Below are 72,089 nucleotides of genomic sequence, written 5' to 3'. Positions count from 1 at the left end.
GTTCTCTAGGAAGTACTAATCCGTCAGTATTTCTAGAGTTCCTAGGGTATATATTACTTTACAAATAAGTTTTGAATAATTGGGCCTTTGATAAGTTAAGGAGGTACTTAAGTATATTGACAAATTATAATTAAATGATCAATCAATTAATGATTGAAGGTCATTAAACTTCGTTACCGCATGATGTAGAGCAGGATATTTTTACGGTTCCATATTTTTATTAATTGAAGTAAATATTTTGAGAACTTTTTTAAGATCACTCAGATATGATGTTTTCCTTCTTCGTTGATAATAAAATTATAACGCACATAACTTTGAAAATTCAGAAGTGCCTGTCTTGGGTTTTAAGCTTCGGACCTCTAGATTGAGAGGCCGTGTTTCAACTAGGCTATCATTGCTTACATATGTACATATTAAATATGTATCTGTTGTAAGCAAATGTAGATCTCTCAGTGGCTCGACTCTGGCGGCACCACCGCCACTCCTATTACTGCCTAAAAGCAGCAGTGTTAAACTCTGCTGTGTTGTGTTTTCATGTGTAAGAGACATACTTTTTCGAGGCATTCCAGCTTAGTCCTCAGGAGTAGCGGCACATTTGTGGTCGATATCGGGTATGGATCAAATTCTTATCTCGGGTTGATCACAGCCGTGGGCAGCAGTAGCCACTTACCATCAGGTGGACTGCATGCTCGTCTACTACTCCTATATTATAGAACAAAATTGTACATATTCTGTCTAATGTTTATAACTATACTTAAACTTTTTTATTATCCGTAAGTTTATTTATATTTAAACGTCAAAGATACAATAATAATAAAAATGTAATACTAATCAGAAATTAATATTATAAATATTTATTCTAATTAGATAGGTCTGTCTAAGTAGACCTATGATGCACAATTTTGTGAATTCATGACGTCACACGGCAAATAATACGTAGGTAGGTTCCAACTAGTACCTAACTTTAAACAATGTCGTAATTACGACAACACCGGCAGTTCAAAGACATGGAAACCAAAACCTACAATACAAACAATCCACCATTTGCATTCCGTGAGACAATGAAACGAATTAACAAGTTTACATGCTCATTAAGCCTCAAATATTCAGTAGGTGTGCTATAGAGTGTGGTTGATTAGACATGGCAATGGGAGTGGTTTGTGTGGCTGTAGTTTGTGCGTTTTCGCATATGTTTGATAAAATGTGAAGGTGGTAGAACGTTCTGGTTCGACTCCGGCAGCACCACCACCACACCTTTTTTGGCTAATAACAGAAGTGTTAAGCGCTGCTGTGTTCTAGTTTGAATGGCATGATAAGGGAGACATACTCTTCCGAGGCGTTTCAGCTTAGTCCTCAGAGGTAACGGCGCATCTGTGGCTAACTTCAGGTAGGAATATCTAATTCTAGCTGGGGTTGATTACAGATTTTCATGGGCGGTAGGGGCCATTTACCATCAGGTGGGCTGCATGCTCGTATATTATAAAAAAACCGTGTGGGTAAAGGAGGGTAAGGACCCTTGAGTTGAGGGGCTATTTTATAATGGCATATAATTTTTATTTATTCAAATAAATGAATGTGGTAGAGCCCTTTGTAGAGGTGTCAGAGGCACACCTATTTTTGCCTAATAACAGTAGTATTAAATGCTTCAGAATTTTGGTTTGAAGGTTGTGGTAAATGAGACTTATCCGAGGCTTTCCAACTTAGTCCTAAGAGATGCAACGCGTCTGTTGCCAAACTCAAGTAGAAATGCAATCTTATTGGAGGTTGATTACAGATGTTCATGAGCGGCAGTAGCCACTTACCATCAGGTGGACTGCATACTCGATTTCTATTCCTATATTATAAAAATTATAAACATTACACGGACAAGTTGATGAAGTTTTTTTAGAGTATTGTCAAGCATGTAGGTAGGTTTGTTTACGATACCGATTTGACTACAGTACCCTTACCATGAGTTTTCAAAACATCCCACAATTTTACGTTACGTTTACTCAATCCATTATTCTGTTCCGTTTGCTTCAGTAGACTGAGTAAACATAACGTAAAGTAAAGTGATCAAGTCTTTTTGTCTGCTTCACTTGTTCGCAAAAGAGAGAGACAAAACATAAAGCGCCATTTGTCAATTTAGATATTTAATGTTACGTTACTGACATTATAGTTCTGATACAATCCGCTAGGGGCGCTAATTGGAAATTATATGGGCAAATACGTAAACAAATACCAAAACAGTCACATTTGTCAAAACGTAAAAACTCATGGTAAGGGTACAGAAATCGCGAAGACACTTCTACTGGATATTTTAATTAGTTCTATGGCACCCGATGGGCAAGAACACATTAAGCCCCGCCCACCGCGAAAGCCTTACTTCCATCCCTGTCTAGAGGTCCCTCTCACATAAATCTCCAGCGTAATGTAATACTTGTAATTATTATTTAATCTGTGGTAGGTGGCCGGCGTAAAGAATTTATTGTCTGTGTCAACGATGTTTTTAAATGTCCGTTTAACGCCCCCTATTGTATGACTGTGAAATTAATTATAAATTGTGATGCCGATTGAAAAATAATAAAAAAATCAATGATATTTTTGTAAAATTGATGGATAGAATAATGAGTGAAAGGTGGTCTCAATAAGAGATCCGAGGTTCGAATTCCAGGCACGTTTGATTTCTCAATGTTATGCCCGTATTAGAAATTTATCATCATTTGCTAATAGGAAACCCTTGAGGATAACGACCAATTAACCAAACGACTAAAGGGCACTAATGCTACACCTAATTCTGCATTCTTCTTAGTCGTTCCTTCATGACTGAAGTTCGTGCCTGCTTTGGAAGTCTTTTATGCAGGTGTGCTGCATATCCAGCCAGTGTGCTCGGTCGTCTGCTTTTCTAAAGCACTCCGTAACAGACATCTTGGTGAGGCCTTTGATCTGGTCAGACCACCTAGTTGGTGATCTTCCCCGAGGTCTTTTTCCCTCCACTTTCCCAACTACCATGATTTTTTCTAAGCAGTCATCTCCCCGGCGTGCTATATGACCAAAGTAGGACAGAATTCTTTGGAGGCAGGTTGTTGATAGCCTTGTTTTTACTTTCAGTTCTTTTAATACTGAGATGTTGGTTCTTTTTGCTGTCCATGGGATACGAAGCATTCTCCGCCAGCACCACATTTCAAAGGCGTCGATTTTCTGCCTTTCATTTGCTCGCAGTGTCCAAGTTTCCACGCCATAGAGAAAAATGGAGAAAACTAGTGTTTTAACTAGCCTTATTTTTGTAGCTCTGGATATGTTTCTATCTCGCCAGACTTTTGTCAAACTTGTCATGGCAGATTTTGACATCTGAATTCTTCTCCTTATCTCTGCTTCGCATCCTCCTTGGTCACTTATCATAGATCCTAAGTAGACGAACTGGTTTACGATCTCCAAACCATTCAGTGCAGTGAGCTGAGAGAGCTTGTTGCCTCTGTCAACTACCATCAATTTTGTTTTGGCTTTGTTGATGCAAAGTCCGAAGTTTCGACTCTCTCGCTCTATTCTGTCAATCAACTGCACCATTTCATCTTCTGAGGACGCGAACAATGTGGTATCGTCAGCATACCGCAGGTTGGTGATCTTTTGACCACCGATCGTTATACCCCCCTCCCAATTCTCTAAGGCGCGCCGCATTATGTATTCGCCATAGATGTTAAAGAGAATTGGTGAGAGAATGCACCCCTGTCGTACACCTTTTTGCGGTTTAAATGGTTGGGATATGGTATGGTTCACACGAATGACTGTTTCACCGTTTTCATACAGTGTGCGTATGAGATGTATGAGGTGGTCAGGTACTCCCATATCTTGTAGGACCATCCACATATTAGTCCATTTAACACAATCGAACGCTTTCGAGTAGTCCACGAAGCATATGATCACAGGTACTTGGAACTCACGACTTTTCTCAATGATTTGTCTGATGTTAAGAATTTGCTCTCTAGTACCACGGCCTTTGACAAATCCGGCTTGCTCTTTGGGAATTTGCCATTGAAGGTACCCTTTGAGACGTTCATGTATTATATGCAGAATGATCTTACTAGCATGTGATATTAAGGCCACCGTGCGGTAATTCTCGCATTTCTTTGTAGAACCCTTTTTATGCAGTGGGATAAGTATTGACTCCTTCCAGTCGTTTGGCCATTTTTGTTCTTTCCAAACCAAATTGCAGATGTTATGTAGAAACTGAAGTCCTTCATTTCCAAGGTGTTTAAGTTCCTCTGCAAAGACGCCATCACTTCCAGGGGACTTGTTTTCCCTCAACTTTTTGATCGCATTTTGCAATTCCGATCGTAGTATGTCGGGTTCTAACGATATGCATTTGTTTTCGGGAGATCCTGCTACAACGTCACTATCTGTATAAAGGTCTTGGCCATATTCCCTCCACCGTGAGATTACTTCATCTATGTTGGTTATTAATTTCCCATCTTTGCTCTCAACAGCCCATGCTTTAGGTTTAAAGTCCCTATTAAGTACTTTGACTTGTTTGAATAGATCTCCAGTGTGCAGATGTTGGGCACAGTTCTCAATTTGTATGCATATATTGTTGAGATAGGCGTTTTTATCTCTTCGACATAACAACTGGATTTTTGCAGACAGGTGGGAATATTCGTCTTTGTTTTTGGTTGTTTTCAGTTTTTTCCGTTGTTCGATTGCGTTCCATGTCTCATGAGACAGCCATGATTTACGCTGGAGCCTTGGTCGGTGTACTCTAGCTTTGGCTTTTTCAGAAAGTAAAACATCCTTGAATGTTTCCCAGTCCGTGTTTACATCGCCGCACATTAGTATTTTTGAAACTTCGTGAGAGAAACTAGTTTCGAAGCGTTCGAGTTCGGTTTTGCTAAGAGGTCTTAATTTACTTTGGATTTTTCTATGACAGATTTTAAGTTTAACGCGCAGTTTTGTTACTAGTAGCTGGTGATCACTCCCACAGTCAGCTCCAGGGTACGTTTTAGCATTTAAGATTGATGTTCTCCATCTCTGCTGTATTAAGATGTAATCGATTTGATTTCGAAACCTATCTCCTGGAGAGACCCAAGTGTATAGACGTCGAGCGTGGTGTTGAAAACACGTATTCATGACGGTAAGTGAGTTCTCTGCGCAAAACTGCAAGAGTCGTTCGCCTCTCTCATTTCTTGTTCCTATACCGAACTTTCCCACTATGTTCCTCATGTGGTCATCACTTTTTGTATCTCCTATTTTTGAGTTAAAATCTCCAATTATTATTGTGATTTCTCTTTTAGGGATTTCGCGAAGAGTATCGTCTAGGGTGTTATAAAAGTTTATGAGTGCTTCTTCGGATGATACTGATGTAGGTGCATATACTTGAACGATGTTCAGTAAACATGGCTTTGTATTCAGTTTAACAGCTATGATACGATCAGAGATTGACTTGTAAGCGATGACGGTTTTTTGTAAACGGGGAGACAGAGATATAGCAACGCCGTTTCGACTTTCATCTTCTGGTCCAGAGAAGTAGATAGTATTGCCTCTCGTTGTGGTAAAGAAACCAGAACCACGCATGTGGGTTTCGCTGATGCCAAGAATGTCGATGTTATAGTCAGCTTTTTCTTTGTCTATTATTTCCTTTTTACCGTTGTCCAACATGCCCCTTACGTTCCAAGTTGCGAGACGGAGCATCCTTTTATCTTTGCAAGGCAGTTTTTTGTTGTTATGCGTCTCACCAGTAGCACAGTTTCCGTTCTGAGCCTGGTGGAGAACTTCAGAACGGCCAGTAGCCCATTTCACACCTTGTGCCCTGGACGCACAGAGGCGCCGGTTGGTTTCCGGATCGCATGCCTTACTATATACACTTTTTCGAGACTTTTCCATTGCAGTTTTTCACGGGAAATATAGTGCGATGGCTTCCCCTTTCCTTTCGCACCGCAGTTGTCATTCAATCTATATGCCCTGCTGCCGGCATACGTTCACTCTTTGTGGAGAGTGCTGAGCACCTCCTAGGCCTGTGATGGCCGCTTTGGTATCACACTATCTTATTAGGTGATATATTGTCGCTCGTTAGCACCACCCAGGGAGCACGTGTAGGGTTACCTTGGGTCATCTGCCTACGGACGTGAGCGACCAACTCCCCTGCAACCAATTCTGCATTATAGATAACATTTTGAAGGTGGTAGAACCCTTTATGGTTCGACTCCGGCGGCACCACCGCCACAACTATTTCTACCTAATAACAGCAGTGTTAGGCGCTGCTGTGTTCCGGTTTGAAGGGTGTGGTAAGGGAGACAGACTTTTCTGAGGCGTTCCAACTTAGTCCTCAGGGGTAGCGGCGCATCTGTGGCCGACCTCAGGTAGGAATATCTTATCTTATCTGGGGTTGATTACAGATGTCCATGGGCGGCAGTAGCCACTTACCATCAGGTGGACTGCATGCTCGTCTGCTACTCCTATATTATAAAAAAAAACAGTGTATCGCCTCTATTTTATTATTCAAGAAGGTTTGGGTACGTACCTCTACCAGGCGTTCTATCTTAGTCCTCAAGGGTAGCAATAGTTGTATAGCTAAGTATGATTACAAAAATTCATAGGCAGCAGAATCTACCATCACATAGACTGCATACAAGTTTGCTAATTTTAGCTATAAAAAAACGTCGTCACAGTTTAGGAATTAAGGAAATATCCTAATAAGATGGTGGAAGTAATTTCCCTAATAATCAGGGATATTCCCATTCCCACACAATCAAGACACCATTGACAGATAAAAAGGTCTACAAGGGTCTGCGACGAGCGCAATAAAAACATTTACAAATCGCTTTCCGAGCGGCCCACGACGGCCAGATTCCGGGAATTCTCCCTTCTTGTACTTTATAGCTGTAGGTCCGGTAAGGATTTGTCACATTAAACTTAAGGACGTAGTCGGGTATCTTCGGCTTTCGTCGTGTATCTACCAATAGTTGATACAACACTTTTATTATTATAGAAGCCTTATTTACTGAAAAAAGGTGGTGATAACAACGCTATATTTTATTTTGTCAAAGGGAGATCTACTAGACGAGGTGATAGCAACCGTGTTCTGCTATGCTTAATCTTGACCTTGACCTTTAGACTTGAGCTCCAGCTCTTTGATCCATCAAACAAGATGCTTAAAAAACTTCAATAGCCAGATTCAGAAAAGTGTGGCGCCATCTATTGACAGTTTAATTGCGGAAACTTGCTTCATTTTCATTAAAAAAATATATCTAAACAGACATAGTTATCTATCTAGCACTGATGCAAACGTAGGTATATTTTTTTTTATAATATTGGAGTAGCAGACGAGCATGCAGTCCACCTGATGGTAAGTGGCTACTGCCGCCCATGGACATTTGTAATCAACCCCGAATAGGATTAGATATTCCTACCTGAGGTCGGCCACAGATGCGCCGCTACCCCTGAGGACTAAGCTGGAACGCCTCCGAAAAGTCTGTCTCCCTTACCACATCCTTCAAACCGGAACACAGCAGCGCCTAACACTGCTGTTATTAGGTAGAAATAGGTGTGGCGGTGGTGCCGCCGGAGTCGAACCGTAAAGGGTTCTACCACCTTTAAACCACAATAATAGCTATATACCTATTACATTCCACATTATTTTATAAATAAAACTAAGTGACTAACTTTAGTAGGAAAATATCAAGATGCACTATATGTGACTAAACCTTTATCAAATTTATCTTGAAATAAATACGATTTTTTAATATGAGGTAGAATGGTGCTTAGGAGTAGTTTAAGCAAAATTCAACACGTAAGTAGGTACTAGGTACTAACCCTTTGAATATCTGATCCTATCTGGGATGATTACAGATGTCCATGGGCGGCAGTAGCCACTCACCATCAGGTGGACTGGATGCTCGTCTGCTACTCCTATATTATAACAAAAACTATCCCCATTTGTTTTTATGCTGTTGCAAATTCGTTGCTTAACGAATTTGTATTAGACGTGGCAGTAAGTACTGCCTGTAAGTTTTGTTTTTGTTTATCGCCGTTAATTTCAGGAATTATTGATGTGAAACATCTATAGCCGCACGTAAAACCGATTTCTGGCGTGACGACGCATGCCGTGGCGACACGTCGCCACGCTATACGATGGTATATATATACAGTCTATATGCAGTAGTGTGTACGGTGTGGCGACGCGTCGAAATTCAATAAATTTCAATAAAATTCAATAAATAGTCATCGTTATCTGGAAAAAATCGTAATATTTTATTTTATCATTATGACATATTTAGTTCCTTTCACAATATGTTCTTTTCTGCATATTACTTTTACAAAATAATGTCGATGTTTCACATCTGTCAGGAGTCCCGTGACGGCTCACATTATTCGAATTTCATTCGCGATTTGCATTTTCAATGACAGACCATCGTAGGACTCCAAACACCAGGTGGACTATACCCAACATCATCATCAACCCATTATTGTCCCACTGCTGGGCACGGGTCTCCTCTCAGAATGAGAAGGATTAGGCCATAGTGCACCGCGCTGGCCAATTGCGAATTGGTAGTCTTCACATACCTTTGAGATTTTTTTATATAAATAAACGCTTTCTATACTCACAGCCCCACTAGGATTCTCTGTGTCTCTGTGTCGTGGGTGCCATGGACATACACATAGACGAATACACAAACACCCCAACCCAGAAACAGAAATCTAAATTCATCATTTAAATATCTGTCTGGCCGGGGATCGAACCCGGGACCCTTTGCGCCTCAGACCGGTATGGTGACCGCTCCGCTCCGGTTTTTTTATGAATCTCTCAGGTATGCAGGTTTCCTCACGTTTTCCTTCGCTGTTTAGCAAGTGATAATTAATTTCTAATACGCACATAACTTTGAAAAATCAGAGGTGCGTACCTCGGACCTCTCGATCGAGCCGAGTTTCTTAACCACTAGGCTATCACTGCTACACCCGTCAGCTACTCCTATATTAAAAAATATCCAAAATAAACTCTTAAACCCTAAACCGTTCATGGACACGAACCCAAGCTATAAAGTCGTACGTAGAGTTAACACGCGGGTGGCATGTCTGATTGGTGTAGAGTTACATGTAGAGTTCGAAAATTTTGTAGTAAAATTGTTTACGGCCGTAAATAGAGATAAGGTTGTTTATTTTGATTTTCGATCTGTAGAGTTGTAAACTACGAGCCTTTATATCCCACTGCTGGGCACGGGTACGTAGCTTTTTTTTAATTTATTTAGGTTAACAAACAGTTACACAGTGAGATATAATACATAAAGATATAATTAACAAAGTAGATAGCTTTGACCCAGCACTGTTTACTATAATATAACTGAAATTTAATACAATTGAAAGTGAAAGCATTTTTTTTATAAACAACAAATTGTTCTTTAAGATTACAAAGTTTTACAAAATTATTCTATAAGGGTTTTAAGGATTTACAATGAAATCTTGCTCTACCTTTTTATAATAATGTTTGCAATAATGATTTTTTGAAAGTTCCAGGCCAGTTATCTATATGGTTGAAGTTAGAATTATAAGTATTAATTAATTGATACATTGGAGAACGTTTACCAGCATTAGTCCGACATGACGACCCGCGTGGCGGAGCGGCCACCATACCGGTCTGACGCGCAAAGGGTCCCGGGTTCGATCCCCGGCCAGACAGATATCTAAATGATGAATTTAGATTTCTGTTTCTGGGTTTGGGTGTTTGTGTATTTGTCTATGTGTGTGTCCATGGCACCCACGATACAGGGAATCCTAGTGTGGGGCTGTGAGTGTAGAAAGCGTTTATTTTACAGTAGCAAATAAATGTCGTTCCCTACCAATATGAGTATAATTTGGTATTCTGTAGTATATTTTAGAAATAAGAGGTATACAATCATATCTTTCATGACATATTATATATCGTAAAGCAGCATAGCACTAAGTTGAAGGCGTTGATTTAAGAGTTTGTATGTTATATTTCTTACAAAGACATTGATATGACAGATGATTGTGAAAACATTTGTAATGTATAAGTCTTAAATATTTAATATTTTGAAGGTGATTAACGTAATAACGTTTTGTGATTCGACTCCGGCGATACCACCGCCACACCTATTTCTGTTATAACAGCAGTGATAAGCGCTGCTATGTTCTGGTTTGAAGGGTGTGGTAAGGGAGACATACTTATCCGAGGCGTTCCAGCTTAGCCCACAGGGTAGCGGCGCATCTGTGGCCGACCTCAGGTAGGAATATCTAATCCTATCTGAGGTTGATTACAGATGTCTATGGGCAGTACTTATCATCAGGGGGTTACTACCATCTCTTAAAATAATATTATTTTAATCATACTTTTACTTTTTTATTTTTTATTTAACTTTTTAAGCAAAATTTGACACTTTCAGTTGTTTTTATATAATGGATAAGCGAAAAATTAATAAGGGTTTAAATTTGTTCAACTGTGTAAGGCGGAATATTTTACTGTTTTAAGGAGGAAATAAAACTTTCCTCAACTACTTATGATGGTTTTTAAAAGATGGTGGTAGGCCCCCAGGACTGCATGCTCGTCCGCTACTATATTATAAAAAACACGACCATGGATTGAAGGAACTCAATATACATCAAACCGATATATCAAAAGATCGTTAACAAATTCCAAAAGATGTTTTCCAAAAAGATCTATCAACCACAATAAGGTACAAAAAGGGAGTGACAAATCACACAATTAAAAAGAGTCTATAAATCGGAGATAAAAGCTTTTGAAGCTCCGCCACGTAATGGTGGAGCTTTTATGTCATTACAAGCATATTGTTAGCACCCCATGTTATTAATAAGGGTTGATACCCCTCGGGAGCTCTTGACTTGTTGCTTTCCTAGTTATATCGTGTGACTTTGGTCGTGTTAGGACTTTATAATTGAAGTATGTATTTTTTAATTACTTGTGTCTGTATTGATCCAAGGTTTTGAGTAAAAGGCTTTGATTATTGTGTCTAATATCTGAAAATAAATAGGTAACTTGCAACATTTGACCCGTACCTACATGCATACCTAATATCATACCTATAGTCCGCGTATAACTGCTAGTCCGCTCTGAATGTACAAATGAATCGTGTCACCATAGCAAATTAAATGACTACACCTGCTCGCAACAACTTCAGAGCAGACTAGCAGTTTTGCGCATTTTTGAAATATAGAAGAAGCAAACGAGTATTAATTCCACCTAACTGTAATCTGTTATTTGCAATCATCTTAGGATTAAATTCCTACTCGCGGTCGGATGATGCATTGCTGCCTGCGGACCATAGTAGGGAGAGAAGGGAGAGATATAGCTCCCTTACGACACCTTCCAAAAGACAGCAATACTTAATACTGCTATTATTCGTGTGCCTAAGTACCTTTTTTTATAATACAGGAGTAGCAGACGAGCATGCAGTCCACCTGATGGTAAGTGGCTACTGCCGCCATTATATCAGTAATCAAACCCAGATAGGATTAGATAATCCTACCAGAGGTCGGCCACGGGTGCGCCGCTACTCCTGAGGACTAAGCTGGAACGCCTCGGAAAAGTATCTCCCTTACCACACCCTTCAAACCAGAACACAGCAGCGCTTAACACTGCTGTTATAAGGCAGAAATAAGTGTGGCGGTGGTGTAGCCGGAGAACCACAAAGGGTTCTACCACTTTTTAAATACCTATTGGGCATAGGTACGCCTTTAGGTACCTATATACCTACTGCGCAATTCGGCATAAGTAATTTGTTCACGTTCGAATTTATTCGGTAGGATAAATGTTCATATGGCCGAGTTTCACCAGTTCAGGTTATGCCCGAGTTTTACATCCAAGCGTCACCCGAGTCATACATTAAATGTTAATTCCCTTCTGTTCTAAGTAACGTCTTTAAAATCTTTACCCATACCTGCATAAGTATAAAGTCGCAAACCTTATTAAAAGGTACACATATTTTTTTTTTCAAAAAAATAACAATCGCGACAATATGACAAACACGGAAGTCTACACTGCAATACAATGTGAAAAAACGACAGGGCCCTTCAATTCTACACAATAAAGATGTTTTATCTTGTATATCTGTATAATGGGCGAGGTATTGATCTACATTGAAGTATACTTGACTGCTTCAATGGAGCGCAAAAAAATAAAAATGTAATGGGTTCTGTAGAAAAATTATGTTAAACTCTTAACTTAGTTTTCTGGGCCGTGATGTAATGGACAGTAACAGTATGTATATACCCACCTATTGTTAGTTTAGTCTAATTATTATTATGTATCGTGGTGAACCCGGTATCTATTGTTCCACTGCTCTCCTCTTAAAGAGAGGCCATAGTCCAGTGGTTAGGCCATAGTTCACCGCCCTGGTTATGTGTGATTGATAATTGGTAGACTTAACACCCTTATGAGAACTTTTTTTTAAAGTATTCCCAGGTGTTTCATTCACCGTTATAACAAGTGATTACTATTTTTAATACTCACGTAACTTTGAAATATTACAGATATGACCACATACATCAGATGGACTGCATGCTCGTTTGCTCTTTAAATTTATGAAATAACTCCCATTTTGGTCAAATCGAAATTACTTAAGTAGGTATAGTCCGCGTAAAACTACTAGTGCGCTCTGAATATAGAAACACCTGCTCGCAACAACTTCAGAGGGGACTAGCAGTTTGGCGCGGACTATACCTAACTATGATAATTTCATTAAATTACTAGATATTAATTAAACAAGTAACACGATCCTACGGACCCCTATTTCGAGCACCCGTATTTTTGACAGCAAAAACAAGATGTCTACCGCTAAACGTCATCGAACAAAGACCGCGTTTCCCTTCAAAAGCTTTCACAAAAGGCGGCAAATAAGCGTATAATGACCATATTCACTGTATTATCTGATGTACAAACTTTATTTTGCGTTTAACGTTTAGTAAAATGAGCTTTATTTTTAGGGAGTATTGAACTTTTGACGTTTTAGAGTGTAAAGACAAAATGGCCGCATTCGGCGTTTAAAGGCGCGCTAATGTAAAGAATGGATTGAAATGAGCAAACTAAAGGCTCATAATTAGGGTTGGCTACTGTCCCACTAGTGTTGGGACGTCCTCTAGGGCTTTGATGGGTGCGACTTCTAAACCGAATCTACAATCACTTAATTTTACCAATATACCATCCTCGACTTTATAGAGGAAAGTAGTTTTAGAAATAATAAAAAGTCGCTTTAAACTCACAACCTCGCACTAGGATTCTGTTTTGTGGGTTCCATGGACACACACACAAAGACGAATACAGTACACCCAGACCCAGATATCCAAATTCATACGTTCCCGTTATAACCTAATTCAGTTACTAATTTCTTGAAGGTGGTAGAACCCTTTGTGATTAGACTCTGGCGGCACCACCGCCACACCTATTTCTGCCTCATAACAGCAGCTGTGTTCTGATTTGAAGGGTGTGGTAAGGGAGACATACTTTTCCGAGGCGTTTCAGCGTAGTCCTCAGGGGTAGCGGCGCATCTGTGGCCGACCTCAGGTAGGAATATCTAATCGTATCTGGGGTTGCTTACAGATGTCAATGGGCGGCAGTAGCCACTTACCATCAGGTGGACTGCATGTTCGTCTGCTACTCACGTATTGTAAAAGAAATATGTGGTCTTCGTTGCTAAAACGGTTGCCACCGCGGTTCTAGACTAGACTAGTGCCCGCCAGTCTTAACCAATCAATCAATCAATCTTAATCAATTCTTGTATAACGAGGTCCGAAATTTGATATCGATTGTCTAGACAAATTTTTAAATTTCTGATTGTAGACTGATTTACCCTACTCATTCGTAAGTATCTCTACTTTTTTTAATATAGTTAAAAAAAATATATTTTCTGTGGTAATTGTGTATAACAACATATGTCGAATGACGATGATTGCTCCCACGACCCTATTTATTTATAGTTTATTAGTTCATTTTAAAAGTAAAATAAATGACCAAAGGCGAGTCGAGCTCGCAAACGGAGGGTTCTGTAAGAAAAAAAGATCATTTATTTTTAATATTTCTAATCATGGCAGTCATAGAAGTAAATGTAGGTATTTAGGTAACCACAAATTAAATTAATTATTATTATATTATAACAGATGTAGGAGAATATTTCCTTCAAACAGAGTATCAGTACCCTTACCAGGAGTTTTTACGTTTCGACAAATATGACTGTTTTGGTATTTGTTTACGTATTTGCCCATACAAATTCCAATCAGCGCCCCTAGCGGATTGTGTCAGAACTAGGAAATCGTATTGACCCATACGTAAATAAATACCAAAACAATCATATTTATCGAAACGTAAAAACTCCTGGTAAGGATACAGTTGTCAACCCTACTATAATGGACCGGTGTTGTTCAGTAGACCGCTGTGTACGGCTTGTTTGAACATGTGGCCATTTTGACTCATCATGTCTTTATCATGTGTCGACTTCCTAAGCACTTTTAGAATTATCTTTTTTAATTTTGATGGATTTGGTACTAAGTTTTTGTGAACTATTTCACCGATTAAAAATGCTTCAAGCAAATATCATGTAAAGTTTATCATCACTGAAAATGATAGTGTGTTCTCAACCCATTATTGTCCCATTGGGCACGGTTCTTCTTTCAGAGCGAGAATGGTTAGACCATAGTTCGTCGCTGGCCAAGTACGGATTAGAAGACTTCACAGATCTCACTTGCTGCGTAGAGCACTCAGGAACTCAAGGAACTCCATATATTTAAAGCAGTCGATAACATGAAGTTAATAACAGATATGTCGACACTCCTGAGGCACATCCTCCAACCGAAATGCAAAAATATTTTTACGATGGAAATAGGTGTGGCGGGGGAACCTCTCCGGTACCTTTCGTTTTTTTACTTTGAAAATATTCAACTAATTAATTTAAAGTATAAAAACTATGTGGTAAACATGTATCTACATATATTTTATAAAAAAAAAAACAATTAAGTAATCCAAAGGGGCATTTCACGCCAAGCGGACAGGAAAAAAAAAGTGAGGTTCTGAATTTTGTTCATATGAGTGTGAGGTAACGTATTGGTGAAGTTTTAATATACTTTTGGCCATATTTAAGGATTAAATAAAAAATCGGTTGTCTGTAAAGTCGGTTTACTGACGATAGTTGAACGTGACAACGTCATAAGAAAATACTGATGGAATGGTTGCATTTTTCAAAAGAAAATTTTAATTTTATTGATATAGAGAAGGAGGTAAATACGCGGAGGCCGATTGTACCTCTTTGTCGCTCGTTTCGCGCTCTTGCTTGCACTTCAAGCCTTAAATGGAACGCCTCAGAGCGAGGTAACGCCGCATGAGTCATGTTTTTTGGTGCGTGCAGCCGACTCCATCGAATTATAAGACGTTGTCACGTCAAAAATAATTAAAAAAAACGGTCGAAGTTTTTGAAAAATTTTTTTTAAAATTTCACTTCCGGTTTTGGACGTGTATTTTTATTTATTTTTCAAAATAGATTTTTCTTTTAAAAAGTTCAATCCATTTTCTATAAAAACCGCTTGATTAAAAACTTTATTTAGTTTTTTTAAACACGACGGTTCTTCAAAGAAATGTCGTCGCGTCTGGTTGACGTTTCTGGAGACCCAAGAGCTGGTGCGTACTTTGGCCAAAGAATAAGTTTGGCCATACAACGCGGCAACGCAGCCAGCATTCTTGGGACTCTACCGGGAGGCAGTGATTTGGACTCATTGTTTTATATTTAATTATTTAAGTTTTAATATTTCTTTTTTGTTTAAATTATATTTTTTGTGTATATTGTATATAGATTTTAAGTTTGTAAATAGATAGATATATTATATATAGAAAATTGTAAATAATAAAAAATGTAAAGTTTTTTTAATGTACGAAAAAATACTTTCAAAAAATCATGATTTCAATTTTCACCATTCTTTAGAAGCTCAGCAGTCCGCTTGGCGTGAAATGCCCCCATAATTTTATTTTGTTGTCCATTTTCGTTAAAGAGTTCTGAGTATTTAGAGAACATAAAATTACTGTTATAAGAATCTACAGCTTCACAATGTAATATTAGGATAATAGAGCATGCAAATTATAGTCAATAGGTATTTTTTTCATAGTAGGTTTTCACTTAACGACTTTATGTAGAGTTTTAAATAATAAGTTTTTGATAATATTGCCTCAAAATCATCATTCAAAAGCACAGACAAGTTATTTTGGAGCTTAGGTACATCAAAAATACATAAAATTAAAGCAACCCGGTAGGACTATATACTAAATAATTATATGAAGCTAGGCAGAGCTATTTTATTTTATTTTTTGTAGAAGTTTAACTGAAGTGTAATGACTAAATGTTTGATATACCAGTAAGAAATAAATATAGGTAGGTACCTAAGTTAATAACTACAAATTCCCTTAAAAATTCCGACTTCCCATAAAAATTTAACCTACATAGGTAACCTACCTACATTACATCTTGGTAGAGCTACTAAAATGTTCCTTGCAACTCAATTTGTTTAAACATTGTTTCAAAATATGAAACACATTAAATGAGTTAAGAACTCCACAACGCTAACTGTAACATCAACAACATCACGAAGATTAATCTGTAGGTATCGTTATAATAACATCATTTCACGCATGTTAAATAATAATTGTTTATTAAAAAAACAAAGCCCTACTTTCACGTTGCATCATTGTTATATTTGGGCTTAAATTATGTCAGGACCAGGTGGCGTTTTTGGTGAGACAGAAATATCTGGCATTGGTGTTTTCCGAGACGAGCTAGTCTAGAAACCGCCTACTTCAATAATCGCAATTGTTTCTCAACAGGAAAATGCGAACCGAGCCAACCAATAGAAGGCGTGACCCGTGAAATGCCAAAGGAGCCTCGATTGGTTATTTGGATCTCCTTGGTGGCGTTCAACCAATAGGAACGGAGAACGGAAGTCCGTTGAAACCAGTTCCATTTTTGCTTTCGGTGTAACAGCACGCGTTTGTTTCGATCGGAAAGTGGTTTAAAACTGTTTTCGTTTTTTCGTTCCCGAGTGATTTCTTTGATAGTTACACTGTGTTCATAAAGATATGTGACGATTGTTTAAAAGTTACGCGGAACTGTTGTTAAGTAGGTTTCGTCACTGGTTAGGGTGTATTTTTAGCATTTAGCTTGTTTAAGCTGATGTGGACGACGTGCGAGGCTGTTCTTAATTTAGCGATGCATGAGTGTGAGTATGCCACGAGTTCTTCCTTATTTTTTTCGGCCAAGTGTTAGCAAATTTGTTCTGCCTTAAGAATTGATGGCGTTAAGTGGTCACTTCCGTGGGGTGACTTTTCTTTCAATTTAAATATTAAGTGCTGCACTAAACGTGTAATCGAAAAATTTTAAACGTAAATTGTTTATTTTAATATTGTCTAGAATATTTTACTAATATTTTAAGGAGAAATATTGTTTGTTTGTAGGTAGTTAAATAACTGAAATTACCGGACAGATTTTAATATCACTATTAGAAAGCTTAATTATCCACATTTAAAAATAATAAACGTAAATTATTATTTTAATATTGTCTAGAATCTTTTACTAATAGGTATTTTAAGAAGAAATATTGTTTGTTTGTAGGTAGTTAAATAACTGAGACTACCTGACTGATTTTAATGATTATATCACTATTAGAAAGTTAATTATCCAAATTTAATATAGACTATATTTTATTTCAGTCGTAAAATAAGTTTTCGGCCTGAATTTTTATATCTGTAAAACAACAGAAGAAAAATGTACTGAGCTGTTTTATTCCGTGTGTGACGACCATACATCATAAAAATCTTCTCAAAAGACACTAATTTTATCATCAAGACACTTTTATTTACTTTGTTATTATAGCATGTTATTTGGACGCATAGTTTAAAAAAAAAATAATCGCGACATCTTAATGAGAATAATTACTGCCAAACAAGTATATCATATGTTTTCTTTTATTTTTCTCAGTTTTCAGTAACCAAAACAGTTGTAAAAATAATTATAATTTTTATTCCATCCTGGTTCGAACCTGGGCTTATGTATATCACATATCTTGGTAGAAGAATGTTACAAAATAACATAAAATACATGCTCATAGATTATGATAACAATAGACTCCACTATGGACTCTTCCATAAGTGTTGTTATTAAGAACTATAAAAATACTAGAAATAAAAGAAACAATGGAGTTTCTTTTACATATCGCATATTTTTTTATAGATATTTTTCACTAATGCAAGCCGCCGCTATACATAAGGAACGGTTTAAGAAAATAGAAAGAAAAGAAAGAAAGAAATAACTTTATTACGTAATGCATCGTACACAACTACACACACATAACAACGACAAATTATGTTAATTATTTACAAAATAGAGCTCTATCGCTCTATGACAGATGGACAGACAGTAGAGGCTAGTGAGTTTTTGTCGTTTGGGTACGGAACCCTATTTGTTTAAATTATATTTAATTTTCTACAACACCGTTAACTACTGCTGTGCACTTTTTATCCGACTGCTAGGCATGGGCCTCGCCCTACAAGACATTTACACTTGGAGATATTATTTAAAAGATTACTAAAATTCTGAAATGGTAGTATTTAAGTGTAATCATTGTGTAAGTAGGTGGTAAAACTAATTGTCCGTGTAGTACCGGAACCAGAATAGGGTTACGGTATCCCCTGTCATAAGAAGCGACTAAAAAGGGCTTCCGGAGTTGCGGGTGGCAAGAGTGGGAGCTCGAACCGTCCAGCAAGCGACCCCGGGAAGGACAGCGATATGTGTGGTCGCATATTGCCATGTAATCACCAGGGCATGTGAGAGGAGCGTAAATTGCTCCCCCCAGGGCAGAGCCCGATAGAAGGGCATCGCGTGAGGAGGACTCCGGTTGTGTTCCGTTGGAGATCCCGGAGTTCTCCACCAAACGCCGAGGACGGCCACCGGGGAGGTTTAAGTGCGGTAATAGTCCCACATAACCCGGCGTCACTCCACCAAAAAAAAAAAAACAAAAAATAGGTGGTAAAATCATTATGGTTCGGTCGGGGAGGTACCACAGCCACGCGCGTGTTTCTAGCGAGCAGTTCTGACGTTTTGGTGGAAGAGTGGAAGCCAGCTGACTTAGATATGAGGTAACCATTAAAGTCCTCACTGCCAACGCATCTGTGATAGGGTAGGCATTGATTAAGGTCACGTTGAGAGTGGTAGAGACCTTTATGTTTCATCTCCGGCGGCACCATTGCCACATCTTTTTTGTACTTTGTTTTGAGGGCATTTGATAAGCAAGAAACTTACATTATGCATTCTAATTTAGTCCTCAGGGGAGACAACGTATTTGTGGTCGATCTTAGGAAAAACACAGCTAAATTACCTATCTCCCTAGGCCTCTACCATCAGGTCAACTGCTCGTCATTTCTTTATCACTCGTGTGTGAGGTGTTCTAGCTGAGTCCTCAGGGGTAGCGGCGCATCTGTGGCCGACCTGAGGTAGGAATATCTAATCCTATCTGGGGTTGATTACAGATGTCCATGGGCGGCAGTAGCCACTTACCATCAGGTGGAATGCATGCTCGTCTGCTACTTCTATAAAACACATTTTAAGAAGACTTCGACACAGCACAAATCTATAACTGAAACTGTAGATGCAAATGAATCCTTATCCTCCAAAATGTATCTACTATATTGGTACTGTATAAGGTACTATATTGTCCCCCACGGGACAATTAATTTTGGCCTAAAAATTACAACCCACAAAAATTGGGATGACTCGCAACGTTTGTCGTGACTCGACTCTACCATTTTAGCAATGACAGTGATAGAACTCTACAGTATGTCTTTATTATTGCGGAATACCAGTTAAATAAAAGATACTAATGCTTTTGGCAAGCAATTACAATATATTTTAATGCTCTACGATGTAGAGTCGACATATGGCGTTGATGCTGCGGTATTGTTATTTAATAAGGTATCAGTATTAATTAATGATCCGTTTATATCTACAATGTGAGCAATGATAGCCTAGTGATTAAGAAACTCAGCCTCCTGATCGATAGGTCCGAGGATCAAATCCCACTCACGCACCTCCGATTTTTCAAAGTTACGAGTATATGCGCATTACAAACTAATTATCACTTGCTTAAGCGGTGAAAGGTATGTGTAGTCTACCAATCTGCACTTGGCCAGCGCAGTTGACTATAGCCTAATCCTTCTCATGCTTAGAATAAACCCGAGTCCAGCAGTAGGTGGGCTACAGACCTTGAACGTGCCAGACACGGGCTGTCGCAGACAAAATCACATTTTTATACATATTTTGACACGCACAGACTGATGGATTCATTAATACGTTGTATATGAAAATACTATTGTATCTGCCACGGGCCGCGCCTGACATGCTCTATGTCTGTATATGTAAATTAATTCTAAAGCATGAAAGTAGATTTCTTAGCGTTACTCCGGCTGACTTATATCGGTGGTAATGACCGACATAAATCCACACTCTTCCACCTTCTTGCGTTTGCATGAAGTTGATAAAACCCGCTGTGGTTCGACTCCGGCGGCACCACCGCCACACTTAGTTATTTCTAATAACAGAATTAAAGTCTAGTTTGAAGGGTCTGAGGAGAGGTACGGTGAGGGAGATGTACATCCGAGGCATGTCCCCTTACGGCCGGTCTCAATAACCTACTAAGGTAAAGTCACCTAATACCGAGGGGTTCTGAAATTGGCACCAAATTCCGCGGTATTTACAATAACAGATTTTACAAATTAATTTACAGACTCTGCTAATACCACTAAAGTGAATTTAATAATTTATTTGACAATATTAAACATGAATCAGTTTTGTTTAAATGCAAAAACAGAACGCTTCAGAGAAACATATTTATCATACATACGCAGCAGCCACTTACCATCTGCTGGACTGCAGGCTCGTCTGCTACTCTTGTCCTTATTATAAAAAACAACGCTAGAAATATGTGTAGTTCCATAAATAACATACAGTTTATTCTTTGAACTTGTATGTCTTCAACAGTGTCATTTTGATGATGTTCGCATTTGTCAAGTGTCTAGTTAACATTAATTTTAATTATGACTTTATAATAGCACTTGCGGTTAATAAAAATACAATTAAAACAAATTATTGCCACATTTCAGTTCTGAAGCCATTAACAATTACCGCCAATTGTTTGACACTTGACAGATAGAATTGTTCTTTGTAGTCCCACAAAATATTCTGTGCGTGCGACGGTTTTTGACTGTTATTTGTTGCCAGCTTCATGAGCGATTTTTCAATTAGCAATTAAAAGTTTTTAGCTTTTACGTTAAAAATTAACGTAAAAGCTAAAAACTTTTAATCTTAAAAACTAGAAATTATGTTATTTGTTAAAGAGATGGATAATTTTTAACGTCAATATTAGATATTCATAATAATATGTTAAATATTGATAGATATCGTCGTAAAAAAATCCAAATCTTAGGTATTTTTGACAACGTAGCAACATTATGAGTGGCAGTGGCGCCCCTGCCACACACACTGAAGTTTATCGGACTATACATTTTGGACCGGTTACTTTTTAAAAAGATTGAAATAGCAGAGGGATATGCAGTGTCCCTGATGTTATGTCACGGCCAGCCATAGAGATCTGTAACCAAATCCATATAAAACGGAGGCTCTTCCTGCAGCCGATCACAGATGCGTTGCGTTTAGAGAACTTACAGAGGATGAAGGTGGTAGAACCCTTTGTGGTTCGACTCTAGCGACACCACCGCCACACTTATTTCTTCCTCATGACAGCAGCGTTAAGCATTGCTGTGTTCTGGTTTGAAGGGTGTGTAAGGGAGACAAACTTTTCGGATGCGTTCCAGCTTAGTCCTTAGAGGTAGCGGCGCATCTGTGGCCGACCACAGGTAGGGATATCTGATACTATTCGAGGGTTGATTACATATGTCCATGGGTGGCAGTAGCCACTTACCATCAGGTGAACTGCGTGCTCATCTGCTACTACATTATAAAAAAAACTCATACGTAAATCCATCGGTATCCACACCCTGCCACCGAAACACTGATCTGCTTCACGCAAGATGCACGGCGTTGGTGGATACTACACCGATCGGAGTAAACTGGTTCTTTAGCTTTTGAAGATCAGCCTCTAGATCATAAACCATTTGCTAGTAAAGCAACGTTGGGTAATCAGTCGGTGAAACCGCTAGTGGCTGAACATGTACGCGTACACCGTACTTCGGAGCACGGTAAACCGTCGGGTCCAAGTAGTATTGGAAAGCAATCGTTATACCTAGTTGGAGATATGGCCATTTGAGAACATAGGAAGAGACCTGTGACTCCAGTTGAACATAGTAATGCAGTAATAAGTGCTACAGCGGAGCTCTATGATTCTTAAATGTAGAGTCATCATCAAACGATTATTGTCTCACTGCTGGTCACATGTTTTAAAGTGAGAAGAGTAATAAGGTCATAGTCCACCGCGCTGGCCAAGTGCGTATTGGATGACTTCACACAACTATTAGATTATTTAAAAAAAAACAGCATTGAAGGGAAACATTGTGAGGAAGCCTATAATGTGTATGATTACCTCTAAAAGGTTGAAACAGGTAGGTGAGGTAGGCCTTTTTTTTTTTTTTGTCGAGGGGGAAATCTTCAAAAGGTACCCGACCAACGTGGGAGCGACGCCGAGTTATGTGGGATTTTTACCGCACTAAAACCCCCCCGGTGGCCGTCCTCTGCGCTGCGTTGAGGGCTCCGGGATCTCCAAAGGAACGCAACCGGAGTCCTATTAGCGCGTTGCCCCGTCGGGCTCCGCCCAGGTGAGCTTGACGCTCGCCACACCATCTGGTGTATACGACGGTATGCGACCACACATACCGTCGTCCTTCCCGGGGCCGCTGGCCGGGCGGTTCGAGCTCCATGTGAGGTAGGCCTACCAATTGAAAATTGAAGGACAATGTCCTAACCCTATATTACACTGAAAGGAGAGCTAAGCCCAACAGTGGGACAATAATTGGTAGTGACGAACACTTAATTCCCAAATAAACATTTACACGATAATTACCTAAACGGTGCACAAACAGCCACAGATAAATAATTTCAATCCCAAAAATCCGAATAACTTTTTATTATGCAATCAATTTGATTTTTTCCGATAAAATTATCCTTAAAACATATGTTTGGTATGCGACAAACTTTATTATAGGGGATACTCGTAATTTTGACCGTGGAATGACCCTACATGGTCATTAATTAACCCCCTATAGGTTTTTGGCCATAAAAGAATCGCTTTACGACGGCGAGATACCATCAAGACATGTTAGGAAAGTTTTTCATATACTCCTATTTGAAAAAGTTATTTTTTTATTATAATAACACAAATATTGAATTATACTTACTATGGCTTACGTGTTTTGATTTTAATTTTATATAGTTAAATGAAATTGAACCGTCTGTCTGTCTATTATTTTGAAGTTTAATATTTTAAATTTCATCTACCGTTAAAATAAACACAGTTTTTTAAATTTAGTTCAATATCTACCGGCCAATCTTGACATCGGCTTATCAGATTTTGATGCGACTTTCACTCAACGATAAGTTACCTTACACATATGTAGGGCTGTATACGAAAAAATATACAACCTATACATAAGACCTATTTGAAGAAGAAAATGGAAGTAATTTTTGCATTTTGAGGTAAATTGTAGTCAACTAATTAACTTAATTATTTTTGGTAGCAAATAAGTCTGCAGTCTGTAACTAAAGTTAACATCATATAAATATCGATATAATAATTAAATTTAAATGATTATTCAGCAATATAGAAGCAAAATATCAGCAAAATAAAGTACAAGCCAAAGCCAAGCCAAGCCATAAAAGAAACTATTAGCCTATTTTCCTAAATACCGCATACTTGTCGTATGACTGCATTTTTGTCATGAGAACCCATGTTCTCGCATTGTAAGTACAGAGTACCATAACATTTAGCAATTTCGCATAAAAAACCTATACAAGATAGGAGTAGCAGACGAGCATGCAGTCCACCCGATGGTAAGTGGCTACTGCTGTAGTGGATTAGATTCCTATCTGAGGTCGGCCACAGGTGTGCACCTACCCCCGAGTACTAAGCTGGAATGCCTTGGAAAAATATGTCTCCTTTTTTTTTCTTTTTTTTTTTTTTGTTCACGAGGGGGAAACCTTCAAAAGGTACCCGGCGCCGTGGGAGCGACGCAGGGTTATGTGGGATTTTTACCGCACTAAAACCCCCCCCCCCTGGCCGTCCTCAGCGCTGCGTAGAGGGCTCCGGGATCTCCAAAGGAACGCAACCGGAGTCCTCTTAGCGCGTTGCCCCGTCGGGCTCCGCCCAGGTGAGCTTGACGCTCGCCACACCATCTGGTGTGTACGACGGTATGTCTCCCTTACCACACCCTTCGTAACACAACACTGTAGCGCTCAAAGGGTTTTACCATCTTCGTACCTGCTAATTTGTAGGTTAACTCTTCGCTATAAATTGGTGTTATTACTAGACACATGTCTGTGGTTATGTTACAGTTTTTGAGCTAGAAATAGAACATAAACTGCAATAAATCAGTTTTTTAACAGGAAACAAGCATTTAACTTTGTCAAAGCATGTTAATAATCACGAAAATTTATGTGACAAATGTGTGGTTACAAAAATTGCAAAATATCAGACTCATTACATAAATTATGATTTTTGGACTATGAATTAATATAATTTTATCTAATTTATCTACCAAAGAAATCTATGACCAAAGATCGAAATTTGACAATATCTTGAAACGACCGGTATTAAAATTCAATTTATTGTTTCAATGTTTTGCCCACTGAAGATCATCATTTGAAAATTTCTTCTGGAAATCATAGATTAGTATGATATCATACTTATCTATGCTGGAAATAGCCAAATTTCGATCTTTGTGAGCATAGATTAGTAAAGATACTTCGCTGCCTTGAAATTGAATGAAGCCACAAACGGCTTATTAGTAAGTTCTTTTTTTGAATTCTTGACAAATAAAAACATTTTTAGAGAAAAATTACAAATAAATAACTAATACTGCGTAATTTACGTAATAAATAAATAATTATTTCAAATATTTTAGCACGGAGACGTGGCAAAACTTTTTTACGCAACTATTTCAACACTCAAAACCGGGTACATTTTCTTGTTAGGAGTGAGTAATCTTTATTAATCTATGTTTGTGAGGTAAAATTTTGATAATGTAATTAATCATGACGAATGAAGACAACTCCTCTTCAATGCCATGGACAAAAATTTCTATTTTTACTTAATGGTGTTTTACGGCTTTGGCTTTTTGCCTTTCAGCCTCAAAAATTTCTAATCTGCTTTCATAGACAACTTTTAATTCACAACACAGAAAAAGAGTAACAGATTAAAAACCCAACCGCCAAGTTAGGGCATAGTTGGAATATTTTGTAAAATCACATCACTAATAGTGCGGTGATCGTGCCATTATCGCGCCGCGGTAATCTGTCGATAAATCTTGTGTTTTACAGCTGGTGTTGTTCGATAAGGATCGCGGACGCCACGTGGGGTAATAGGGACGTATGGGTGTCGATGTTTTGTATCGATTTTTATTTGTTTGTCAATTATCAAATTGTCAAAGTAGATACGTGATTTATTGCATTTTCTTCGGAATTAGATATAATTGAAATTGTCTATGATGGGTGTTTAAATTTATCTATCTAACTACGTACGAAAAGTAAAATAAAAATGATTTTATTTTAATTAAGTTTTGCATTATTGTAGCTTGTGTACTTAAAACGAAAATCTATTTTTATTAGACTACCCGCTAAGAAATATATTTACTCTAGAAATGTTGTTTTTATTATAAGTAACACTTACTTTGATAATAAAAAAAAATCATCGTAAAGAATCAACATAAAGTGTTATTCACAAAGTTCTAAGAATATTAAAAGATGTTATATTTTTTAAATAGTGAAACAAGGAGTATCAAAGAAGAAAAATGTAGATATAAAAAACTAAAAAAACAAGACGAATTTTACATAGTCTTTAGAATAATTTGATTACCTTTGTGACAAGAATTACTTGTAAAAGTGTATTAAATTCGAAAGTAGGACAAAAAGTCTGAAAACTTAATCTGATTCAATTCGATTTATAATCTAAAAACAGATAATTTTGGTGCCTAATAGCTCTAAATCTAGGTTGAATCTAGGTGAACGTACGGTTTATTAGCAGTGTAGAAGATGGCATAATTACAAAAATTAATGCTCTCTGAGCCAAAGTTGACAAACGGTACCTATTTGGCGAGCAGCCAGCGCCGACATAAAAACAAACTATTTTTCGGTAGTATGTCGGCTTGTTTTATTTTAGCCAATGTATTCTATTTATGACGCTTGTTCTAGTGTATTTATAATACAGACGACGAGCTTTCTGTCTTCAGCATCGTCTGTTGTTTGAAGGTGGTAGAACCCTTTGTGGTTGGACTCCGGCGGCACCACCGCCACACCTATTTCTGCCTTATAACAGCAGCGTTAAGGGCTGCTGTGTTCTGGTTTGAAGGGTGTGGTAAGGGAGACATACTTTTATGAGGCGTTCCAGCTTAGTCCTCAAGGGTAGCGGCGCATCTGTGGCCGACCTCAGGTAGGAATATCTAATCCTATCTGGGGTTGATCAGAGATGTCCATGAGCGGCAGTAAACACTTACCATGCTCGTCTGCTCTCCTATATTATAAAAAAAACTTCTTCTTGTTCCACTATCGATTGGACGACATTAGGGCATCATTATATTGGCTGCAGCTTTGAAGAGCGTGGTGGTGCTGCAACCGAACTATTCTCTAACGTTCAACCAAGAATGCCGCCTACAGACACTTATTTTCCCGATCTTTCCTTGGGTGATCAGTTGAAGTCTGTATTTATCGTTTCTCATGACGTGACCGACGTCTGACTCTGTGTTTCTTCTGTTACTGTCCCTCTGTTCAGGTTCGGTTTAAGCTTTGGTTTAACACACTGGACAACATGGACGTTTGATACTATCTAAGATAGCTTAAGCATTACATTTCTATGCAGTTTTTCTCTATAATAATAATAATTACACTCTAATATGCATAATTTGTTTCTATATTGTATTGTTTTTATTGTTTAAATGGTGTTGTCTGCAATAAAGAGTATTGTATCTATCTATTTCTAAGAGAATGTCGTAGGAATTCTAAGGAATGACTAAGGAGTTCTTAGATAGACATTAAATTTAGTAAATAATTTACAAAGCTTGATAGTTTGCTCTGTGGATTAAGTTAGAAGACGCATATCATAATGCTCTCCCACATTAATTATATCTGAACACAGCAGGGTGCAACTTTAATTCTACAAAATAAGAAATACTTACGTGTAACTCTTTAACTATCAAGATTTTTATCGATTTTAAAACTTAAATGAATTAAAGGAATATGAAAATATCATGTGTATTTTTTAATTAGCGAGATAAACAATAAATTTGAATATGACGCAAATAATATGAATAGCAGACTACTTAATTATAAAGCATTAAATATGATGTTATTTTACTATGATAAATAGTTAAGAACGCTGTCATAAATTTGCATAAGCGTAAATGTTCGCAAAATATAACTATATATTATTATGTTTTATTACATCTATCTTCCGTTCCCGCTCATTCTATTTTAAATTTATTTACAAGTGCCCTGAATATTTATGGGATATTTTAAGGGTTTATGTTCTGTTTGGTCCAGTTTCGTAGTTTCTGACAGTCAAAAGAGGAAGATATACAAACTGACAACCATTTTTCAATGTTTTTGTGCATTCTGAATTTAGTGGTTGCCATTTTATTTATATACAGTAAGTTGTTTTCGTGGCTTATCTCTAAAAAAACTACAATACCAAATAAATAAAGCAGAAATGAAGGTTACAATCTGTAATCATCAAGACGTTCTGTATATCAAATTAATTGCCATGTCAGGTGTAATTGACACTTACAATATTCATTGTTAGTTAATGTCATAGATTAGTAAAGATACCTCGCCGCCTTGAAATTGAATGAAGCCACAAACGGCTTATTAGTAAGTTCTTTTTTTTAATTCTTGACAAATAAAAACATTTTTAGAGAAAATTTACGAATAAATAACTAATACTGCGTAATTTACATATTAAATAAATAATTATTTCAAATATTTTAGTGTCATTTTAGCACGGAGACGTGGCAAAACTTTTTTACGCAACTATTTCAATTCTCAAAACTGGGTACATTTTCTTGTTAGGAGTGAGTAATTTTTACTAATCTATGGTTAATGTACGATAAAAAGAAAATATCATTTTGTAGTTTGTCGACAAATTTGTCCCATCATTGCTAACCCGTCAGCTCCATATATCAGGCAGGCCTCCCTCGCGATCGTGTCGATGATAAAAATTACTTAAAACACCAAACATTTAACATCTTGCCCCCTTGCGACCCTTCTCTATCCCTCTCCCACTCAAAATTCACAATACTATAGACAGAGACAGATGTAGAAAAACTGTTACACTTAACCATTATGCGCTTTATAAGTATGTCACAAAGCACACTTCGGTTTGTTCCATGGATATTATAGTAAATCTTTTGTTGTCTTGTCAGTGATCACAGTAATACTTCAAAGTACGTGATGGTATTTTTGGTACAATAAAAATATGGAAAATTGATTACTGTGGCCCTTTCAAGATCTTTTGTTTTCGATTAGACGGGTAGGAAATGATTAATACGATTTGATTTAACTTAATAAAGATATCTAGATATAAACAGCCAACCGAAACAGCTCCGTGTCTTTTTCTCTTTTGTTAATTGACGAGTTTTTACATTAGAAAGTTATTGACGAGCTTAAATATTCTCAATTTAAAATCCCCAAATTGTCAATAATGATTATGGTCCAATATTTGGTCATTGAGCGAATAATAGATTTTTTTAACTGTTAACTGTTATATGGTTTAGGTTAGGTTAGGTTTCCATATTTCATAGTCTCGTTTTTTGTTGCAGGTACATCACCAATTTCGAGCAATTAAAATGAAAAAGAAGAGAAAAACAAAAACGAAGTGTAAATAATTTGCAGTTAAAATTAAACGAAGCATTTATATTTATTAAAATAAAAATAATCCTAAAAGCATAGTGGCCAGACAGAGACTGGGTGACAGTGTATAAAAAAGGAAAAAGAAAGTACAAATATTAAATATAAAATATAAAACGGAACGCATAAAAACAACTCATTCCGTTCGATAAACAAACTTCGGGCCTTTTCGAAATCCGAACACAAATAAGTATAATCGACGTTTAAGGTGATTGCTTTTGTTTAAACATTTTTGGGACTGCTGCCTTTGACTGTTTATTTAGCTGCCTTTAAGAGGATTTAAAAACAAAACAGTGAAAGAATAAACAAGACTCGAACGCATTTACCGTAAAGACTACCATTACAGATAAAAAAATAAAAAGCGCGCGCATTCTGACGTTTCAAAAAAGTTATAATCTAAGGCGTGCCATTCATAAGTAGGCGCCAGTGATCTTAATTTCTTGTGTGTGAATTTTTATTGTGGTGTCAAAGTGGCTGGGGACGAGCATTTGGACATGTTGGGGGGCCCCGAGTGGGGACAGCGGGAGGCCACCCCCCCTAGAGACGCCCCCCTGCCGAGTTTTGGCTTCACACAGGAGCAAGTCGCGTGCGTATGCGAGGTGAGCAATTTAATTTCGTCTTTTGATCGTGTGTGGCAGGTTTTAGATGTATGATTATCTGTGGGTGCTAAAGAGCTGTGATATATGTTTATAAATAATGATATACGGTTAACGAAAATAATCTAAATGTATTATTGTTTTCTTTTTACTGATGTAAATGTAAAATACTTTTATTATATTTAACCAAAGGATGAAGTCATTAGAATAAAATTGATAATTGTACTTCTACAGATTAAGTATTATTCACAAATGACACACAGAGTGCATGGAACTAGATAAAATAGCTAACGAAGCTTATGTATGTAAAAAAATAAAATCTCTATAATTGATGTGAAATCTATCTCTGAATGTGAACAGCCTGTTTCAATGATCAAACTTCACCCATAGATTAGTAAAGATTACTCACTCCTAACAAGAAAATGTAACCAGTTTTGACAATTGAAATTGTCACTGTCATCTATTTTCGTGTTTCAAAAATATTGTAGTTTTTAGATCTCTTACTAATGAAACGATAATTTCTTCGCACTTTTTCTTCGATTTCGTGTTTTTGCACCACTTAACTGCACATGTCGGCATTGTCCCGCGTAAATTACACCATGACAGCCATTGGCTGACACATTTGTCACCCGTTTAAGCCATTAAATGGCTTCCTTCTATTACAAGGCGGTGAGATATCTATACTTATCTATGACTTCACCAATAACACCGGTCTACAGAATTTTTGAGCATGGGTTATACATACGTTATTTTTATTCCTTTTATACCTAGAAATAAGAAAAAGAACAGAAAATAGTTCTGAATTTACTTTTATGTGTACAAATTGGAAAATTCAAATCAATGAAAATATAGGGTCTTCTAACAAGGACTTCCGAACTTTGAAAGTTGATAACGGTCATCTTACTGAAGCAACATCTGTCAAATTAGTTTTAATTTATTCAGTTTGTTTTGCCAAATTACCATGGACGTTTATAGCATTCAACAACATGAACAAATAATAAAATTATTGTATCAAAAAGCTATTCTGTTCGGGCAACGCGTGCTACAATCGTCCGCTACCGCGTGGTCGCCATAATCGTCCTACCGAGAGGACTATTCGCAATCTGGTGGATAAATTAAAGTCTACTGGGTCATTAAATGATTGACTAACATTCTTATATCAACGAAACGGAAGATCTGCCGAAAACATCGCCGCTGTCCGTGAGAGTGTGCACTAGAATCTGAGACAGTCGATTTCCCGTCGCCCATAAGAACTCTGCCTTTTGCAGACCATAACCATAAAAGCCGTGTGGACATTTGAACAATGTTATATTCTACACATAATGGCAGCAGTAAGTCCTTCAAACGAATAAAAAAGATCGATAATATATCACACACAATTTGTTTTATATAATTTTAAAGATAGGAAACGCTCAATAACACATGAAAAATGGACACAGTTGATTTATTAAAAGATACACAAACATCAATTAATGATACATTCTTATAACAGAAATTTTAAAATAGAATGCAAGTACTTATTAATCAACACTAAACAGTCTTGGTAGATCCGGATAATATGTTTTCTTTGATTTTATTATCTTTGCGTGGATTCACAATACAAAAATAACAATCTATGCGATGATTACTGAGTATCCTCCAAAATCTTGGCACTGCAAACTTCATTGCTCTTTTTTCACCTCGGTACCAACCTACAATAAAACGTACCATATTATAACCTAATTAAAGTTATTATAAAATAGCTATTAAATTAAAAAAAATGAATATAAACTCACCGTCCAGAATATTTCTGCAAGTGTTACCTGACACAATATGTGAGACCCATTTTTTATCTTGATTTTTAACAGGTATACAGTATACAGATGGAAGTAAGTTGGTATGCCTCGGAAATCTTTAAATTTGTACATAAATCGTCCTTTTTCTCTCATTTTGTCATAAATTCGCCGCAAATATAATAAAATATGTCGGCGTCTCGTTTACAACATCTCGAAGTCATTTTGTACAGACTGATACAACGAAAAAAAAAATGAATTACGTTATTCCACTGAAATAAGCAATCACTTACTTTCGTACACAAGGAGCGATGCAAGAAACACTACACTCCGCCCCCTTGCCACTCTTTTGACAACGTTAGTGTGCCAAGACCGACTTTATTGGACTCGAAAATAAAAAAATGTCAAATTGCTCTAATTTCTATAAAAGCAAATATTATCGATTTGTAATTTCATTTTTTTATATATATTTGCTTATATAATCAGAATATATTAAGTAAAACTCATGCACAAAAAAAAAATTAAAAATTGTTGACCTATGTAATATATATCTAGCAATCATTAATTTATTATTCACAATACAATACAATCATTTCAAACGAACATTTTATTAATTTTTACCTTGCTTTTATTAGCTTGGGTTGTACCTATGTATGTAGCGGAATCTTTGAACTCAATTTTCACCCAATTAGAACGGTCGGATTTATTTAAAATTTTGAACAATTATCAAGAACCGATGACAATACACAATTTTATTAATTTTATTCCACTTTCCTCATCAGGATCGTCAGGAATCAGGCTTAACGATTTTCTTTATTAACTCAAATTCTAAATATAAAGAGCCAATGAGACAAACCGTTGACAAAAAATACTTTAATTTAGTTCCTAACGTGTAGTAGGTACAAGTCACAGAACTTCATTAAAATAGCAATCACTATATGTGTGAAACAAATTGTAGTAGTTATTTGCTAACTGTATAAAAAATTGATGCACTTTATGGTTTCATATCTTTTGACAGGTGTAAGCGGGTTAAAAAAACTACGAACGTTACTTATAACTAATAATTTTGCTTTGCTAAAAAGTTGATTAATTTATTACAAAAATGTCGCAAGCTTTCCTTAATTATATTCTGTACCTTTGCTTCATATTCTATTCTGATAATAAAATAAGTTTCAATGATTACTTTTAGTAATAAATATTTGTATATTCTTAGGAAATATGAAACAAAGAATAAAATCTAACATTATGAAATTTTATATTATAAAAAAAATATTACATGATCTAGTACATTGTTCCCTACGAAGTAGTGTACCTAGGAACAAGCTATTCTAGTGCCTGTTATGACTAAGGCTAAGCTAAACAATTATACTTAGTACTTACTCAAGCACTACAGAAATATAATACACATTTCCGCTTATGCTAAGTCTGCAAAATAATTATAAATACTTAGAAGAAAAATAGACTTAGCATCTAAGTATTAATACATTTATTATTATTTTGCTGATTTATTATGAAATAAAATATACACATGGACATATGAGGCCATGTAAGTACCATATTAATACAGTGGTAAGGGCAAAGCATATGAATCGACTTCAGGACGAACATCTGTTCCCTACAGAGTTGGATTACAGATGTCCATGTGGGGTAGTAGCTACTTACCATTAGGTGAACGGAATGCTCGTCTGCTACTCCTACATTATAAAAAAAAACAATAGAGTATTATAATTCTTACCGATTTGTGTTAAAATAAAACAATTTCTGTTGATTTTTGTAATATACACGATTGTGTGACAAATAATCTCAGACAGGTCGTTGCAACACGCACGCACATCCACAAACACACACACACACACACATTTGCACAAACACACACGCGTAATATTAGAAATGTTAATGTAAAATTTAGTATAATAACTAAAAGTAATATTCTGTTTATAAAAGCAAATTGTAATAGTGTGTAAGATAAGAAAAAGCGGGGGTATTATATTTACTTAAAAGGATGCTCCAACATCAACTCATAAGTATGTACACAATTTGTTAACGTAATAAAGTATTTTGAATTTGAAAGTATTTGAATACATTGCAATACAATGTGTGTCATGTGTCTCTTAAAATGGTCAAGTGTTATAAAAGACCTGACATAAAAATCATACGCAATATTCATGAAATCTACTATGGCGATTATAGGCACACATAAGTGCAAATTACTGCTAATTATTTTTAAATGCGATTTGATGACTTGTGTCGTGGAGCTGTCAACATACCGGTCTGACACGCTCTGGGTTCCTAGTTCGATTCCCGGCTAGGCAGATATCAAAATTATGAATTTAGAAGGGTATTTGATGTTTATGTAATTGTCTTTGTGTGTCCAGGGCACTAAGAAAATTGTATCGTAAAGCATTGAGTGTAAAAGTGTTATTTAATGCGAATTTCGCGACGTTTTCTTCCTATTTAGGGTTTACCCCACAGATTAGTAAAGATACTTCGCCGCCTTGAAATTGAATGAAGACACAAACGGCTTATATGTAAGTTCTTTTTTTGAATTCTTGACAAATAAAAACATTTTTAGAAAAAAATTACGAATAAATAACTAATACTGCGTAATTGTCATAATAAATAAATAATTATTTCAAATGCTTTAGGGATATTTTAGCACGGAGACGTGATAAATTTTTTTACGCAACTATTTCAATTGTCAAAACTGGTTACATTTTCTTGTTAGGAGTGAGTAATCTTTACTAATCTATGGTTTACCCAAAGGAGTATAAGGGTGGCCGCTATAACAACAAATAGTAAAAATAAAAAACGTTGAAAATAATTGGGGGCGATAGCGACCAGTAGCAAAATAGCAGTTTATTATTTATTTTTCGAAGTTTTTCGTAGACAGTTCAAATCTGAGTAGTCGTAGTCAATTTTACGATCAATAGTAGTCCTAATCAATAATTTAATCATTAAAATGATTTTTAAAATAATTTTTATATATTTTGGCCAATTATTTGGTCTGAGTAGTCATAGTCAATAGGATATCTAATCATTGCCAAATTATCAGCAATTAAAATTGTTTAGCTTAAAACTCCGAAAATCATCTTTATATATATATTTCTTATGTGCGTGTGTATGTCACTGAACTCCTCATAAACGACTGATTTGGATGAAATTTGTTGTGTGTCTTCAAGGGGACTTGAGAATGGTTTAGATTCACAATTTAGTCCGTGGGAAAAGTTTTTTTAATTAACTTTTAATTCGTAAGTAGTTATAGATTCGGAAACTATGCATTTGATTAAGTGATGATCTTTAGCAAAGTTGTTGTCCAAGAGCCCACGAGGGTTTGGGAGTTGGTAAGACCAATTTTCGACAGATAGCACCACTGTCATCCCAATGTAGGTACAAATTTTCCGTTTTATGTATGTCATATTATTTCTTTAAAATGCGGGCGAAGCCGCGGGCACCACTAGTAAATCTATAAATGAGTTTGATGTATGCATATCATATTCGTTTTGTTTACTTAAAAGATATTTACGACCTGTTGAGATATAATGTTTTTATGACTGAAAGACACGGCGCCCCATGGCTTGTGTATCTTAACATACTAACACCTGTTATTAATAATCGATCTATCCAATGTTTTGCGTAAGAAACCGTAATTGTTTGTATGTAGGATGCATAGGTAGAATGTTTACTGAAAATAAAGCTTTTCTTTCTTTCGTAAATCGCGATCTTTGAAACGCAAAGACTGGACGGACGGCCATTGGTGATATCACGTTCAAATTATAATAAAAATCCATATCATATCCATTGTACAGACACAAATTACACTAACCTTTTTTTTCTTAACGAGGGGGAAACCTTCAAAAGGCACCCGACGACATGGGAGCGACGCTGGGTTATGTGGGATTTTTACCGCACTAAAACCCCCCCGGTGGCCGTCCTCAACTTGTTGGAGAATTCCGGGATCTCCGACGGAACGCAACCGGAGTCCTCCAAGCGCGATGCCCCCCTCGGGCTCGGCCCGAGCAGTTTTCGCTCCTCCCACACCATCTGGTGTTCACGACGGTATGCGACCACACATACCGCCGTCCTTCCCGGGACGCTTTCGCTTGCTGGACGGTTCGAGCTCCCACTCTTACGGCCCGCAACCCGGAAGCCCCCTTTTAGTCGCCTCTGACGTCAGGCAGGGGATACCGTAGCCCTATTCTAGTACCGGAACTACAGGGACAAAATGACACTTACCTATCAGTATCACTTGCTCTAACGTTGAAGGAAAAAGTAAACCTACCCACCAGAGTTGCTTATATAATTCATAAAGGTGTTGACTCTATCAATTAGCACTGGGCGCAATGGACTATTGCTTAAACCTCACATTCTAAGGTATCTCGTGCTTAACAGTAGGATTAAGGGCCACTTGAAGGTAGTAGAACCCTATGTTGTTCGACTCCGGCGGCACCACCGCCGCACCTATTTCTACCTAATAACAGCAGTGTTAGGCGCTGCTGTGTTCTGGTGTGAAGGGTGTGGTAAGGGACACATACTTTTCCGAGGCATTCCAGCTTAGTCCTCAGGGGTAGCAGCGCATCTGTGGCCGACCTCAGGTAGGTATATCTAATCCTATCTGGGGTTGATTACAGATGTCCATGTGCGGCAGTAGTCATTTAACATCAGGTGAAATGCATGCTCGTCTGCTACTTCTATATTACAAAAAAATGTGCTCTACTACGGTTAAATGATTTCAAATTATAGAGATCTTGGAATACACTCAAAATAATACATTATAATAACAAGACGTGAAAGGTACTGAGGGGCTTCGGTTGCTAGCCGGATATCCGGTTACGTGGGGCGGGGCTCGGAAATGGGGGTGGTTGGTATACATAACCTTTCCAGAAATAGTAATAAATCGACTCTACCTAAGTAGAATGTATATTTTTTAAGTCTTAAGTTCTTTAGCAACGTTATGTACCTTTGGGATGGTCAAAAATAGTAATATAGGTCTGACCTTTAGCAAAAAAAGCAAAAGAAAAAAATGTGTGTAAAGTCTACCAATACGCACTTGGCCAGCGCGGTGGACTATGGCCTAATCCTTCTCATTATGAGAGAAGACCCTTGCCCAGCAGTGGGACAGTAATGGGTTCACGATGATGACAATGATTTCCTGAGCTATAGCGCTCAAGGGCTATAACAAGACTCTTCAAGAAAAAGTGCAAAAAGTGCTCTAATTCAAAGCCGGCGATACATTAGCGACTCCTCTGTTGTTGCAAATGTCCACAGGCGAATGACTGTGTTCCATCAGATAGCCCGTCTGCCTTAACATTAGGTATACATATAATAAAAAAAGCTCTGAAAATCCATCACCGTCACAATCAGATGCATACAAGCATCCGTTGTTAATATTTAATCTATCCATTGTTTTGTCTACCAAAGATCGCTATTTGACAATTTCTTCACAATACATTACTGTCCCACCGCCGGGCACAGGTCTCCTCTATGAATGAGAAGGATTAAGCCATAGTTATCCGCGCTGGCCAAGTGCGAATTGGTAGACTTCACATACCTTTGAAACCTTTCTTTTCTATGAAATTATGGTAGTTTTTTTAAAAACAAACATCGAATTTCTTGGCTTTTGTGTGTACACACACAGTAGAAAAAACATCAACAAAGAACGTTTAAAGAAGTCATTAATCAGTCATGTGTTATTTAGCAGATAATACTTACGCGGAAGGTCATCAAAAAAGACTTCACCATCACGTCAATATCGAGGCGATCCAGCTCCTCGATACGACGGACCTAGTGAGAAGACTCAAAAGGACTAAACCCTTTGAGTTAGTGACATGACACGGTGTAGTGTTAGTGAAGTAGTGATAAGTGAACATTAAGAACACAAGAACAATGTGTCTACTCCTTTATTTGATATGACAAAGAACTGCAGTGTCAGAGGACGCCGCCTTCATTATATGATTATTTAGCAGTTTAAATTAGCGTAGAATTACTCATTAGTCTGCAATTAGGCTAGATTGTAATTAATATAAAGTACCTTATTATTCACTTGGTACTTTATATATACAAAAAAAAAATAGCAGATAATTAATGATTAGTGGAAAGATTAGGAAGCCGATTAAAAATGTGTGGAGTATAGATTTTTTACATTTCTCAAAATAGCCATCTCTGTTTGCTCAAGTTATTGATTTGCAAATTATATTTTTGTGAAAAAGATATGTGTTATTATAATCATACGCAAAGGGGCTTCTTTTCGTGTAGACTTTTAGCCTTTCCAGTGACGATATGTCCCCGATATTCTGTATACCGTCGGGAACACGGATTGTAAAAATATATACGTTGTAAAAAATCATAAGGTCCCCTATCAGGTACATTCAAGATACCGTCGGAATCATGGACGAGTGCTTTTAGCGTATCCGTGGTCACGACAAAGAGCGTCCAGAGGAACGCCGTAGGGTTTTAGCCGGTAAGAGTACGGCATATTCTCTCTGCTGCCTTCACGGGTGAGAGAAACCCATGCAGAACTTGTCCACGGGGAAAAAATAAGGTGTATTCACCGACGGCTTATGTTTAGTCACTAAAGGTTTTATTAACTACCGATCTGTGGACGTTGTAAGTAACTGCCACCTATGGTATGTAATCAACTCCAGATAAGATCAGATTCCTACTTGAGATCGGCCACAAATGTGCCACTACCCCTGAGGATTAAGCTGGAATGCTTTGGATAAGCATGTCTCTCTTACCACACGAAGTCGCCACTCCATACTATCATCCATTACTAAGAAGGTGGTAGAAAACCCTTTGTAGTTCGACTTCGACGGCACCACCGCCACATCTATTTGTGCATCATAACAGCAATGTTAAACGCTGCTGTTTTCTGGTTTGAAGGGAGGCATACTTTTCTAAGGCGTTCCAGCTTGGTCCTCAGGGGTAGCGGCGCATCTGTGACCGACCTTAGGTAGGAATATTTAATCATATCTGAGGCTGATTACAGATGTCCATGGGCAACAATAGCCACTTACCATCAGGTCGACTGCATGCTCGTCTACTACTTCTACATTACAAAAGAAAAACCAATACTAATCCTACCTGAAGCCAACAATACCTCATCATAACAAAGCGGTAGCACCAGAACCATTACATTTACCAATTACTCGAACCAACCCCTCATTATCTCACCCCGAGGTAACCGATACCCACCCCATTAGAGGGTTGCGTTGAATTAGATTTGACGAGCTGTTATGGTCGCGGTGTTTCACTCTGCATTTAATAATGGACTCTCAAAGGATAATTGTTTTTTTTTTGTATTTATAACAGCTAATGCAATGGTCTTAGATGACCACTGCCGCCCACAGATGTGTAATTAATAACTTTTGGATTTTGGATAAATATCGGATTAAAAATATCTTTAACTCCGTCCAAAGGTTTTCTGGAAGACATCACTCATTAGCGATAAGACCGCCTTTTTGTATACCGTCTCGTAATATTATTTTATGTGTTCCTAGTATTGTGGTGGGCAAATAAAGAGTATTTGTTGTTGTTGTTGTTGTTAAGAATGTATTTCTGTTGTTAACTTTTTTTTTTATAATTTTAAGGTAGAAAACGAGCATGGAATCCACTTTATGGTAGTTATTGCCGCTCATGGAGATCTTTAATCAACCCCAGATAAGATATTTCTATGTGGGGTCGGCCACAGACGCGCCGCTACCCCGAGGACTGCGTTTGAATGCCTCGGGAAAGTTCTTTACCAAACTCTTTTAACCAGAACATAGTAGCGCTTATCACTGCTGAACCACACTAGAGAAACCACTGTATTTGAATATATATAATTTAAAATGTGTGTATATGTCAAATCTTTACCGGGAATAATTCCGCTTTTAAATGTTTTTGGAATTTTTATACTATTTAAAGGAAGAAATAGCCATTTTTTCAATAAAGCGGCCTCACAGAGGGGTCCGAGGTTTAAATCCGTATTGAGTGTGTAATTGTACGTACTTATAACAAATTAATTACCACTTGCTTAAACAGTGAAGGGAAACAGTGAGGAAACCAGTACTCCTGAACGTTCATTAAAAACATTAACGGGTTGCACTCCGGGAGTGCCGCAAAAGTGAAAATTCCATATTAACGTTGTGTATTTTTGATATCGCTGCTTTGCAAGAATAATAGCACAATTCAAAATTCCTTTTTCTGTTAAAGATACACTTTAATTCCAAATATTCCCTATTTTAATGTGTCCTAACAGTACTGTGGTTATATTAATAACTACTTAAAATTGAATTTATCATTATTTAATTCTCATTCAAATAAAAGATTCCGAAACAAAACATTGCTTAAATTTAAACTGGCTCTCCTGGAAAATTAGCTTTTTTACTTGTGCCATTATTCTTGCAAAGCAGCGACATTTTGGAATAGTCAGGGAATAATTTTGTACGAATTGCTTTAATTATCTGTAAAAAAGTACTATCATTTATGTGGTAAAATAAAATATTCACTTATTGCGCTATCGTACACAATTTATTTTACATTAAAAATTTAACACTTTAGAAGTATTACAATTATTTTACATTAAAAAGTTTATCTCTCAGAACGTCTTACGAATTCTCGATCAGGGTTACACGTTCTTACGCGAGTTTAAGATTAATTACCCATCACAAAAATGCACAACACAGCTAAAGAAGTTTTCACTTCAAAATATTCTAAGATGCGTGAAGGTTGGCAAGCGGGCTGGACTATGGACTAAAACTTTGTTACTACTTTGAGACTTCGATATAGACAATAATAGGTCGACGGTATTGAAACTTTACCTAAACTGCAGTTTTGCACTTGTAGGGGAGACCCGTGCACAACACTAGGACAATCACGATGACTATACAGTTGACTATGATAAATTTTTACCTAAGCTGCAATATTGCACTCTGAGAGGAGACTCGTGCACAACAATACGACAATAGTGGGTTGACGTCGATAATTTTTTTAACTAAACTGCAATTTTGCAATCTAATCCGAATTCATCAACAAAACAATAATATGGCTTATCTAAGATAAAATTTTACCCAAAACTGCAATATTGCACTCGGAGGCCCAAGCCCAGCAACAGGACAATAACAGATTGAAGATAGAATTTTACCTAAACTGCAATATTGCACTCTGAGAGGAGACCCGTGCTCAATGATCAACAATGGGTTGACGACGATAATATTTTACGCAAAACTGCAATATACTCTCTGAGCGGAGGCCCAAGCCCAGCAACAGTACAATAACAGATTGAAGATAGAATTTTACCTAAACTGCAATTTTGCAGTTTGCTTACAATTACAAATTAAATTTAGACCAGCACACACATGTTAATTAAAAACCTTATTTATTTATGTAGGCTGTTGATTCATCAAATTATTATTTTAGATGTTGCAAAATTGTTGATTGATTTACAAAACATTACAGTGATGAAAACAATATACGAGTAAATATGTGACTCATACAAGTTATCTAAGATAAAGTTGATGATCATTCTGACACGCAGTTTCGGGTTCGATCCCCGGCGGAACAAATATCTGAATGATTAATTAGGGGTTGTCCAGTGAAGTTACAAAAGAAGAAAGCGTAAGTTAAGTACATATTTGTCGATATTGCGAAGATCCATCATTTATCTCATTGTTTTACTCCAAAAATGGTTTATTGATTGAATTGACATTTATTCGTAACGTAGCATTTCTAAAAAATATTGTTTTTTTAGATATAATTTAAACGGAAGTTGTTACTGAAATATCAATTTAGTCAAGGCGAAGCGCTGGGCTTAGCCCGTTTAAATTCCTTATGTCATGTGCCATTCTTAAAAATCATCAAAATTTATTTTAATTTTATTTTTGAAGCCACAAGGGGTGGTCTACTACCAGCCACAATTGTAAAAACAATATTTGCAACGCACGTGGGTCATCCGGTGGTTTTTGTTTTGGCCTAAACCAACAACAGTGGGTACCGTCGACACATTCTGGGAAATTTGCGGATTTTGTAAATAATGTTAGTTATTGAAGTAGCAGACGAGCATGTAGTCCACCTAATGGTAAGTGGTCACTGTCCATGGACAGTTGTAAACAAGTCCATATAAAACAGGGGTTCTACCCGTAGTATCTATAGTCCTGAGGACCTGAGATACGTCTGTCACATCTATGTCTACTTAAGAACAGCAGTGTTAAGCGCTGCTGTGTTCTGGTTTGAAGGATGTGGTAAGGGAGAAACACTTGTACAAAGTATTCCAGCTTAGTTCTTACAAATGTATAATAGTGTACCTACTATGCGCTCTTTTACTCTTTCTTTTCTATTTATTTCTACATATAATATCTTATATATCTTCATAGTCGTAGAACAAATTCGGATTTATCAAAATACCAAACTTTACAGGGCAGCCATTTCAAGTTATTCACAAACATCATTTTACTATGAGCGCATTTCAAATCCGTCGTTATACCGACTGATTAATTTGAAAACTTAATTTGAAATACATCATTTTTTTCTGTAATCCAGTAATAATATTTAAACAATATGTTATCCAAATATGATAAAATTGAATTTCGCATTTATGTCAAAATCCGTCTTTGTTTTACGACTATGACGATATAAAATTCTCGTGTCACAATGTTAGTTACTGTACTCCTCCGAAACGGCTTTACCGATTTTTACCAAAATTTATATGCATATTCGGTAGGTCTAAGAATCGGCTACTATCTATTTTTCATACCCCTAAGTGATAAGGGTTGTTCACCCTTAACATTTTTTTATTTATATGGCAACACAACGTTTGCCGGGTCAGCTAGTATGTAATATTTAAAAATATAATTTAGCATAACCTATAAAAGTAGTATATCTAAATAAGTTAGCGTATTTATACGTTACTCTTAATTTGACATTAACTTATTAATTTTGTAGATGTTTTGAAGGTGGTAAAACCCTTTGTGGTTCGACTCCGGCGGCACCACCGCCACACCTATTTCTACCTAATAACAGCAGTGTTAGGCGCTGCTGTGTTCCGGTTTGAAGGGTGTGGTAAGGGAGACAGACTCTTCCGCGGCGTTCCAGCTTAGCCCCCGGGGGTAGCGGCGCATCTGTGGTCGACCTCAGGCAGGAATATCTAATCCTATCTGGGGGTGATTACAGATGTCCATGGGCGGCAGGAGCCACTTACCATCAGGTGGACTGCATGCTCGTCTGCTACTTTTATATTATAAAAAAATAATTAAAAAAATGTTTTTAAGTTTATTGTCTGAACAGATTTAGTTTAGATTTTTGATTTTAATGACATTGATCTAAAAATACTTACAAAAATTGCTGCTACTAGCGTCGACCATGTTTTCAGTGTCAATATATTTTGACCGTGACCATATGGCTATATTTATCTCTGGCTATTGTTAGCGGGTACCATAGATTAGTAAAGATTACTCACTCCTAACAAGAAAATGTACCCAGTTTTGACAATTGAAATTGTCACTGTCGTCTATTTTCGTGTTTGAAAAATATTAAAAAAATATAGTTTTAAGATCATTTACGAATGAAACGATATTTCTCCGCATTTTTACTTTGATTTCGCGCATGTCGACATTGTTCCGCGTAAATTACACCACGACAGCCATTAAATGACTGACAGAATTGTCAGCCGTTTAACCCATTTAATGGCTTCCTTTAATTACAAGGCGGTGAGATATCTATACTTATCTATAGCGGGTACTCAAAAGGATTATCATTGTCACCTATAAACATGGTGATTAATATGAAACACTACGGTTTTAAATTTTACATGTTACAAGCTGACCCGGCAAACGTTGTGTTGTCATATAAATAAAAAATGTTAGGGGTGAACAACCCTTATCACTTAGGTATGAAAATAGATAGTAGCCGATTCTCAGACCTACTGAATATATAAAATTAGGTGAAAATCGGTAAAGCCGCTTCGGAGGAGAACGGTAACTAACATTATGACACGAGAATTTTATATATAAGATAAAGCGAGTGTCTGTAACTGCAGTAATTATCATATAACTATAATTATGAAAGAATACTGAAGAACCCAAGGATAAATATAGTTGAAAGTTCTAAAAAAAATGTGAAAGTTAAAGTTATATTATGGCCTAACTTCTGGGAGACTTGTATGTATGTATGAAGTACCAAATAAACATTAAAGTATTGATATTAATCATAATCTAGTCTAATATAAGAATAATGGCTCTAATGAATAATTCTTCGCTAACCTAATCTGCTGCTAATGCTGCTAATCTAACCTAATCATTAATTGAAGGAAGTGTCCTCTGGTATTGCACTTCTTTGTTCTAACACATAAACGAGTAGATACATTGTTTTTGTGTTCTATATTGTAAATTAATCACTAACACTATTCTATGTTATTATGTCATTAGCTTAGGTTTGAGTCTTACTAATCGCCGTATACATATCTACTCGTATTTTAAATATGTACGATAAAGGTTTACCAAAACTGCAATATTGCAGTTTGTCTTTTTTATAACACATAAAGAAGTAGAGACGTTATGTTCTATATTGTAAATTAATCAGTATTTCACTAACACTACACTATGTTACCAAGTCGCTACCAAGTCTCAGGCTATTATCATAGGGAGTTCGCGTCTGATCTCTAGGATCGATTGGCACCAGTTACCACCAATCGTACTGGATGATGTGCGTATTCCCTATAGCAATAAGGTCAAAAATCTGGGTATCTACATGGACCAACACCTTTCATGGATACCTCAGATCTCAGAGGTCAGTAGAAAGCTCTTTGCTGCAGTGAGCTCGCTACGTAGGCTAAAAAATGTTTTACCCATTCCAACTAAAATTACGCTTGCACAGTCCCTCCTCTTACCAATACTTGACTATGCTGATGTGTGTTATCCCGACATTACCGAGGAGCAATTAAATAAGCTTGAGCGACTCCAAAACTTATGTATACGGTTTATATTCGGCCTAAGAAAATATGACCACGTTTCAGAATATCGTGCTAAACTCAAGTGGCTCCCAATTCGCCTTCGCCGGAATGCTCATATTCTATCTCTTCTCTATTGTTTACTATTTAATCCAACTGCTCCTCCTTACCTCAAACAACGCTTCCAGTTCCTCCACTTGTCCCATGACCGAACCCTTCGTTCCTCAGAAAATCTTGCTCTCTGTACTCCCTCTCACTCAACTTCTTTTTACAAAAAATCCTACACTGTATCCGCTATCCGTCTTTGGAACTCCCTCCCTGTATCTATTCGTTACTCCCAATCCTTATACTCCTTCAAAAATCTCGTAAAATCTCACTACCTTCACCTCTAACTATTTTTCCTCCCAAAATCTGTGCTCTTGCTATTCACCTATAAAACTGTGTTAACTTTCTTTTTGTAATTTTATTTTTTTAGCTTCTTTCCCCTTTATTTATTATTTGTTCTATAGTATGCTATCTCTATATTTACACTTAATTTTATATATTAGTCCTGCATCTATCATTTAATTGCACCCACCCTATTATTTTAAGTCATCTCTTCTTTAACTCCTCATCCTAAGGTTGTCTGGAAGAGATCGCTGTTTTAGCGATAAGACCGCCTTTTGTATCGTCCAAAATTGTATGTTTTGTTTTGTGTTCTTTTTTGGGTACAATAAAGAATATTATTATTATTATTATTATGTTATGTCATGAGCTCAAAGGGTTTAGTCCGTTTGAGTCTTTTCAGTCAATCGTATGTATATCTATTTTAAATATATTTCTTTTGTCTCCAGGTCCTCCAACAAGCGGGGAACATCGAGCGCTTAGGCCGCTTCCTCTGGTCCCTACCAGCGTGCGAGAGGCTCCATGCCCACGAGTCAGTCCTCAAAGCCAAGGCCATGGTGGCCTTCCACCGGGGAAACTTCAAGGAGCTGTACAGGCTACTAGAGTCACACACGTTCAGCGCGCACAATCATTCGAAGCTGCAGAATTTGTGGCTAAAAGGTATGTTTTGTTTTAAAAATAGTTGACTAAGTGCAAGTCGAGCCCGCACGCGAAGGGTTCCGTACCACCAAAATGTTAATATTTTTATTTTTAGTAGGTATTTGTTATTATAATAGCCATTGAAGTAAGGGCATGAAAATGTGAACTGTCGACCTATTACGGTTCAATAGATAAAGCGAAAAACATGGAAAAATGTGTTTTATTGTATGGCGATCCCCTTTATTTTCAACGTTTTTTTTAGTATTTATTTTATTTATTAAATATACGAAACAATACAGAAATGAAAGATAAGAAGTACAAAGCATTGTATTTATTATTATAGCGACATACTCTGTAAAAAATTTAAGTGTTAATCTATTACGGTTCAGGAGACAGAACCCTGTGAGAGCCTTAGTAATAGAATTCCATTTTTACTTTTTGGGTACGGAACCCAAAAAATAGAACCCCCTTCAATATCACTACAGAGTCAATAATAATTTATGTATAAATTGGATACAGGATACAGTATGCATCACCATCCCTCCCACATAGGATAAACAAAAATATATACCACCAATCAACACGTGTTTCGCTACATAACAGAGCATCATCAAAGCAAGTTGAGTCTACAATTAATCACTAAGTTACCTATTAGTTAGTATTAATCTATTATTTTTAATATATTTTATTCTCTTTAACATTGTTTCAGCACATTATATGGAGGCAGAGCGGTTACGAGGCAGGCCGCTCGGCGCCGTCGGCAAATACAGGGTGCGGCGTAAATTCCCTCTGCCAAGGACGATATGGGATGGAGAGGAGACTTCGTACTGTTTTAAGGTTAGTAGTTTGAAGATCCCCCGGTTATGGAACTCTCCGTGGTTCAAGAGGCCATTGTCACACTTTTGCTGCCTTTTACTAGCAGCATAGATAAGTAAAGATTACTCACTCCTAACAAGAAAATGTACCCAGTTTTGAGAACTGAAATAGTTGCGTAAAAAAGTTTTGCCACGTCTCCGTGCTAGAATGTCCCTAAAATATTTGAAATAATTATTTATTTATTACGTAAATTACGCAGTATTAGTTATTTATTCGTAATTTTTCTCTAAAAATGTTTTTATTTGTCAAGAATTACAAAAAAAAAGAACTTACTAAAATAAGCCGTTTGTTGCTTCATTCAATTTCAAGGCGGCGAAGTATCTTTACTAATATATGATTAGCAGTGATAAAATTCATTTGATGGAGTGATAAGACTAACATTACAGGCTAGCCTAATGCGTTAGTGTAGTGAAATTAATCAAAATATTGATTTTTAAATTAAATATTAATTGTAAATAAATTAAAATTACATCCAAAATTCAAATTAGTCAAAAATTCCTTAAACATCGAATATAATTAAATTAAACAATAGTGCAAGAATAATAATAATGTAAATGTCCAATAAAATGTCAAAGTAATAATATAAATAATAGAAAAAGTAAATCAAATGAATGTCAATAATTAATTATCGAAATTACAATAACGTAACATAAATCAATTAAATCCATTAATAAATAGTAAATACACATCAATTAATACACATAAAAGACATGTCAAGAACATAGATTAGTAAAGATTACTCACTCCTAACAAGAAAATGTAACCAGTTTTGACAATTGAAATAGTTGCGTAAAAAAGTTTTGCCACGTCTCCGTGCTAAAATGTCCCTAAAATATTTGAAATAATTATTTATTTATTATGTAAATTACGCAGTATTAGTTACTTATTCGTAATTTTTCTCTAAAATGTTTTTATTTGTCACGAATTCAAAAAAAGAAGTTACTAATAAGCCGTTTGTGGCTTCATTCAATTTTAAGGCGGCGAAGTATCTTTACTATGGTCAAGAAAAATAATAAAATGGCTGATAGCGGCCGCCTAGTGGGCGCTAGAAGCTCTCAGGGTCCAAATAAACTCAGGGGGTATTAAAGCGGCTAATTACAAAAGTGGATGTCGGCGAAGCTTCTTTTGTAGGCACTTAGGCAGAAATAAAACTTTCTTCGGCGACTTACATGAGAGACAGAAAAAATAATTCTAAAAATTACGATATATGAAATAAGTTATGACATATTTCTCCGAGGTGTTTCAACTTAGTCTTCAGGGGTAACAACACATGTGTAACCAACCTCAGGTAGAACTCTAATCCTATCTGAGGTTGCTAACAGATGTCCATGGGCGGCAGTAGCCACTTACCAACAGGTGGACTGCATGCTCGTTGCTCTGTTATAAAAAAAAATCATCAAACTATCATATCATATCATATCATATCATATCATATGGTAGACTGTATGTTTGGTTGCTACTACTATATTACAAACTAGCTGACCCGGCAAACTTTGTACCGCCTCAAAATCTATTTATCAAATATATTTCATATAAAATATAGCCTGTGTTACTCGTAGATAACGTAGTTTTCGAATGAAAAAACAATTTTTAAAATCGGTCCAGTAGTTTTTGAGCCTATTCATTACAACCAAACAGACAAACAAAGTTTTCCCCTTTATAATATTAGTGTAGAAAAAGAAATGTAAACCTTTAACATTTAAACATTTATTTATTTTACTTCACAAGGTATGTTAAATACAATCTAAAATTATCACGTTTCTTCCAACAGGAAAAATCCCGGTCAGTCCTACGGGATTGGTACCTCCACAATCCATATCCGTCGCCGCGAGAGAAGAGAGAGCTGGCGGAGACCACAGGCCTAACTACTGTACAAGTAAGTCCTTTGCACACGTATGGAGTTTCTTGCGCCGCTTCTTCTCCATAACGAAATACCTTCCGAAGCGGTGGTAGTTTGTTGACTTTCAAAAAGTATTCTATATGAATCAATTTTGAATAAATGAGATTTGAATTTGAATTTATACAAGGTACCCTTCGTGGTAGAGTCCGCGCTTAGTGCAAGATGTCATACCGTCATTCGCCTTAGGCTACTTAATTATGTTTTTTTAGTTCATATATTCTTTATAGCACTATACGTAACATACTTGGTTTTTAGTCTATTTTTACCCACCTTGTAAAAGAAGAAGGTTCTACATTTGGCGGTATCTTTCTTTTTTGTTATAAGTAAAAAGTACCTATCATTGAAATTCACCAATAATACGATGTGAAATTTACTACAAAAAAATATTAAATCGGTTTTAAATATCAAAACACGTTGGTTTGAGTACCATTACTGCTCAGAGGCTTCATAATTAAATATAGTTTTCTAATTAAATATAGGAGTACACACTGCTGGTCAGCGGCAAAACTTTTCAATGTTTGTCGAGTTAAACAAACTATCTTATATCCAATCAAGGAACATTGACAAGCGTGTAACACAATCTGTTGAATTTTAAGGAAGTGGTAGGGAGTATCCGCTTACCGCCACCACAAGATCTGCTCTGATGGTGACCAGTTATCAACTTTATTTCTAAGATGTTGTTTTAAGACATTTGTTTAAGTTGACAAATATTTGACGGTTTTCGAAAAAGAAATCATTGGAATTTATGAGTGTTGATTGATTTTTGGTGGAAAATTAATTAACATTTGGGTGTTAAGTTGTTTTTGTTTTTTTTTTAAGAAAATTGAAGTACAGGATTAATAAATATTCGGAAGTTGAGTTACTTAGTTATATTTTTTTTATGACATCGAAGTAGAAAAAGAGAATGCAACTTACCTTATTGCGCATAGATTAGTAAAGATTACTCACTCCTAACAAGAACATCCGTACTTTTTCTTCGATTTTGTGTTTTTGCACCACTTAACTGCGCATGTCGGCATTGTTCCGCGTAAATTACACCATGATAGCCATTAAATGGCTGACAGAATTTTCAGCCGCTTAAGCCATTTAATGGCTTCAATTACAAGGCGGTGAGATATGTATACTTATCTATGTTTATAGGTAGTAGAGTTAATATTTGACAGATACCCCAGATAGCATTGAAATTTTGTGGTTGGCCACAGATTCGTTATTAACACTGTGGACTAACGCCCATTTACAATAAAATCAAATTATCCAATTCTTTGCCTACCATAGATAAAACTTCACAATATCTTCATATTACATTTTGTCACATTCGATTTTTAATAGCCAAGAATAGGTTAGATTATTGGAAAATGTGTTTCCCTTACAAATAGCAGCCAGCACTTTTGCTTACTATCGAAGTGACGTCACACCGGCAACAAAATGGCGACTGCCGCTTAAAAATTCAAAGAATAGGCTAATACATAGATTAGTAAAGATACTTCGCCGCCTTGAAATTGAATGAAGCCACAAACAGCTTATTATAGTAAGTTCTTTTTTTGAATTCTTGACAAATAAAAACATTTTTAGACAAAATTTACGAATAAATAACTAATACTGCGTAATTTACATAATAAATAAATAATTATTTCAAATATTTTAGGGACATTTAAGCACGGAGACGTGGCAAAAGTTTTGTACGCAACTCCAATTCTCAAAACTGGGTTCATTTTCTTGTTAGGAATGAGTAATCTTTACTTATCTATGGGCTAATAATAGTGAATATAAAAATTAAACGGAGATCGATATTTTTCATTTGTTTTCTACATAACCTATCAGTTATCATAAATAAGTATGTACCTGCCTTATAACTATTAGTTTTTTTCTAATATGATGCGTAATACTCTATTATTATTTTCCAGGTTTCAAATTGGTTCAAAAATAGACGACAAAGAGACAGACAGGCAGAACACAAAGATAGGTAAGTCTATTTATTCATCTGTTTTAAATTTTTTGCAGGAAATAAAACTAGGTTGAGCCCGTCATTATATAAGTCAATCTATACATTTTTTCCCCTATCTTACATAGAAATTTAATAAATAACAATTTCAAGTAAGCAAAAATTATCAAAATTTGGTTAGAATTGGATAGATTGGTTATTAATAATGGACACTTCTAGAAATTATGAAATTTTTATGTTTGGTGCACCGCCACGAAAATCCAATTTTACTTTTTGGTATGTAAAATTGTGCTGTCGATACGATATAAATACGTTAATGCAGATTGTATAGAAACATATTTTTGTCTGCCACGGCATGTGTCTGACACGCTCTATGTCTGTAGGTCACGCTCTATGTCTAATTTGGACGAAAGGAAAATAGTTCTTTCTAGTAAAATAGCAGTTTCTTGTATGGGGAATGTGTGGATCCCCATTTATTTGGAAACTGTACGGAACCCTTAAGACCCGGAACCTTAAATACCCTTATTAATTAACCTGTGTTTTAATATTAAATAAATTCCATTAGGAAGAGCTTGCATTTGCAACTACTTACTATTTTGCTAATCAGCGCTTTTATTTTACTGCTGATTTAAACAATAATATTTTTATAAATTGCAACTAGCTGACTTATCGTATTGAGTTTCAAAACATATGTACTCGTAGATACAAGACATGCAAGGTCGGCATTTGAAAGTGTAACACTTACCTCTTTATTTTCATAGCTATAGTTATAAATAAAATAAAGTATACCTAGCTATACAAACTATATATCTAAACATTTTTATAAGATATATGCAGCAAACGACCATACTCCTTTACCACACCCTTGTGGTGTGGTAAGGGAGACATACTTTTCCGAGGCGTTCCAGCTTAGTCCTCAGGGGTAGCGGCGCATCTGTGGCCGACCTGAGGTAGGAATATCTAATCCTGTCTGGGATTGATTACAGATGTCCATGGGCGGCAGTAGCCACTTACCGTCAGGTGGACTGCATGCTCGTCTGCTACTCTTATATATTATAAAAAAAACCCTTCAAACCGGAACACAGCAGCGCCTAGCACTGCTGTTATTAGGTAGAAATAGGTGTGGCGGTGGTGCCGCCGGAGTCGAACCACAATGGGTTCTACCACCTTCAAAACTTGTACCTAAATGGTCCTAGCTGTCCGTGGACATCTGTATTGCCAACTCCATAACAGGTGTGATCGTAACAAAATATTTTGGGGGGGGTCACAGAATAAAAATGTTTAAATTAGACCACTTGTATCTAAATTTCTCATTTCCCCCAGTGGGACCGCTCCTGCTCCATAACAAGGGTTTTTCTGAAAGGAAAAATGCGTGGCTCCTGAGGACTGTATTCATTTACTCATTTAAAACAAAAGACACTTAACTATTTCGCATCGTATGCTCTTCACGATTTTCGACTATTTTTATTATCTACTAGCTGACCCTGCAAACTTTGTACCGCCTCCGAATCTATTTATGAAGTATATTTCATATTTACTCACCTTTTAAACCTTCCCTGGACTTCTACAAATTATTCTAAGCTAAAATTAGCCAAATCGGTCCAGCCGTTCTCGAGTTTTAGCGAGACTAACGAACATCAATTGATTTTTATATATATAGATAGATTTTTAATCAGTTATAAAAAAATAATAGGTAAAAAGCAATATTTTTGAATAATTATTTTATGCTTTTTAGTCTTCGGAATGTGATTTCTATTTTTGTTTTCGATATTCTCTTCCGAATCTGAGATTTTAAAATCCAAAGGTCAAATCGGTAATGACTCGTAGTAAAGAAATATAAATGGTAGGTAATTATTTTACATATAAAATTCTCGTGTCCCAATGTTAGTTACCGTACTCCTTCTAAACGGCTTTACCGATTTTCACCAAATTTTATACGCATATTCAGTAGGTCTGAGAATCGGCTACTATCTATTTTTCATACCCCTAAGTGATAAGGGTTGTTCACCCATAACATTTTTTTATTTATATGGTAACACAACGTTTGCCGGGTAGCTAGTTTTGGCATAAAATTTAATTTTTATTAGTAAGTAAACGTTCCATTTTTTACTACATTTTGAACATCACAGTTAAATCAAAATTTATATTAAGACTTAAAAACTACGCCCAAAATCGGCTTCTAAAAATTAAAATTAAATTATTGACTAACGGAGGGTGAATAATACGTGACGCTTATCTATATGGAAATCTTAATCTTAATCCTGTTTGTTTCCATCTCACTGGCGCGGTCCCGAAAAAACTGGACGGGAATCGAACCGAAACCGTCGGCGGCGACAAAGGGATGTGCGGTCGGCAAGTGTGTGTCGGGCTCGCACTTATTTAGCTGCAATTTTATAGGGACTTAAGTTGAGATGCCCAGTAGTGGGCATCAACTATATAAGCAGTGATAGCCTAGTGGTTAAGAAACGCGGCCTCTCGATCGAGGGGTCCGAGGTTCAAATCCCAGGCACGCACCTCTGATTTTCAAATTTATGTGCGTATTAGAAATTAATTATCACTTGCTTAAACGGTGAAGGAAAACATCGTGAGGAAACCTGCATACCTGAGAGATTTATAAAAAAAAATCTTAAAAGTATGTAAAGTCTACCAATACGCACTTGTCCAGCGCGGTGGACTATGGCCTAATCCTTTTCATTCTGAGAGGAGACCCGTGCCCAGCAGTGGGACAGTAATGGGTTGATGATGATACAGCTAGACAGCTTAAAGTATTTTTATATTCTAAGTCGTCATAAATTGACATTTTGTCTCCTTCTCCTTATTGTATCGTTGAGTTATGAAACACACTGTATATAAGACTGACGAGCTTTTGCCCGCGGCTTCGCTCGCGTAACGAAGTAATATTTTCATCCCCTATTTTATCCCCTTGGGGGTAGAATTGATCAAAATCCTTTCTTAGCGGATGCCTACGTCATAACATCTACCTGCATACCAAATTTCAGCCCGATCCGTGCAGTGGTTTGGGCTGTGCGTTGATAGATCACTATGTCAGTCAGTCACCTTTGAGTTATTTAAATTTAGAAGAATACTAGTATATGACTTATTTCAAAAGTGTTTTTTTAGTTTCTAAATCATCACAAACTGACTTCCACAGTCTGGTTACCTGTTTATCGTTAAGTGTTAGGACATCTTGCTTACATAGAGATAAGCAAGGACTTCTTTCAGATTTTTTTAATTTCCTAAGTCAACTAATATAGACTGACGTACCCAAGACCTTATTTCAGAAGTATATTTATTTCCTGTAGTCATAAATTGACATTTTCACCATTTTTAGTATTTGGTTGAGTTTTGGAACATCCTGTATGTACGCTATGTTTATAACTGGCAATCTTGCTGACAACTAACTCAGCAGTATTGCCAACGAGACAATCTCGCTATATCAAGCTTTAACAGCAATATTCTTAATACTGCTATAACTATAGGACTATAGATATTTTGACGGTTATTAAAACGATTGCAGTCAGAAATGTGGATAGACTACACTATGCGGCTTTTCACAATTTTTTTTTTTTTGCGCCCAGACGAATATGGAATAGGGCAACCCTTTGCGGAGGGAGGCAGATGAATGCTCAAGCACGTCCAGGTCGCGACGACGATGCCTGGGGAGTATAGGAGTTATCCTTACGGGATGCCTACCCACTAAACACCTACTTACCTACCGACTCTACAGCTGGCATGGGACTGCGACCTCTTATTCGCTAAACAAGAGGCGCTAGCGGTGCTCCATAGGGAGCGTCCGCTGGGTTGTTGGCACTGAAGATGTCATCGGTTCTAGGCTTACCTCATTGGGATGATGATCATTGTCGGAGAGAGGCTCTTCCAAATGGGTGGCTAGCTAGTTCTCCAGGTCCGAGGAGAGTTTATTTGAAGCGTCGGTCAAGATATTTCTTGGCCGACGGCAATTATAAAGAGTAGGAATGGGAGCGGTGTAGTCGGATGCACCTTTGCTAAAAGAGTTTGGATGGTTTTCTGAGCGAGTGAAGAACCCTTCAGAGATTTTTTTAAGGACTTGTTGCATGGGAGCGAGCTCCAGGTCACGGTGTAGGTGGGCATTTCTGACATACCATGAGGCATTGAGAGCCCTACGATATAAGATGTTTTGGACGACCTGGAGTTATCTAGGATGGTTCGCCTTCGCAGTCATGATATTTTAGTTTTTTTTTTATAATATTGGAGTAGCAGACGATCATGCAGTCCACCTGATGGTAAGTGGCTACTGCCGCCCATGGACTTCTGTAATCAACCCCACATAGGATTAGATATTTCTACGTGAGTTCGGCCACAGATGCGCCGCTACCCCTGAGGACTAAGCTGGAACGCCTCGGAAAAGTATATCTCCCTTACCACAAAACGGAACACAGCAGCGCCTAACACTGCTGTTATTAGGCAGGAATAGGTGTGGCGGTGGTGCCGCCGGAGTCGAACCACAAAGGGTTCTACCACCTTCAAAGTATATTTAAGTTAGTGTAAACTCAAAAATAAAATGAACAAAAACCTTGCGTTCAGCGCTAGTATTAAAAATAAAGCCACAATACAATATAAAGGGGAGTTTACCTATCCATTTGGCCGGCTTCGTAACCCGATATCCAAGTCAGTTGCGTATTTATAACCTCTTTTACACAAAACCTACTTTAATATTACGGTATACGGGTGATTATCGAGTGGCCTGAAATATAGATTCTCAGTTGAAATTTCTGCATTATCGACAAATTTCGTTATTGCAATCATTCGTCGGGAAATCTACTCTGTGTTGACGGAATAAGGTGGAGAGTTATGAGTGTTTGACTGAATTAGAACATGTTTTGTTTGGTGTTTGTTCCGTAAATTAAATATTTTTAAATAATTTGTACATGTTGTCGGAGTTTGTCGGTCTTGCGGAAGTTCTTAGGGAATACCATCCAGGTATTAGGATTACGTAGCCTAAGTTTAAAAAGTATTACCAACCCACCGCTGTTTGTCCGTCTGTCCGTCTGTTAAACACACTGCAGTTTTCGTTTTTATCAATATATAGACTGATACTCTGTATAGGACTTATTTCAGAAGTTTTTTTTACTTATTTTCTAAATAATCACAAACTGACTTCCACAGTCTTTGGTTACCTGTTTATCGTTAAGTGTTAGAACATCTTGCTTACATAGAGATAAGCAAGGACTTCTTTCAGATTTTTTTTAATTTACTAAGTCAACTAACATAGACTGTCGTACCCAAGGCCTTATTTCAGAAGTATGTTTTATTTCCTGTCGTCATAAATTGACATTTTCACCATTTTTAGTATTTGGTTGGTTTAGTATTTGGTTGGTCACTGAGCTCTATATCCGGAACTGTAATAGATAGATACTTGAAATGTTTTCAGAGTTCGTATAACGGTGGCTGCTATAACAAGAAAAACTAAAAAATTCGTCATACAATAAACTGCTACTTTTTCAGCATTTTACGCTTTATCCTTTGAATCATAATAAATAGACAGTTAGTTTCCACAATTCATTTACTTCTATACCTTCTATGGAAAAATACTAAGAATAAAAAATAAATGAAAATTGAATGGTTTTCATACCACCGAAATTATCTTTATGCCTATTGTTTTTACTGTTATTGGTCCTCTTTGGGTCGTGTTGAAGTTAACATCGGGTAGATTGTCACGTCGTACCGCTAATGGATAAGATCACTACTATTTTAAATAGTCCTCGTAACTCATTTCAGCATTTTTAGCTAATCCTTATAGATTCGGATTTGGCCCTGAAGGCCCATTTGAAATATTCCTGTATATAGTGATAGTAAAACACGGTCTCTCGATCGAGGGATCTCAGGTTCGAATCCCAGGTACACCTGATTTTCCAAAGTTAATCGTATTTAACATTAATTATCACTTATTTTAAAGGCAAAGGAAACCAACATAGCTCATCATCTATAGAGAGTCATCATAGAGAGTAAATAAAGTAGTAAAAAGTTCTCAAAGGTATGTGAAGTCTACCAATGCGCACTTGGCCAGCGCGGTGGACTATGGCCTAATTCTTCTCCAGTCTCCTTCGTCCAGCAGTGGGACAGTAATGGGTGGATAATTATTTAAAGGTGGTAGAACCCTTTGAGGTTCGACTCCGGCGGCACCACCGCCACACCTATTTCTACCTAATAACAGCAGTTAGGCGCTGCTGTGTTCCGGTTTGAAGGGTGTGGTAAGGGAGACAGACTTTTCCGACGCGTTCCAGCTTAGTCCTCAGGGGTAGCGGCGCATCTGTGGTCGACCTTAGATAGGAATATAATCCTATCTGGGGTTGATTACAGATGTTCGTGGGCGGCAGTAGCCACTTACCATCAGGTGGACTGCATGCTCGTCTGCTACTCTTATATTATAAAAAAAAAAAAATGTTGACTCAAATCTTTTCGACAATGTAATTTCGCTCGTGATGTTGCTTATAACGGGATTTCAGATATTCCTGCTCTATACACGTGTGACTGAAAACTTAAGCATGTGTAAGATCTCGCACGGGTTAAGACGTTATCAACATCAAGGTGGAGTCTAATAGAAAGAAAGAAAGAAACATTTTTATTCGGACAAATTGCAACACAAAAGAAATATAACGGAAAGACAAAAAAAAATAACATAAAACAAAAGAGAAAAAAATGAAACAAATCATCAACAATAGGATAATAAAAAATGTACATTCAATTTTTACTGTAATATGTGTTGCAACGACCGAAAAGGGACAAATAGGATATGACATTTAAAAATAAAAAATTTCAAGTGCCATATTTGCACTCAACACATTTGTTTTCTAGACCGTTATCAGAAGAGATCTGTTTCTACTGGAACTTCTAGAATAGCTAGTCTAGAAATTCGAAAATCGTAAGCAGAAGCCAGTTAATACAAACTCAAATTCCCAATGTACATAAGTATATTGTCGGCGTCTGCCCGCTTTTAGGAGCAGATGTGACGGTGTCGGGTTACGTCCTGCTGTCCCGCTCGCACGCACCTCTCGCTCGCACGCGCGTAAACCAGACAATTCGGTGTGGTTCAGCTTTGAACCTAATAACGTTTGGTTAACGGATAACGTCGTGTTCTAAATTTCGAAATGTTAGCCCAGTTAGGGAATTTGTACTATGTGAGCTGTTTTTACAGTTTTTTAACTCCCTCCCCTCCTTGGTGATCCGTAGTATTTGCTAAGACCCCCCCTTTGACCTCGAGTTTCCAAGGAGTAGTTTAGAAGTATGTTTTAAATATTTTTTTACAAACGGAAAGAAAAAATATGTTGAATTCTATCTATGTAGGTACCTGTAACGGTGGCCGCTACAAAATAATTATAGTTTAAAAACTAAAAACCACGCTAAAATTGCACAAGGAAAATCGTAAATCCTGATTCCTGACGATCCTGATGAGGAGAATGGGGTAAAATTATTAAAATCGTGTATTGCCAACGGCTCTTGATAATTGTTCAAATTTTTAATTATTCGGACCGTTCAAAGTGGGTAAAAATCGATTTCAAAGATACCATAATTATACCAAGATTTCATAATGCATTTACTTATATGGATGCAATAATAATTAATTAAGAAATAAAAAAATAAAATGTTGGTGGTACGGAACCCTCTGTATACAAGTACGACTAGCACTTGGCCAGTAATTTATTAAAACTATTAAACGTTCTTGGATTCTGTCTTTTTAGTCTGTACTCTAACCTGACGTAGGCGGCCATACTGCATTGTTTTTTTTTAATGCGGCAAAGACCCGATAACGTGTTCATCCACCCGCTCCCTTCCACTTCACTAATTATGAACAGGACTTAGAAAATTAGGATTGCATATTTGGAAACAAAAAATTAAACAAAGGCGGCTTTATTTTCGATATTTACAGCTCACTGCGGATTTTTTTGGGGCCCAAATTTTTCAAAAAGATAATTTCAAATTTTCGTTGGAATGTTGATCTATTTGGACATTATCCAATCGTCAGTTTACGTCACTTTGAAGGTGGTAGAACCCTTTGCGCTTCGACTCCAGCGCATCACCGCCACACTTATTTCTGTTATAACAACAGTGGTAAGCGCTGCTTTGTTCTGGTTTGAAGGGTGTGGTAAGGGAGACATACTTTTCCGAGGCGTTCCAGCTTAGTCCTCAGGGGTAGCGGCGCATCTGTGGCCGACCTCAGTTAGGAATATCTAATCCTATTTGGGGTTGATTACAGATGTCCATGGGCGGCAGTAACCATTTACCACCAGTTGGACAGCATGCTCGTCTGCTACTCCTATATTATATTAAAAGTGCCGCCGGAATCGAACCACAAAGGGTTCTACAACCTTCAACCTGATGGAAAATAGTCAACTTATGGACTTATTCGAACATTTCGAACATTCGCATATGAACCTACAAAAGCTAAAATTTTATCAAGTATCATATTTCTATTTCATTAATATCTAGCGCTCCTGACGTGGCTCCCAAACAGCGGTAACTCGATAGGGCGATGTTTTTTCCTTTGTTTTTCTACCGGTTAGAAACAGGATAGAGTTTTTACAACTGCTTATGTTTTCATAGTTCTTTAATTAAAATGTTTGTTAATGAAGTATTCGACTGGGGACGTACGCACTTCACATCTATTTCTATCTTATAAACATAGATTAGTAAAGATAGGTTTGAAGGTGGTAGAACCCTTTGTGGTTCGACTCCGGCGGCACCACCGCCACACCTATTTCTGCTTAATAACAGCAGTGTTAGGCGCTGCTGTGTTCCGGTTTGAAGGGTGTGGTAAGGGAGACAGACTTTTCCGAGGCGTTCCAGCTTAGTCCTCAGGCGTAGCGGCGCATCTGTGGCCGACCTCAGGTAGGAATATCTAATCCTATCTGGGGTTGATTACAGATTTCCATGGGCGGCCTTAGCCACTTACCAGGTGGACTGCATGCTCGTCTGCTACTCTTATATTTAAAAAAAAAAAGATATCTCACCGCCTTGTAACTGACAAAGGAACAAACAGCTGACGGTTTTAGTGTATTTACACGAATCACGCACACACATACGTAAAACGGCTGACGGTTTTTCCCATTACGTCTCCGGTGTGGTGTAATGCGGAACAATGCCGACATGTGCAGTTAAGTGGTGCAAAAACAGTACGACATCTAAGAAAAAGTGCGGCGATGTATCGTTTCATTAGAGGTATCTCTATGGATTAAAACAAAATTTCATAAAGTTTTAAGAACATATTTAGTTTTAAATTGGCACAATGAATAACTAGAAAAGTATCAAATTTCACTTTAGTAACTATAGCGTAGTTATACGTTGTTACGTCTTCCCCGACAGCCCCATAACAACAGTAATTTAATACGGCAATGGCGCAATGGCGTATTCGTTTTTTTCTTTTTTTGCGATACAGCAGTAGGAGCATTTAGTCAATTTGATGGTATGGAGCCACTGCCGCCTGTCGACATCATTAATCAATCCTAGAAACGATTGAGGTCCTATCTGAGTTCGGCCACAGATGCTACCCCTGCCGACTAAGTTGGAAGTCCTCCTATAAGCATGTCTCCCTTCACAATATAAAACAGCAGCGCTTAACACTGCCGTTTTATTATAAAAACGGTATTATAGTGGAGCTTAAAAATCATAAAGCGTGAGATTTTTTCCTAATTTAGTTTTTCTAGCATTGCAAATTCGATTAATTCGAAAAAAATCGTTTTCAATTCTCTTCTAGTCAGCGAACATAATATCATATTACGCTTCCATTATACGATATCTATGGTATCTATGGTACGAGTATATAGAACGGGTAGCCATAGCCACGAGCAAAGTGACGTATCCGCGCCGACAGCCCCCTAAACAACGGTAACTCTATCCGGCGGTTTGTTTTTCTTTACTAGACTTAGCAGTGGGAATAGACAATTCTTTTATGCCGGGAATGTTGTGTTCTTTTTTTATTTTTTAATGTTCGTATTATTTAAAATTAAGGCAATGTGTGTTTTGATCATACTTCTAAAATAAGAGTACTTATAGATATGTTTGTAATCTAATATAAAAATATTTTCTGTTGAAAGTTTGTTGCATAGACGCAATTGATAATACATATAAAATTGTATGACATGTATATAAGCCATATATATTTTGAAATTGTATAGTATAAGTTCGTTATAACATTGAACACTTTACTGACATGGTATTTACCCAACTGCGGACGGTAAAGTTCTTCCATCGTATATAATATAATGACGTATGTCTCATTGCCCGGCACGCCCTGTAGTCTAAATGGCTTCACGAATTCTAACATAATACAGTATCGATTCGTCTAAATTGTAGAAGTAACGTGGGCTACATTTTTTACATGTCGGGTTCTTAAATATTCCTCCAGTTTACTCATTGTAGTTTATCACCTTGTGGGTAGTTTGTCTCGAGCGCATACGACACCGAATGAGAGCGGACTGTGTGGAGGCAGTCATGCTAGACCGTCGGTGAGGACGGGCGTGTTGGTGCGTGAGCGAGCCAAATGGGGTTTAAGTGATACTACTATCCCGACGTTGAGTCGGGAACACTACACTCATCTTTGAAAAAACTGAAAGGCGAGTCTGATATATGCCTGATGTTACCCTAGCTAACAATCATTTTTATTTCCAGTGGTGGCGCCGGTGACAAGCAGCTAGACTCCTCAACGGACGAAGACAGTGACGCTCCGCCCCATGCCGCCGCTCTCGCGCCACAGCCTCTCTACCCGCTGTATGAACACCCACTAGCCCACCTGCAGTATCACCACTCGTGACCATACACCACCATGATGACACAATACAAATAGTCAATGACACAACAACGTGACATAGATAAGTATAGATATCTCACCGCCTTGTAATTGAAGGAAGCCATTAAATGGCTTAAACGGCTGACAATTCTGTTAATTCTGACAATGCGCAGGTAAGTGGTTCAAAACACTCGTAAATGATCTAAAAACTATATTTTTTTTATATTTTTCAATCACGAAAATAGATGACAGTGACAATTTCAATTGTCAAAACTCGTTACATTTCTTGTTAGGAGTGACTAATCGTTACTTATCTATGCGTGACTACTACAAAAATAACGACAATGAACAACACTACTCGCGACGACACAATGACACGATCCCATAAATAAATCAACAATATTATCACCACATTACCGACAACACTATAATATTATTAATAACATCACACTGAAAAATAAGAATCGACCGCAGCCGTTATATGAACAACAATCATGATTATCACAACAATGAACATCAACAACACTCATCAATTATCACAATGTAGATACTATCAATCGTGACTACAACGACAACACTACAAAAATCATAAGTATAATCCGCGCCAAACTGCTAGTCCGCTCTGAAGTTGTTGCGAGCAGTGTAGTCATGCAATTTGCTATGGCGACGCGACTCATTTCTATTTTCAGCAGTGGCGCGGACTATGATATCATTTAGTTACAACTGCTGATGAACTATACAACTATAATAAAGCAGTAAAAGGACTGTGACAACATTACGATAAACAACAAAGTACAACAACAACACACAACCACTACAAAAGTGTTCATTTTAATCTATAACTTAAATAACCACTGTTGATCAAATGAAATTGATGTTTTTTGTTTTATAATTTAGATAAATAATAATTTGGACACTATAGCACAGACACAACATTAAAACTCCATTCAAAAACACGTGTCCAAATACACCACAGTCCGTTTATATACATTCGTATTTAATAAAATTACAATGCTACAAATGCCGTGTCTGATTATGTAAATAGTATAGGGCTTAAAATAAAACTATCTAGAATTGAAATTCTGACAATTTACAAAAATAAATTAAATAATAAACATTAAATAGAAAAATACACAGTGTTATGCATAGATTAGTAAAGATACTTCGCCGCCTTGAAATTGAATAAAGCCACAAACGGCTTATTTTAGTAAGTTCTTTTTTTGAATTCTTGACAAATAAAAACATTTTTTGAGAAAATTTACGAATAAACATCGATATACTACTAATAAGTAGTGTATCTATGCGAATAAATAACTAATACTGCGTAATTTACGTAATAAATAAATAATAATTTCAAATATTTTAGGGACATTTTAGCACGGAGACGTGACAAAACTTTTTTACGCAACTATTTCAATTCTCAAAACTGGGTACATTTCCTTGTTAGGAGTGAGTAATCTTTACTAATCTATGGTGTTATGTCAAATTAAATATAATTATCATAATGCTTTAGAATTATTCATGTTATATAAAAATGTGTAAATTATAGTAATTAGTATAGTCTGATTTTGTGATCGCAGTACTGGCTTCCTATAGAAATTTTAATAAGTACATTTTTCTTGTAATTTTACGTAATACTCAAGTGTATTATAAGTTATGTTAATAAAAAATAACCACAGAATAGATTTCAAAGGCGAAGAACATTTTTGGACCACTTTTCTGCCCTATGACAAGTCATCCCTTCAGTTAATTTTGTAATATACTTTTGATACGTAAAAGAGGTGACCATCTTTATTATCAAGAGTCGTAACGTCGTAGCCTATTTTAACTGGCGTTGGTATCAGACGTCTTTTACATAAAAATATGTATCGAATGACTTCAAACTTTAACCAATTCACTATTTTCCTTTAGTTACAGTCAACGCGAGATAAAAGTATGTACTGGTCAATGATCAGAAAATCGTGGTCAAATTGGCCCTAACGCCATTTCTATTTGAAATCTACTCTGTGGTATCACCAGTCGTGAACTGCCCAATTTTAATTAATTTCATTTGCATTTTGTGATGTATTGTATATTTTTTAATAAAAAAAAATAGCAAAAATACGTGTTTTGATAACGCTGTAAAATCTGAAACGCACTACGTAATTTTATTGTCTGTTCAATTAAACTTTATTATCTGTAATTTAAATAATTATGTATGTAATATTATCTGTACGTAGAGAGGTGCGTTTATAGGAACGCCGATATCTAGAGTCATTATGTTTGTTTTATTTATTCGATATAATTGTTCTTACATGTAATGCATTTTTATTTAATATTATTAATTAACTAGAAGATTTTCTGCAAATCAATAAAAATACATTTACAAATTAAGTCAGTTACATTTATTGTCATAAATAAATAAGAGTATAATGATGAGGTTTTACTTGGCGAAGAGCGTATTTGCCGAAAAATGCTACTTGTAGAAAGTAATTTACATTTAATATGAATTACATATTTATATTCAGCAGTCGGTTGACCTAGGATTCAAATAATAATAATAAAATTATGTCAAGAATATTTACGTCACTGTCACATAGATTAAAAAAGCGCGCGAACTATTGACATGACAAGTGTTTATAGAGAAAAATACAGAGTAATTGGTAGAGCCCGAATATGGGTTGTAGTTTAATGTATTTCGAACTGAAATATTTGGCAAATATTATGTAATTACTACGCCAAGTAAAGCCTTACTATTATAAAATATGCAAACTAATATTACCTTTTTAAAACAGCTTCAAACAAGATTGTTACATGTTAAGATATTGCGTAGTTGACAAACATAACCAAATAGCGTATGTTATAATAAATGTAAAATTAGCTATTTATTTATTGATAAGTTATTTTATAATTTCGCGAAACTGTAAGCATCTAGAATATTGTATAAATATAAATTTCCTATTTAATATGTTCGCATGTTATTATAGAATAGAATTTTTAATCAAAACGTGTGTTTGTTACATTTTAATGGTGTTTTATTTTCCAAAAACTTCTTCGATGGTGGAGGATGGGAGTATTTAGTTTATTTTCTGCATGTTTTCTGCAGACCTCTTTTGTTTCGTCATAGACAACATTATAACGCTTTATTATTTATAATTCCATTGCTAGGCTTAGGTCTCGACTTAGAACAGGTGTTAGCTGATGCTGATGCTGATGAAGTGCAGTTTAAGGAATTTAACCCAGATGACTATTTTGAAGAAAATTAGCTTAGATTACTTAAATATATTTTCCTTCAGAATCCGACAATGAACATCCATAGATAAAATAGATGACGCGTAAAAGGTTAATTACAAATACGTCGCTTTTTCTAAGGAATAAAAGCTTCATACTTGTATTTCTGCTTTACCAAATCCTTAAAACGGGAACACAATAGCTTTTATATATTCTATATCTAGTCCGCGCCAAGCTGCTAGTCCGCTCTGAAGTTGTTGCGAGGAGGTGTAGTCATACAATTTGCTATGGCGACGCGATTCATTTTTATATTCAGAGGGGACTAGCAGTTTTACGCGGACTATACCACACTACTCCAATGTGAAGTAGTAGAGTAATACTGAAATAAAACAATGGTTGCTTTTGATGGTTTATTTAAGCAATTTGAGCCTTATTCTCATTATTTAATATACATTAAGTAATCTTGTTCATTTTTATAAATAATAACACTAAATAATGTTAAAATAACATAATTTCACCTATCTAAATTTCGGTATGGAGTTACAGTACAAAATACTACATAGATGATTTAATATTATCAATGAAAATTTAAATTATGCCACATTTTAATCCTTTAAGCAAGCTCGTTATTTATTTTTTTGGCAGTTTTTATTAATGAGAAAGTTTAAAAGTATGACACTAGTCTTAACTAAATTTCTAATATCCTGGAGAACACTTAGAATTATGATATACTTATATTGAATATAACATAATTTATAACAATTCTGAAGCCTAATTTTAAGATTTAAAGTACCTTATCCCAGTCAATCCTTTTTATATGGCAATTCCAATATACTTATAATCCCATAACTGAGGTTCTTGGCCACGTGGACACGTACATAAAATTTTAAATGCAGAATATAATTTATATTTGAACAAAATTTTAAATTTTGAATTTGCCAGACAGGTATCTAAAATAATCCAAGACTGACATTAAACGAATTTCTTTACATACGAATTGGATGTCCATAATTTTTTTTAGGGCAGTATTGCTAGTAATATAGAACAGTACAGAGAAAATATGTTTGAAATTAAAGTATGTTATAAAACATTTATTAAAGAACAGTGATGAAAAAATAAAAATTATTTGGCACTTTCTAACACTGGATATGACATGGACATAAAATAATTATATAGAGAAACCAATACTTGGAATACAGACAATATAAACTTAGAGTATGTCTAAATCTGAACAGATATTAATTAGCAAAGGTTTTTCGTAGGTCACTTTTTAACAAAATGCTGAAACGGCGTACAAACGTGGATTTTTTGTATATACTTTATATTCGAAGATGCTTAGAAATAGTGTGTTAAATGTAAAACGTATGTAAATTTAAGATACCTATTTTCGTTTTTGACAGATTTGCTGTTTACATAATATGGAAGATTCACCATTAGTATGATTTGGCAAAAAAAACAAATGATCTATTAACAATCTTTAAATATTAATAGCCTTAGATAATTAAACCAACAAAACAACAAAATTAGTTTAATTATCTAAGTTAATAGCAGTATCAATCTACGGTATCAACCAATTGGGGGAAATGACAATTAGTTTTATAGTCCTACAAACTTTTCGTGCGTGTGGCAGGGGGGATAATTTTACCGATTATATTTACTAGTAATTACCGTACCGTATAGTAGCAGACGATTAGCAAATAATATAAATAAAGTGTGGCGGTGGTGCCTGCGGAGTCTAACCCCAGAAGGTTCTACCACCTATGAACGAAATTTTAAATAATGAGAAAAAACATTTTATAGACAAATAACTAAAGTTATTAGATAAAATATTTACTACAGTTATGTAAAAATAAAAACTTTTTACTTACATTAATTGAAATAACGCTCACGAAGATGACAACACAATATGACTACCTATATCCAAAAACTGCCACACACAGAAAAAAATGTTGAAATTTAGCAATTACTTTAGAAATGTCAGCTCGTGTGGCAATAACTTCTAAAATTACCCTCCAATAAGTAAAAATATATTTTCCTACTACCCGTACAATATACAATTGCGATTAACTCAGAAATGTAAATACGAGAAATCACGTGGCTTAGCTTTTATGAGTACAATTTTGAAATTACAGCCATATTAAAAATATATAATTATAACTAACTACATAATCTTATATTAATTAATTATCATTACTAACTATGATAAATATTGAGGTAGCTAATTCTACAGATTTATTCTTCATTTTCATTTTATATTAGCGGTACTTATCTATGATTAGCGGCATTAAATAATTTGAATACTTAATTTCGCACCGAAATCTTAAATATTTTCTTGAATAACGAAAATATTACGAAAATTAATTCAAATAAATATATGCAAAAATAAGTCTGTAGAAATAACATTATTAATAAAATATATTTATAATCAATTCGTACTATTGTAATATTGCTTTAGTTTTAAGAAGCACTTAATTCAACATTTTTATATCATAATATAAATTACCATTTTCTAAAAGCTAGCATATCGTAATAGGTCATAACATTGCGTAAAAAATCGTCACCTGAATTATCTAATTTATAATAATAATGATTATTATAGTACCTACTAAGAATGTTTAGTGAGACTTTAAATAATGAATAAAATTAATTATTTCCGGTACTATGATAAAGTGTAGAAAATGGTTGTCTAAAAGAAATTATTGTTTTTTTAACTATTAGACTTTAGGTATGAGATTTACCTAATATAATTTAGTTTTTTAAGAAAAACTTCTAATTTATGACGGTGGGTACTCGAATGCGTTACGAATATAAACGCTACGATAACGTATTAAGTCAAACAGCTTGAAAGATTTAAAATGTGCAGACAATAATAAAAATGTAACACGTTTTTTACAGAAAGCTTACTTCACCGTATTCACACATTTTAGATAACAACGCCATCTGGTGGCAACCGTGTAAGTTATATTAGAAATGTCAAATTACTTTCAATACATTTAAAGATGGCGCTTAAATTTAATTTTGTCTACGCGTAATAGTTTCTATAATGTTTAATTTTTTTATCATTGTTTTCAATAATGTTTCAGTTACTATTCTTAATGCAAAAACAAAAAAATATTTATCAAATTTTACTTTAGATTAATGATACATGCAATATTTTTGTCACTTTTCTTTTTTGCTGTATCTATATCATATAAACTGTATTTATATATAGATAGTCTAAGATAAATAAGATTTTCTAGTGTAGAATCTAGGAATTGCGGTAAGACAAACATACATACTGATATAAGTTATCATTAATTCTTTATGAAGGCAGTGAGAGTAAGTTGTCTCTTAACGAATTTACGTATTGGTTTTTTTGGAAAAAGTCCCTAGGGATTATACCTATGTACCATATTTAAAGAGTTATCTAAGCCGCCTACTTAAATTGGGAAATACAACTCATGGGGTTACTTATTTATATTTATGTTCAAGTTATAATATGTACTATTTAACATAAATAGAATCTATTTAATTAATGTTACAATTGTATACTGATAGGCAATAACCTGAATTATAACTATATTTTCAAGCCCGTTTTAAACACAGACTTCCTAATTTTCAAAAGATGACTACAGAACACAAAATTTTGAAAATAATTGCCATTTCCTTTGTAAAATAACTGCGACTTTGATTTATACAGTACCTACTTAACTATAAAACTTGATTTTTAATTTATCTCTCTATAGAGGTTGATCTTAGAAGTATTAACAGATTTTGAAAAAAAAACATTAACTGCACTAAAACGCTTGTTAAATTTACAAAATTTTGAGATAAATATTCTTATACTCAAAATTTAAAAACTATCACTAAAAAGTAAATAAAACACAGATTTTGGAAAGATTTTTGTAGATTTAATCAAAAATGAATTCATCTCCAATTTATTAAATATTTACAAGTTTAAGGAACTTACATCAGCATGTATTTTGTCCGCATATTCCAAGATAACGAATGGCTTACAACTATACTGTATGATTTTGTCAATTACTCAGTCAATATATGTAAAATTTGCATAATACAATTCTAGCGTTTATTAAGTTATAACAAATACACGGCTTAAAATACACTGTATATTTAATAATGAAGTAGCACGCAGTCCACCTGATGAAGCACTATCATATGTTATATTCCGCGTCAAACTACTAGTCCGCTCTGAATATAGAAATGAGTGGCGTCGCAACAGCAAATTGTAGATATCAGTGCTTCTCTCTCCCGCGGGCACATAGCTGCGTTAGTGTGCCCTTACGTTGCTACGGAGTATATGCTTGTAGTTGTGTTCGACCGCATTGGCTCTCTAACTACACCTGCGCGCAACAACTTGAGAGCGGACTAGCAGTATGGCATGGACTATATCTCTGTGATCATACCTAGATATAATACTTCAGGCAAGTATCATATCATAGCCCCTTCCATATTACTATCCCACTGCTGGGCATACATCATCCCAGAAAGGAGACAGCTGACCAAATGAAGACTTTTTTCAAAACTATATGTAGACCGTATAGTCATGTAGGATTCTTCAAATCACCCATAAAAAAAAAACAACAATTAATTTCTAATACATATACAACATTAGTTTTTTACATATTTTCATGTTTGTTGTCAATTCTAACTTCAATTTAATAAAAATACACAGTGTATTTCAAACCATATACCAAAGTGTATATATAAATGTATATGTGTATTATACAGTTTACGAACTATTAATAAAATCGCTTATTAAACTATGACAATAACTTATTAAGTAGCATTTCGGATGCAGTGTTGGCTTGCGACTTTATTCTCCAAATATTACTTATATATTTTAATATAATAATTAATAAATTAAGTTACACTAATATACATTGTGTACGAAGATATTATACATATCTAGTTTGTGAAACGGCTGAAAATTGTATATATTTTTTACAAACTTTTATTTAACTTGATTTGTGAATTCATATGTATATTAGGGTCAAATCTTGCAACTGACTTTTAAACCACTTAACCCTAAAATTGAGCTGAAATTTTGCTTTACATGACAATGCATGATATTGTCATAGTCGTAGATCAAAGTCGGATTTAACAAATACCAAACTTTACAAGGCAGCCATTTCAAGTTATTCACAAACGTCATTTACTATGAGCGCAATTCAAATCCGTCGCTATACCGACTGATTAATTTGAAAACTAAAATACACAGATTTTTTCTGTAATGCAGTAATAATATTTAGACAATATGTTATCTAAATATGATAAAAAGTGAATTTCGTATTTTTGTCAAATCCGTCTTTGTTCTATGACTATGACGAATCATAATGACGTCATTCGTAATCCAATATGGCAGAAGACCCATGATGGGGGACCGATTAATTTTTATTCTCACGCAAATCAAATGACAGAGTTTTTACTTTTTGGGGAAGAATACAAAAGTCTGTTTTTATAAACGTTTTGAAATACATAGTTATTAATTTTAGCCTCGTTTCTGTAATGCGATATCTAGACACATATAATATCTTTGTAGTAATATTAGTTATTTTAAGGCTGACTACACATTGGCTGCTATCGCTTGAGCAACTGATAGATTTACACTTTTTATAATTATCAACATCAATTTTTTCAATCAATTTTTTCCTATCAAAGATGGACATATATTTTGCTTATATTATTGACACTTGACATAATTTTCATAAAAATCAAACATGTACCGCATACCGCATGTCGGTTACTCAAACAACAAATTGGATGGCCAATTCATATTGAAATATCGGCAATAAAGATTTTTAAGCGGTTTTAGAATCGGTATCTTCAGTATCCGTTACATAATAAAATGTCTCAATTCCGTTATAATAGTGTAAAATCATGTCTTACAAGACAGTAGCCAATAGTCAATCAACCATATATAGAACTACTGAGGCCTTACTTCAACATCCAAACATTGTACTTTAAGTAACAATAAAACATTAAGTTAACGAAACTGCTGCGAGATACATAATAATAATAATTTGTATAAACTAATGCTATGCTTGTATAAAAATAACAATCAAGTGAAATAATTATGCTAGTAATATAATTATAATATGTTATTTATAAACACACTAAATAAATGTAAAGAATGGTTAGGTATTTAGCTAAGGATGTTATTAGAGGTCATAGATTAGTAAAGATTACTCACTCCTAACAAGAAAATGTACCCCGTTTTGAGAATTGAAGCAGTTGCGTAAAAAAGTTTTGCAACATCTCCATGCTAAAATGTCACTAAAATATTTGAAATAATTATTTATTTATTATGTAAATTGTACATTGTAATTGTAAATTACGCAGTATTAGTTACTTATCCGTAAATTTTCTCTAAAAATGTTTTTATTTGTTAAGAATTCAAAAAAAGAACTTACTATAATAAGCCGTTTGTGGCTTCATTCAATTTCAAGGCGGCGAAGTATCTTTACTAATCTATGTTAGGGGTTGTCTAAAAGAAATTGTGGCGACTTCCCGCTACTCGACAAGAGATGGCGCCACGCGCATTCTGAATCACGCTATCGAAGTTTTCTCAACATCTTGCATATATACAAGCTCCGAACTGAGACTGTTGGAGCATGGCAGTTTCCCGGGTATGATCTCATAGCCCATACGGAGATGTTCTTTGCCAAAAAATAATGTAACAAAAATTTTGAAATCCAGTGCTGCAAATGCAATAATCGCTATCTTTTTTCGTGTTATATTTTCTTTATACCATACATCCGATACACAGTGTTCTGAGTTCGATCCCCGGCCAGATAGATCTGATAGATAGATGATTTCAGATTTCTGGTCTAGGTATTTGTATATTTGTCTGTCTATGCACCCACGACACAGCAGCGCTTAAAATTGCTGTTATAAGGTAGAAAAACCGAGAAGGGTTCTGCTTTTTTGACAATATATCATCACCATTTCTGGCCCACATTTTTAATTGTCACAAAAAATAGTGATTCTTACATAGGCATCGATATTCTATTTTACATACAAAATTAAAGCATATAGAATCAAATGAAATAAGGTAATATTGTAATAAAACTGAAATATTAAAACAGTTTATACATTCACTTCACATAGATTTAAATCATAGATAAGTCACTTTACTATTATAATATAGATTTTTTTGTAACATTGAAGTAGCAGAGGAGCATGCAGTCCACCTGACGGTAAGTGGCTACTGCCGCCCATGGACATCTGTAATCAACCTCAGATAGGATTAGATTCCTACCTGAGGTCGACCTCAGATACGCCGCTACCAATGAAGACTAAGTTAGAATGCCTCAGATAATTTACTATAATTTAAATCTAAGTCAAGAATAAAATTAACTTGAGTAAATCAACGTAAACATAATAAAATGAACAAAAATCATTATTAATAGATCCGATTACATTCGCATACTTGCCAACATGTCCATATCTCCGCAAACTTTTGTTCAAACGTAACAAAGTCGTCTGAACGTTTCTGCCAACATACCGCAGTTCGGACAAACATTTGTCCAAACGTTTATCCAAAAATCCAAGCGTGGAACGTTCCTTTGAATGTTTCATTTGCCTTAACATTTGTTCAAATGAACAGTTGTACACTCGAATGTTTGTCCAAATGTAACACTACCTCAACGAGTGTTTGTTCAAACATTAGTTCAAAGAGAGTCCGCGCCAACATGTTTAAAATGTTTGGCCAGAAGGTAGAAGTACTCTTTTTTAGCCAACTTTTCTTTAAACGTACCATTTGAAGCATGAATATTTGTTCGGACGTTCGCTCCAACATTCAGGCATAAGCGAAAACATTTATCCTAATGCTTATTTATTACTTTGCTTTAAACATACGTTCCAATATTCCGTCGTAGGCACGCACATTTGTTCAAACGTTTGTTCCAAGATTCAGGAACATTTGTTTTAACGCATATTCAATCCAACGCTTCCCGGAACATTTCTTCAAACATTTGTCCAAACTTTTATTCCAACAGTCCTCGCC

The 72,089-nt window shown here is 35.9% G+C and overlaps 1 protein-coding gene across 1 annotated transcript; it reads left to right on the top strand.

The window, feature by feature from the left end:
• The first annotated feature begins 16,933 nt into the window (after positions 1 to 16,933).
• Positions 16,934 to 61,881, top strand: LOC140745926 (homeobox protein six1a). The gene is made up of 7 exons (XM_073077888.1): positions 16,934 to 17,190; positions 28,997 to 29,683; positions 45,205 to 45,415; positions 46,104 to 46,231; positions 48,042 to 48,146; positions 50,075 to 50,133; positions 60,757 to 61,881. The coding sequence occupies exons 2-7, from the start codon at positions 29,579 to 29,581 to the stop codon at positions 60,896 to 60,898; spliced, it is 750 nt and encodes a 249-aa protein (XP_072933989.1). The 5' UTR covers positions 16,934 to 17,190; positions 28,997 to 29,578; the 3' UTR covers positions 60,899 to 61,881.
• The last annotated feature ends 10,208 nt before the right edge of the window (positions 61,882 to 72,089 follow it).

The sequence above is a fragment of the Epargyreus clarus genome, unplaced genomic scaffold (genome assembly GCF_041222505.1).
Source record: "Epargyreus clarus isolate Ecla_fem2 unplaced genomic scaffold, WU_Ecla_fem_2.2 ptg000011l, whole genome shotgun sequence".
NCBI classification, from domain to species: Eukaryota; Metazoa; Arthropoda; class Insecta; order Lepidoptera; family Hesperiidae; genus Epargyreus; species Epargyreus clarus.
The sequence above is the reverse complement of the archived record's forward strand: the minus strand, read 5'-3'. Positions and strand labels throughout refer to the sequence as shown.

Excerpts from the sequence above, each read along its gene's own strand:
- LOC140745926 (XM_073077888.1), top strand. The coding sequence starts at position 29,579 with ATGTTGGGGGGCCCCGAGTGGGGACAGCGGGAGGCCACCCCCCCTAGA. Across the intron at positions 45,416-46,103 it reads GCAGAATTTGTGGCTAAAAG|CACATTATATGGAGGCAGAG; the intron begins GTATGTTTTGTT and ends ACATTGTTTCAG. Across the intron at positions 50,134-60,756 it reads CAGGCAGAACACAAAGATAG|TGGTGGCGCCGGTGACAAGC; the intron begins GTAAGTCTATTT and ends TTTTATTTCCAG.